At 34.8% G+C, this 72,089-nt stretch overlaps 2 protein-coding genes across 3 annotated transcripts; both read left to right on the plus strand.

The window, feature by feature from the left end:
* The first annotated feature begins 25,450 nt into the window (after nt 1–25,450).
* Nucleotides 25,451–45,559, plus strand: LOC544256 (TAGL12 transcription factor). Of its 2 annotated transcripts, none has more exon segments than NM_001246835.2 (7): nt 25,451–25,753; nt 25,894–25,978; nt 26,880–26,941; nt 44,622–44,721; nt 44,820–44,861; nt 45,167–45,208; nt 45,301–45,559. In NM_001246835.2, coding segments are annotated over 7 exon segments (606 nt in total). In that variant the 5' UTR covers nt 25,451–25,571; the 3' UTR covers nt 45,394–45,559.
* A 4,007-nt stretch (nt 45,560–49,566) lies between these two features.
* On the plus strand, nt 49,567–50,909 carry LOC138339358 (uncharacterized). Its single transcript, XM_069290949.1, has 4 exons — nt 49,567–49,938; nt 50,026–50,327; nt 50,423–50,577; nt 50,875–50,909. The coding sequence occupies exons 1-4, from the start codon at nt 49,567–49,569 to the stop codon at nt 50,907–50,909; spliced, it is 864 nt and encodes a 287-aa protein (XP_069147050.1).
* Nucleotides 50,910–72,089: the final 21,180 nt, after the last annotated feature.

Consider the following 72,089-nt stretch of genomic DNA (forward strand, 5'->3'; position numbering starts at 1 on the left):
AAATGTTTAAATTGTTACTTGAAATATTTATCATTTCATAAATAGTCCTATACTATATTTTATGTAAATGAACGTTGGAGGCATTAATTTTATATTTGATGTTTCAGCTTTCATATTCAAAGTGAGTAAAGGTGTTGGAAGTATTTTCAGTTATTAAGGTTTTGAAAACTTTTCACTTTAATATAGTTTTGTCGACTTGATCTAATAGGTCATTTTTTCCACAGTAGTTTTATAATTTATGGTAGAATCAATAAGAATTTACAAGTAATAAAGATTAATTTCACTTTACATGTCATTAATTAGTTATTATATTACTATCATAGACTGTGGTGCAGTCTTAGTTAGAGGTATTGGCTTTGAATCCTAAAAATTTTGAATTAACCTGCATTGCGTAATCTCAATATAGTCGAAGCTCCAAACATTATAATCACACGAAACACGAATAATTTCTCTCTAGTTAAATGTCATAATACAAATCCTTTTGGAAGAATAAAATATTTCTTGAATGCCAACAATGGCTTCACATCAAAAGATGTTCTAATATTCCAGCACAACTTGCATGGAAGGAGATTCTGATAGTATTCAAAATGTGATCACTTTTTATAGTCTTTAATATGATGACACAAAGGTTCTCTATTGTCTTTTTAAGTATATAAAAATGATCCACCATATAAATTCTCTATGCCTTCCAACTTAGTCTTTTGTTTTACCTTATTCTTTTAGCAATATATTTTGGAATCAAAAGTTTTACATTGAATATCAAATATATATATAAAAAAAAAATCCTCCAATTGGGAATGGGATTCATTTTCAGACGAGAATATACACGTGCCAGGTTCTTAAACATTCTCCATGCAGCCAATGAAGATGTGAAGAGGAAGATCATACATTTAGGTTTTTATATATTTGCTTTTTTTTCTTATTGGGTGCCCCATGTTTGATATGACAAGATTCCAGCCTTCAAAATCAAGTGTTATGCACTTTTTCTGACTTGACCATTTAAGGGATTTGTTTATCATCAAAATGGGCACTGTTTGAAGCTTCATCCCAAAAAGGAACCAAAAGCCTAATATTAGTAAACATTATGATCGATCAAAAGGGCTTCTCTTGGAAGTGAGAGATATTTTTTAGCTTGAACATGTAACAAAAAAGTTATATCTTAAGAATTCAATCAGTTGACTTGAGATGGGTGTTTGAACTGACTTTTTAAAAGTAATTTATATATCAAAAACTAAAAGTTCTCACTTCAAAAATTCAAGTTTCGACCCTTTCAAATGCTTTTTCAGCCTTATAAATATATTTAAAATGTTTTTTCAGTTACTCAAACACTTTCAAAAAAAAAGTACTACTTTAAAATAAAATAAAAAAACATTAAAAAAAGTCAATTCAAATATTTACTATCTAAATATTATAATTTTGGAATTATAATTTCTCGCGCGACTAATTGTCCTACTTACAAGGTGGATAAAATAACAATACCAAATTGAATTGGATAGGATGAATGTCTAATTTAGCATCAAATTTCAAATAAAGTTTATATTGTATTTGAAGAGATAAATTCATATTGCCGATCATATACAGTATTAATTTAATCACAAATTTCATCCAAAATATCTTATTTATTCCACGCACCAAATCATCCTAAATTAAATAATATATAGTAGTATATATATGTCACAGTATATTATATTTAAAACGGGGCAAAGATAAGTGTGAATTGTGAACACCATTGTCCTAGGAAAAGTGATTCTCTCTCTCTCACTCTCTCTCTCTCTCTCACACACACACAGATATATATATATATATATATATATATATATATATATATATATATATATATATATTATATATATATATATATATTATATATTTTTTTTTTTCATTGGTTGATGAATAATTGGGATTCACGTGAAATGAAAAGGAAGTTCATGCTGACTAGGTTGAGCACTGACCCACACAAAATTTTCTTCTATATTTTGGTGGTTACAAGATACTATAAATCTAATATTTAAGTAAAGCTGGATAGTGGATTTTACTTTTTAAATTTTTTGTTTTATCGAGCATTTGATTTTGTTACTGCTAGGAGCTGTCAATTTTAGGAATTTTAACAATGTCCGCAGTTTGAACTTAATTAGAAATTTTTTATTATAATTTGCTTAATTACAATTCATAATTATATGCTAGAAGACGAACGACAAACGAGATTGAGAGAAGAAGGAAAAAGGCAAGTGAGTTTGGCAAAAAAGGATGAACACATGTTGTATTCATTGTGCCAGGTAATCATCCTCCTGGTTATTTTCTTGGTATTGCTTTCTTTTCATCGTTTAGAGCATTCCTATAGTGACCCCAAGTTAGTTATTAGTTTTTGGGATTGACAATTTGGTCATTTGTTTGATCTATGCGACTTTCTGTGCTTTGGAGCTTTTGAAACTTAAATGGTTGACTTCAGTCAAAATTTCATGAAAATAGCCTCAAAATCCAGTTATTATGGTTCCGTTAGCTTTGGAATAAAAGTTTAATCTAGACGAACCTTTGGTTCAAATTCTGAAGCTACTGGTGTCATCCCGAGCCCCTTGTGAAAATTGGTTTAAAATGGAGTTTTGGGTGTGGGGTCCATTTTTTGTCGAGACTACTTTGATTGGAAGTTTTGACATACTTGTTGAGTTCGGAATACCAAATTTTTGTGGGATAACTTATCTCATTTGCGTGCACGGGGTTTTGAATTCTGAGTACCATGTTGGAAAATTTCATGTTGCGCACAACTTGTTGATGTGCATCAGCTAGTGCAGCCAACATTTTCCCTTTGCAATCATGAGCTTTAAGCCAATCGTTGGCTAGGTGACCGATTGCGTTCGCGGGCCAGGAGTCACATTCAGGGTGCTTCAGCCCCCAACCTTCCACTATCGTGGAGAGACTCCTATGTTGATGAAGTTCATTTAACTAGTCTTCTTATAAAGGACAAGTTGTGAATTTAACATTAGTTGGTTATTTCAAATTGAATTTTGTTAGGTTTTATTTGCTCTTATTTCTTACCGTAAATAGTTTTTTCTTTTAGAAAAAGTTTTGTATTGTCTAAGTCCTTTTTCTTGTAGGAAAAGGTTGGACTCCATAAATAGAGTCATGTTCCTTCTAACTTAATTAACATCCATAATATAGTCTTAAGGGCTTTGAGAGTTTTGGTTATGGGGAGAATTTGTGGGTCACAAGCTTGATACTTATCACTTGTATAAACCTCCGATGTTTCTGAGTGAATTGGTTGAGGTTGTTTCTTTCTGTATTTTGTACTATCATAGTCATAATGGATTGCTCATCTCCTTTGTGGACGTAGGTCATTGACCAAACCACGTTAAATCTGAGTATCTTTCGGTGTATTTCTCGTTTGTCTTCTTACTCGTGATCTTTTGATGTTTGCTTTGAGCTTCCGCACTACACCTGCTTATTTTAGTCCTATCAAGTGGTATCAGATCCAGATTCAATGATGGAGTCGAGTTTACTGATTCGATAATCGATGATTAAATCAGGTTAGAGAGAAGTGTTCATCTTGACGAGTGTAGTTCTAGCCGCAACCTTTTTGACAGTAATGAAGATTCTGTTGGAGAAATTGTTTCAAAGATATTTTCTGTGTTGAGACATAAATTTTGCAAAGGAGATTATCGAGAGGAGAAACAAGTTGTTGAAGATTAAGTGAAGGTGGAAAAATATATTTTATTAGAAATTCAGGCGAAGGGGGAGATTTGTTGGGTTTTATTTTCCCCGATTTCTTACTATATATAGGTTTTTGTTTTAGGAAAATTTTGTATTGTCTAATTCCTTTTTATTATAGGAAAAGGTTAAACTCTATAAATAGAGACATGTTCCTTCTAACTTAATTAGCATTCACAATATAGTCTTAAGGGCTTTGAGAGTTTTGGTTATGGGGAGAATTTGTGGGTCACAAGCTTGATACGTTATCACTTGTATGAACCTCCCATATATTCTGAGTGAATTGGTTGAGGTTGTGTCTCTCTGTATTTTTTACTCTCATTTTTTTAGTGAATTGCTCATCTTCTTTGTGGATGTAGGTCATTGACCGAACAACGTTAAATCTATGTGTCTTTCGATGTATTTCTCGTTTGTCTTCTTACTCGTGGTCTTTTAAGGGTTGCTTTGTTAGCTTCCGTATTATACTTGCTTATTTCGGTCCTAACAAGTTTTTGTGAGTTGTAGAGCTCTAAATTTGCGAATTTTTGTTGCAATTTGTACAGAAGATTTGTATCTCTGCGTAGGAGTGATCATGGAGTCTCAGTGAGCATGCATTTGATATAAGATTCTTCCCAAAGGGACTGCCTTAGTCCTTTAATTAACAACATTTTCTTGATTTAATTGTTAGTTTTTATTGAAATCTGACCTTTCAAACTTTGAATTGTATCCCGTGTTGGGACACCAGCTCGATAGGTTAAATTGGACCTTTAGGTAGGGTTGTTTCAAGATTTTCAGTGCAGGTTGCACATTACCCTTACTTGATTCTGGATTTGTCTCCAATTTTGTGTTTTTAGTGTCAAAATGTCCATATTAAAGTTGTGATTGTGTTTTTGATAGTGTGTCAGCGTTAAGAAGCCATTCAAAAGGATAATGCTCCAAATTATGGGTTTGAAGCGCGCATAGTCTATGTTTAGGTAGGCTATGGCTTCTCGGTCTTTAGATTGCGCTCGAGAATGTGAATTTTTGTTGATTAGTTGGAATTTAAGGTGGTTAGTAGTTGATTCATGTCGACTATTTAGAAGATATTTAGGTCGCATATTCACGTTGTTAGGGGTGTTAGCACGTCTAATCCTTTTTTTGTGATCAACTTTACCTTGTGACCTTCATTTATAGTTGTTTATGACTACTTAGAAGCAAATTATTCAACTTAGCCTAGGGTTAGGCTAGTGTGTTCCTTAGACACACATTTTGGAGACGATAGACCTTAGTCTGATGTTTCTTCGTACAACTTAACTCTTTATAGACTTGTATAGTAAACTAGGGTGTGATAGTGATTCTTATGTAGGCAAGAACTCAGCTCGTACAACCTTCTATCCAATATTTTCTTTTATGGTTCTATTTGGACATATTTGTGTATTATTTCAGAATTTATTTGATTGCTTAGGTTCGAGTCATTGATTTGGAGCTGGAGTGGGTCCTTGACGACTATGAAGATGATTTATGTCTGTGGTATTGGCCATTTTGAAAAAGAATGGGTATTAAGGAGGGGGGGGGGGTTGGAAGCTTTTACGTTGGTTTGAGTCCTAGGCATAAGTTCTCTTAGTTAGGTTCGAGGCCATGATGTTCTATCTAATTTAGTCGGGTTTGAGGAACATCTTTATTTTTGTCTTGGTTTGAGTCCTGGCATACCACTATTTTTTGTTTTTGAGTCCTCAATTGGTGATTCCATTGGGTTATTAGTTTTTTTTGCGGTTAGAATTTGTGGAATGTCATGGAGGTTCTAGAAGTTTTTTCAAGTCCTTTAGTAGTTTCTTAGATCTTCTGTGTACCCATTAGGATTAAAAAGATTTGTTTGGGTTATTTACTTCAAATTGCACACAAGTGACCTCTTGGACTAGGGCCTAGTGGCTTCTAGTTAAGTGTTTACATTGTTTTCCTTTCTTTCTTTAACTTGTGTGCTCCTTAGTTAGGATTTCTGATATTATTTTTATTTTGGGACATCCAGTTGTTTCATGTTTGAATTTTCATATTTTCTTAACTTTTCAAATTCAGTCAGTCTATGATTTTTACTAGATACTTGTGTTTTTGTACATATACTAACTTTGCATCTGTTTTCGTGATGTCAATTCGAGCACCACTTACAATAACACCTCAGATACCTAGCAGACCTGACCAACAAAATACTGGTTGAACCACGGAGAGGTTCACATACCGTGAAAGGGACCACAGTCTGTTGACCTGCTCGTGGTTCACACCCAATAAGCGTGGTGGACCACGGTACCTTCCACGAATTGTGGTCCCACTAACGAGCCGTGGATTGGCTCATCAAGTCAAACCAGCAGACCCCCTATCCCAAGTGAAGAACCACGATGACCTTCACGACCCGTGGTCCTTCACACAGTCTGTGAATTGGACTGCCAGGTCAAAAAAACCAGTAAGCAGTGGTCAAGCGCAACCAACTTGAAGGGTTGTGGTCCCTTCGACTATCCATCAGTGGCCTCCTGGGTGTCCCTCGTCAGTTTTTTAAGTTAGGGCCATTTTCATCTATTAGTCATTTAAACTACGTTTTTAACACCTAAACACGTCATTTTACTCCGTCAAAGCCTAATAATCTAGTTAGAACTACCCAAACCTCCATTCTCTAAAAGTCATCCAAGTTAGAACGAAGAAATGAGAAAAAGTTGACCTGCCCTCTCAAGAACAAATAGGAGGTTTTCTTCAATTATTCCCCAAAATCCGAAGGATTTCTCCGTAGTTCTCGTCATCAGGTATGTGAGATTTTACTAGTGGGTTTCTTTCATCCACTATGTTCCTAGAATTTAGTCAGTTCCTTGATTCTCCATATTTTATTTCAACCTAGCGTTTCTAACACCTTAGAGTTTTGTTATAATTTAGTTGTTGTAGTATATTTAATCGAAATAACATTTTTCTCATAAAGTTTTCTTAATTCTTTGTATGAAAATCATAACCCTAGTTTGAGTATATTCTCTTAGATCATGGATTACACTTGCTAGATCAGTTAAACAGATAATCATGTTCTAGATTTCGAATGTCACATTATTAGTATATACATGTTGCATTCTTAGCTAACATGTTAGTACTTTGAGTTGTTCAGTATTTCAGTCATATACATATTTAGTTAGAAGAAGACTTAGCACCGAGTTAGACTAGGTTTCAACGTACCTTCATAGTCCTAGAGCTATGTGCCCTTGTACGAGTATAAGTCCCTCTATTGGGGATTAGACTTAGTAATCACGCCATTCATACCTTTATACCCCTTTAAAGGTATATTGGATCCTCTCGATGGGTGTATACATCAGACTCGACGATTATCTCACTTGGATTATGTCAATAACAATAGTTCCCACAGTCAGACTCTTATTGCATTTGATGAGGTTTTTAGTATACATATGTTTCAGTATGATTTAAACTTGGTCATTACATTCAAGTTAACCTTTCAGTTATGTTTCAGTATTTACATTCTTGTTCAGTTTATGTCAGTGCTCAGTTATGTTTCACTACATCTTACATATATATTTGTTCAGGTTAGTATCTATTTCTTGCATGATCAGTACATTTGAAGTATTAACACATATTCTACCTACATCCTTTCATGATGTAGATTTAGGTAGTCAACATTCATATCACGCTTAAATCGATTCTCATTCCGCATTCAACAACTTTAATGGTGAGTCATACTTCAAAGACGGTAGACATGCTTTTCATTTCAGTCTTCTTATTAAATTTTAAGTTTGGTTAGAGTTAGCTGGGGTTATGTCCTAGCAACTCAACTCAGTTATAGTCTTTTAAGACATAGTATTAGATTCAGCTCGTTTTGTTAAGTGGTTAAAGTTATCACTAAACTCTTAATATTTTAACATTTTCAGATTGCTTGGGTTTTGTCCTCACACCAAATGTTTATTGATTTAAGATTCCACGTAGTTTATGCTTTACTTACTTATTTATATTATGCTTATGATATGTCAGACTCAAGGTTTGTTTGAGGTCACTTGTGATGTTAGATATCGTGTTACGTCAAAGGGTAGTCTCGGGATGTGAAAAACTTGGTATTGGAGCATTAGGTTCATGAGACCTAGGATTTATGAAAGACACACTAAGTAGAGTTTCTTTCATGAGTGTGCAGTGTTCCACATCTATGAGGGGGATGATAAGAAGTGTTTTAAGATAGACTTCACTTTCTTTGATATTTCTATCATGCATGATTATAATGCAACTTCTCCTTTCGAATATGTCATTATGCATTCAAATCATGCCTCCTCGTTGAGATAACACATGGAATATTAATTCACATAATGCTAACACAGTTCCTCCAGTTCTGGACCATGAGGTTGCAAATATAGAATTTGAAAATGTGATCCAGCTCTTGGTTCAGAGTGTATTCAATCAAAAAAACTAGCAGGCTTAGTTCCTGCAAACACTAGTTGTGGATTAGCTAAAGCTAGGGATCAAGAATTTTTTTGAATGAATCCGTTTGAGTTCCTAGATAAAAGATTCGCGAGGACCCACAAAAATCATTTATGAGGTTAAGAAGAATCTTGAGGGCAATGCAAGTGACTGACAGTAAGAGTAGGTGTTAGCATCCTATGAACGTAAGGATGTGGCTCATATCTGGTTCACTCAGTGGAAAGAAAACATGGGTGCAGATGCAGCTCCTCTGACTTGGGAATTATTCGGTGCAACTTTTTTTGTACAGGTTCGTCCTAAAGGAGTTGATAGAAGCTAAGGCAGAAGAGTTTATGAACTTAAAGATGGGTTTAATATCGGTCCAATAGTACAGACTAAAGTTCACTCAAATCTCCAGGTTTACTCCACACATGATTTCCAATTCAAGGGCACCAATGTGTAAGTTCCTATTCGGGGTATCTGATTTAGTGAAGACCGAGTGTAAGAATACTATGCTGATAGGATATATGGATATCTCCATACTCATGACTCATGCCTAGTAGGTTGAGGGAGATAAATATAGGGAAATGTCTAAGGACAACAATAAGTCCAGAACATGAAATTATGAATGCTCTTAGCAGAAATCAACTGGTGGGAATAAATCACAGTTGCATCAAAGGTATACAGTCCCAACGCCTTTATAAGCTAATGATCCATCCCTCCGATTTTGATAGGGTCAGAAAAGTAGGGCATAAGTCTCTAAGTCTCACGGGAGTGCTTTAGGTAACAGTATTTTCCTAACTTATCCAAAGTGTGGTAAGAATCATTCAAGCGAGTTTCTTGCAAGCATGGAAAGGCGTTTTGGGTGAGGTCAGTTTAACAACCATCAAAATGTATTGGGATTATATAGATCCTCACATGTTTTTTACACTTTAATAACATGTTAATTAAGTGTGTCACAACTTGTGATAGTCATTTTATAGAGTTTGGGAGTCAAATGTCAAAGGATGATCAAGACGTTCGAAATCTATTCGTTTGTGTGATAGTATGCCTTTGTATGTTTACCTTGTGTTGGAGTGTTTTCTATGTGCCCCCGTAGGTCTTAGCTTAGTGGATCCACTAGAATAGCTATTATGCATGGAGGTCCTACCTTGGCAAGTAGTACCCTCTCTTTTCGGTGTGGGAGTAGAACACCGAATTCCATGTAGCTTCATGGTCTATGTCAGTTATGTTTATGTCTTCCAAAATTAAGAAATGAACTAAGATAATAATATGAACTCTAATCATAAATTCTTGAGAAGTTTACTTAGTATAGGTAGTACTATGAACCCTACCCATGCATTGCACAAGTGAACTTTAAGAAAGGATAAGATTGAAACCTTTATGAAATGAGGACTTATGTTATGTATGATTTGTATGAATACATGTTAAAGAGACTTTGATATGCCAAGACATGAAATATGACTATGCATGTTAATTTCACTTATGACTTCTAATGAGTTTACATAGTATATGTGGGGGTATGGGACTCCATGTTTACATTGCACAAGTAAGCTTATGAAGGATTGTGAGGGCGGTTTACCTATGACATGAACTAAATGATTTATGACTAAAGTTGTTGTAAATGAATGAGTCTTTATATGATGCTATGAAGTATGTGGTCTTATGTCTAGCGATAAATGAAGGTGTTATGACTTGTTGAATATGATATGCCTAGTCTGGGGTGGCTTCTAAGGAACACTGGTGTAAATAGTATCATGGGATGCTACCTACACATTGTACTATTTGTGACTTGGGGTTGTCTTAGGTGATGGTTCTCATGTGAAGGTTATGTCTTATGATACGCTTGTGACTTTATCAATATATATATGGTTGTATTGATGAAGGATATCTAGGTATACATCTTGGGTGATCTTAAGGTGATACATTATACTTAGTATAACTTGAGGGTTGCTTGAGCAAATGTGTTAAGATAAAAGAAGGATAGTGTTATGAAACTGTTGAATGTGACTTAAATGTGATATGTGGCTTTATGTGATGTTATGACTGTTGTGCATGTCTATCTGATGTATGTGAACTATATTGTGCCTATTGTATCAATATTCATGAAGTTTTACTAAAAGGCATAATGCGTGGTTTCTAACTAAATGTCCTCTTTAAATGCATCGTTGTCATACTTAGTGCATTCTTGTACTAATACCATTCTTCTTCATCTTTTACACAAAGTGTAGGTAGATATGACTAGAGAATCTTCTATAGAAAAAAATAGCTTGGATTCATATCCCCAAGTTCAAATGGGTTCCTTAAAGATTCAAGGACCATATGTCATTTTCTTAAGTTCATCTAGTAGCTTAGATATTATTTTATGTTGTTAAGGGTAGTGTCCATATTCTACTATATTGATATTGAGTCTAAGATGACAAAATGAGACTTAGTGTCTAATTATGTAATAATGATTTTTATAAATTACGTGATATTTTATCATTTTATGTGTTGTGAAAGTTTTAAATTTTCCGCTATTTTTATGATTATTCGACGAATGAATGCTAAGAGTCTTATCCAAAATCTCCGAGAGGTCGACGACACAGGTAACTTCTAAGGGGTGCTCCCCGGTCGTTATTGTCGGTCTGGCCATAGGTTGAAGGATTTCTTTTCTGCCATGCAAGGTAAAGTAACAATAGGGCTTAGTCTATAGCGTCAGCAGCACCGATAGGTCGCCCAACTCAGCAGGGTGCTTTGACTGGTACTAGTGGCATTCAACGCCAAAATAGGTTTATGCTCTTTAGGCTCGCCAGGACCAAGAATATGCCCCTGGTGTAGTCACTAGTATGTTATAAGTTTTTCATTTTGATGATTATGATTTTTTAGATCCAGGGCTACTCTTTCCTTTGTAACTCCACATATAGCTGTAAATTTTGGTATTAGTCTAGAAATTCTCTCAGAACCCGTCTCAGTCTCTACTCCGTAGGTGACTGATTTATAGCTACACGTGTATATAGAAATCGCCCTGCCACAATCTTTCATAAAGTTACTTCATCAGATCTTGTAGAGTTAGAAATTATAGATTTTGACATCATTATAGGCATAGATTGGTTACATTCCTACTATGCCTCAGTCGATTGTAGAACTAAAATTGTTCAGTTTCAGTTTCCAAATGAGCCAGTTTCAGGATGGAAGGGTAGTAGTTGAATGCTTATAGTTCGATTCATCTCTTACATTAAGGTCATAAAATAGTTTCCAATGGGTATATCTATCATCTTGTTCGGGTTAAGGATTCAAAGTGTGAAACCCAAACTCTTGTGTCAGTCCTGGTAGTAATGAATTTCCAGAAGTGTTCCCAGAAGATCTTCCGGAAGTTTCTCCCAAAAAGGAAATCAACTTTAAAATAGATCTCCTCAAACATACCCAACCTATTATGTTCCTTCTTACATAATGGCTCCATCTAAGCTTAAGAATAGAAAGAGAAGTTGAAAGACCCTCTAGATAAGCGCTTCGCGAGACCACTATCTCTCTATGGGGTGATCCAGTGTTGTTTGTGAGTAAAAAATATGGTTCTCTCATAAAGGGCATTGACTATCGATAGTTGAACAAGGTCACCGTCAATAATAACTATTCCATCCCCAATATTGATGTTTTGTTTGACCAACTTTAGGGTGCTAGTTGTTTTTCCAAGATAGATCTATGATCCGACTATGATCATCTCTGAGTCAGGATAGCGATATTCCGAAGATAACCTTGAGGACTAGATATGGTCATTTTAAATTTGTAGTTATATCTTCTGGTCTAAAAATTGCTCCCACAACTTTGGTGGATTTAATGAACAAGATATTCAAACAATATTTGGACTTGTTTGTCATTGTCTTTATTTATAATATCCCGATTTATTCTCAAAGTGAGAAAGAGCATCCGACCCATATGAGAGTTTCTATGCAAACTCTCAAAGATCGACAATTATTCACTAAGTTCAACAAATGTTAATTCTTGTTACAGTCGGTTGCATTCCTTGGTCATATGGTATCCAACAAAGGGATATGAGTGTATTCTCATAAAATTAAGGTAGTAAAACATTGGCCCAGACCCACCTCCCCAACAGATATCAGAAGTTTCTTTTGTTTGTCCAACTATTACAAGAGATTCGTTGCAGGATTTTCATCTATGACTTCCCTATTAACCAAGTTAACTTAGAAAAAGGTCAAATTTTAGTGGTCATATGAGTGTGAGAAAAGTTTTTAGAAATGAAGACTAGTTGACTATAGCTCCTGTCTTGACTGTACTAGGTGGTTCACACGGTTATGTGGTCTATTATGATGCATCCAGGGTCGCCTAGGTTGTGTTTGATGCAGTGAGGTAAGGTTATAACTTATGCTTATAGACAACTTAAGATCCATGAGAAGAACTACACGGCTCATGACCTCGAGCTTGCATTCTTAGTATTTTCCCTAATGATTTGGAGACAGTACTTGTATGGTGTTCATGTTGATTGAATTTGTTCACAGATTATAAGAGTCTTCGGTATGTGTTCACCAAGAAAGAGTAGAATCTTCATCAGAGGAGATGGTTTGAATTCCTCAAAGACTATGACATGATTGTGCTTTACCATCCGGGTTAGGCCAATGTAGTGGTTAATGCCTCAGCAGTCTTTCTATGGGTAGTGTGGCATATGTTGAGGAAGAAAGAAAATTCGCTTAGGAGTTTGCCTTATGGACACATCAGATGGTAGTATTATAGTTCAAAATAGGCCAGGATCTTCATTATTAGCGGAGATTAAGGAAAAACAAAATAGTGATCCCATATTGCTTTAGTTGCAATCATCACCAGGGTCGCTTATATGTTCCTAATATGGGTAAGTTGAGGTAACAAATCCTTACAGAAGGTCATAACTCTAGGCATTCCATTATTCCAGGTACAGTGAGGTTAGGGAAGTCTTTTGCTGGAATGACATAAAAAGGGACATAACAGATTTTGTGGCTAAGTGTCTTAACTATTAATAGTTTAAGGTAAAACATTAGAAACCAAGAGGTATGACTCAAGATATTAACATACCTACGTGGAAGTGGGAAGTGATAAGCCTGGACTTCATTACGAGTTTACTTCATACTCACAGACAACATGACTCCATTTGGGTGATAGTAGACTGGTACTAAGTTTGCTCACTTCTTGGCTATCAAGACTACAGATTCAGGGGAGGACTACCACAAACTCTATATCAATGAGATAGTCAAGTTACATAGGTCTCCCAAGTCTATCATTCATTTTAGAAATGTTTGGATACTAAGGTAAATCTCAATACAACATTTCATCTACATACAGATGGTCAGACTGATGTGTACCATTCATACCTTACAGGACATGTTGAGAGCTGGCGTGATCAATTTCAAAGGAAGTTGGTACAATCACCTATATCTCATAAAGTTCACCTAAAATAATAAATCTCATTCCAGTATTCAAATGGCCTCGTATGAGGCACTATATAGGCATAGATGTAGTTTCTTAAAGGTAAGGTGGCTTGGATTTGCTTGCAGAAATAGCAGGGGTTCGTCCAGTCTTTCACATTTCCTTGTGGAAGAAGTGTATGGTAGATCTGGCATTGATAGTACCATTATAGAGTGTGGCTATGAAGGATAGCATTAATTATGAAGAAGTGCCAGTTAAGATTCTTGATCGTCAGGTTTTCATAGGTTGAGAAATAAAAAGTTGCTTTTGTGGAGGAATCAGTCCATAGAGGGAGATACTTGGGAAGCTAAGAGATACTTGGGAAGCTAAATCATCCATGATGTCTAAGTATCTTCACCTCTTTTATTTCGATTTCATTTCACCTTGAGGTAATAGTTCCTCTCTATTTATTCAGTTTACTCTTCCATATACTCAGTTTCCGTATCTTATTTCAACATATTTTTTCATGTCCATGGAACTTATTTTAGTAGATATCAGCTTCAAATACATTGTGGTAAGGTTTGCAGCTCCTTTCCTCTATTCTCAACTTGTTTAGACTTCATTTGAGGATGAATGCTCCCAAGGGGGATATATTGTAATATTTCAGAAACTTAACAGACTTGACAAATAAAAAATTAGGTGAATTATGAAGGAGTTCACGAACCCTGAAAGGGACCACAGTTGGATGAACTGCTTGCGGTTTACACCCAGTCAGCGCGGTAGACCATGGTTCCCACCACGTTCCATGGTCCTACTGGTGAGCCATGGATTGGCCCGTCAAGTCAAACAAGAAGACCCCCTAGCCCAAGTGAAAAACCACGATGTCCTTCAAGGATCATGGTCCTTCGCACAGTGCATGAATTGGACCATGGCTGGAAGGTACAAAAAACCAGTAAGCACTGGCCAATAAATACGGCCCACTTGACTAGACTTGGTCCTTTCGACGGGCCGTGGTCCCTCCGATGGTCCTTCAGTGGCCTTGTGGTTGGCCTTCCTCAATTTTTAAGTTAGAATGATTTAGGTCATCTCCCCTATGCGTTATACATTTTAATTACATCGTTTAACACCTAAACTACCTCGATTTACTCAATCAAAGCCTCATAATATAGTCAGAATGTGCCCAAAACCTTCATTATTGAAAAATCATCAAAGTTTGAACGAAATAAGTATAAAAAGTCGATCAACCCTCCCAAGAACAAGCTAGAGGTTTTTTTCAAGTTCAGCCCCGATATTCGAAGGATTTCTTCGTAGTCTCGTCACCATGTATTTGAAATTTCACCAGTGGTTTCTTCAATCTACTAAGTACTTAGAATTTAGTTAGTTCCTTGATTCTCTATATTTTGTTTCTACCTAGGGTTTCTAAAACCTTGGAGTTTCATTGTGATTTAGCTGTTGTAGTCTCCTAAATCAAAATAACATGTTTCTCAAAACAAATTTCCTAATTCTTTGTATGAAAATCAAAATCCTAGTTTGTGTAGATTGTCTTAGTTCATGAATTACACTTGCTAGGTCAGTTAAACAGATAATCAAGCTCTAGATTTCGAATGTCACTTTATCATTATATAAATGTATCACTCCATTAGCGTGCTAGTACTTTGAGTTGTTCAGTATTTCAGTCACAGTTCAGTCATATACATATTTAGTTGGGAGTACACTGAACACCGCGTTTGACTATGACTCAGCGTATATTATAGTCCCAGAATTACATGCCCTTGTAGAAGTATAAGTCCCCTCTATTGGGCATCATATTTAGTGATCACGACAATTATGTTTTGTTACCCTAGCAAGGTATGTTTTGGATACTCTAGATGAGGCGTATACATCGGACTCTACATTTAGCTCATGTGATTTATGCCGGTTAATAGTAGCTCTCACATTCAGACTCATAGTGTATTTGACCAGGTTTTTAGTATACATAAATTTCAACGTTCAGTTGAGACTGTCACTTTCATGATTTACACTTGGTCATTGCATTTAGATTATCCTTTTACATATGTTTTAATAATTACATTCTATTTAAATTTATGTCATTTCTCAGTTATGCTTTGCTTAGCTTAGTATCTATATATTCTAAGAACTAACATATACTTTGTGCTATATCCTTTCAGGATGTAGGTTCAGGTTCAGGTACTCAACATCCAGATCATGCTTAGATTGATGCTCAGTCCACATTCAACAACTTTAGTGGTGAGTCCTCATATTACGAGAACAATAACATGATTTTCATTGAAGTCTTTTTATTTAGTTTTTGGTTTTGTTAGAGTTAGCTAAGGGATATTTCCAAGAAACTCAACTCAGTTAGAAGATTTTAAGCATAGTACTAGTTTCAACTCGAGTTGTTAAGTGGTTGTTAGTTATCGTTAAACTCTTAGTATAATTTACATACTCAGACTATTTTGGTTTTATTACCACACCATATATTTATTAATTTTAGATTTTTTTCATAATTCATGCTCTGCTTAGTTATTTTTATTATGCTTATGATATGTCAGACTGTTAGCTTGGGATCACTCGTAATCCTAGGTCTCGTGTTATGTCAAGGGGATAGTCTAAGAGCGTGACACTTACTAGCATTGATGTCGAGCCAATTGGAAGAAGATTGGGGAAAGAGGGTGAAGTTATGGTGTTTTTGGATCAGTCTCCTTCTAATCAATTTGATTGGTCTTTTTCATTTGGAGACAAGTTTATAGATCTAAATTGAATTTGGGACACCTACTCTTTATGTAGTAGCCTTGTATATTTGACTACCATGTTTTTGGTCTGCATCTTTTATATATGTATGTATGTGTGTATATATGTGTGTGTGTGTGTGTATATATATATATATATATATATATATATATAGACACACACACACACTCTTATAAAATGAGAGGGAGTTGAAGCAAGTCAACTAGAAAGAGGAGGTTGAAATACCTTCTTACTTACTTCTTTACATGCCAAACTAAGTGAGCAGTGAAATTACTCACCTTATATATTATGGACCTTGAAAAAAAAGTGTTTTTTCTATCACTGTTTGTTATATTAATATCGATTAATTTGGGGGAATCCGAACGTTCAATAGTTTAAATTTCGAAGGATTCTTCTAATTTGCAATGATGATGCTACACCCAATCATCAACACTATATGTACCATGAAAGCATAATTTTTTTTTCAATAATCCGGCAAATAAAATTGTTTGGTTTTTTTAATCCTGAATGAACGAAACTGTGTTTGGTGGTTTGAAGTTTAATTTACATTTCTTTCAGTTGTTCAAAATGTTTGAAAATATTTTTTTGAAGTAATAAACTGCTTCTTGGAACAAATCATATTTTTTCTCTGGACATGTGTAATTGTCGCAAAATTTTCTATATAACTTTGAATAATCTAGATTTATTCAAATATGATGATTTAAAAATTCTTGAATGATCATTGATAGAAAATTTTGGACATTAATTGTATATGAAGAATATCGTCAATAAGACAAAAATTTACACAAAATTAAATAGATAAATTTTAATTGTTTTTTATAAGTGTTATAACCTCGTAGTACTTGATCTAACAACAATGAAAGGAAAATCCCTCAAAATGGCATACTTCCGATAGTGTGTGCTTGCCATGTAAATTTGACCTCAAACATATTGCATTCGACGTTACAAACATTTGTCTTGCATTTGTATGCATAGTCGATTGTTTGGTAAATATTTTGGGTACGAATTTAATATTCATTTATTTCCATAGCTCTATTTTCACACGTTACATATAATGGATATTTTAAAATGAATCTAAAAATTCACTCTTTGACCTAAATAGATTTGTATTATATATATATATATATATATATATATATATATATATATATATATATATATATATATATATATATATATATATATATCATTATGAGTGTTCATCGGGGCAGGGGGGAGTATCGATCACTCACAAAATATTTGATTACCAACTCAAATATTTTTGTGTCGATTCATAATTGGAAATAAATAGTCTTAATTAATCAATAATATTTTGTGGTTGCATCATATATCACTCATTCAGTTTTGAAATCTATACACATTCTTGCATCATAGGTTAAGAAATAGTTGACACATAAATAATACCATAAATGAAATTATAGTGGTATTGTTTATGATACATAATGATTTAATTGAGTTATTGGTTTAAATGATGTGCAAAATTGACGACAAGAATATTTGAAGGTCGAAAGGTGGACAAAAGATAATTTTATATCAATTCAAATAGTTGTGGAGCATTTTAAACCCCCCTGTATTGATTTTTTCGTCTATCGAAGGCAGTCAACGTGTCATTCATTCTTCCCCTATTAGACTTGTCAATCCTCTAACCTCCATTCAAATTTGGCTTTAGACCATATATATATTTGAGCATCCCCTATAGTTGCGTTTATTTTTTCTTTCTATTCTTTTAACAATGACCTAAGATGTCTCTATTTTCTTCAAATTCGTTGAGGTTAAATTAGATCCTAAACATCACATTACTTTGTGAAGTCATTCAATCTACTAACTATAAGATTAAAATTTTAATACATAATATCAGGATCTTGAACACGTTAATCTTATATAGAGATTGTTAGGGGTACATACCTGATGCGGAAGACATCATCATAGAGAGAAGTGGAAGTGTTAGTCATAAATTGGTTTTTACCTACTTGCCTTAACATTATGTTACCAGAACCATCACCAATGGAATTATTATAGTATATATGTGATAACCCTAATGGGTAGAGGGAAGACCAATTTAAAGAGGTTATGACTTAATCTGATATGTCCATGAAGTAACCAATGTATATATCAGATATACTCCTTATTAAATATTATTTATGGTATTACCTGGGTTACATGTAAACTTGAGCCATAAATAGAAATAATTAATAATAATTCTTACATTCTCCACTTGGACATTGACCATATAACATTAATATTTCATAAACATTAGTTGCGCGTATAATAAATTTCTTCTATAATGTCCATCATACATACCACAATATAACAAACTTCTCATGCGAGTTATGTAAGTTGTACATAAATTTTAAGCTACATACTTCCTTCCATATATTGCTACATTAGTAACTTATCATACAAGGTTCGTAAGCTATAAAATCATATAACATTTTGATTTATACTAATGTCTCATAGAGACTTATCATCGTGTAATATCTCAAAATAATAATGTGTACACCACTATGAGAAACAATAAATTCATTAATGTATATCAAAAACCCATAATTGAGATCAGAAGGAAAAAAATCATAAATATATCAATCATAAGTATAAACAATACTCATTCTTTGAACATGTTCTTTAAATGTATTTAGTGATAAGCCCTTTGTTAACAGATCTACAATTATAAGATCTGTTCTAATATTTTTCAGTAACACTCTTTGTTTCTGAACTTCTTCATTGATAGTAAATTACTTTAATTCCATATGTTTGACAAATGTGGAGTACATATCATTCTTGAAGAAGAATATTATTGCAGTATTATCACAATAAATTTTAAGTGATTCGGTAATGGTGTTGACAACTCCAAGTCCTGAAATAAAGTTTCACAGCCATAATGAATGAATTGTGACTTCATAACATGCCATAAACTTTCTTTGCAGTTTTTTTAGTAATCAATTTCAAGATTACTTTGATATCTTCCTAGCATTCCGACCGCGAAACTAATATCCTGTCTTGTGAAAGTTTGAATATACATCAAACCTCAAACTATAAAAGAGTAAGGAATTGATTTCATTTCATTTCGTTCTACCTCATTTTTTAGCATTGCATAAGATTAAATTTGTCCATTTTTTATTAAGAACTATTCCTGCTGAAACATGTTCATATAAATCTTTGTAGAACTCTTTCGATATAGCCTTCTTGAGACAGTCTCAAAAATACAAAAAAATTTATATCTTATCACACAGGATGACTCACTCGTATTTTTAATCCTAAAGTTTATAGAGAGAAAGTTTTTCGTCTCACACAATATGCCTAAATCATTAGCTAAAATGTCATCAACATACATGACTACAAATATAAATTTACTCCCACTGATCATTTGGTATATGCATCGATCGACGATAATTTTCTCAAATTCAAAAGATGTTATGGTATCATTAAACTTTATATACCATTGTCGTGTGGTTTTTGAAGTCTATATATTGACTTTTTCAGCTTATACACCATTTGATTTTTTTCTTTAATTTTGAAACCCTCTAGTTGGTCCATATAATCATTCTTCTCGAGATCTCCGTTAATAAATGAAGTTTTCACATCCATTTTATGTAACTCTAAATCATAATGAGCTATCAAAGTCAAACAGATTCTTCATGAGTCTTTCTTTGAGACAATGAAAAAGTTAATCAATGCCTTATTTTTCGAGTGTATCCCGTAGCAACAATCTTAACTTTATATCGTTCAATATTACCATTAGATTGGTCTTGAGCAAGATCCCAAACTTGGTTGTATTTAATGGATTTTAACTCTTCATTCATGACATCAATCCATTTATCAGACTTAGTGTTTATGAAATCAGATATTTATTGATTTCAACATAAAAATATGACTCTTGCAAATAAATCACATAATCATCTGAATTGCTCGATTTTTTTTATTTATTTGAGATTCTTTTAATGGCACTATGTAGTTTATTTGCGTCAGATTCTTGTGAGTTAGATCTTTCTTGAAGTGTTTCACCCCCAATGTTGTTTAACATTGTTAAAGTATTCTTTAACAAGAGGAACAACATTTATTATTGGTGTGGAAATAGGTACATTCATGGGCAATAGAATATTTACCCCTACCTCATTAATTTTCACACTTTGTCGTTCAACACTCCCACTACTTTTACAATTCTCAATGAATTTTACATTACCTGATTTCAACAAATTCTTGAACAATGATTTGGATAGTAAAACCTATTCCCTTTTATATTTATCTAAATAATCAATAAAGTAACCCATTTATTGTTTGAGAATCTGGTTTTTTTCATGTGGATTATAAACTCTAGTTTCCGCTTAACAACTCCAAACATGAGGTGTCAGCTTCCTTCAGTCCACAGTTCAAAAGAGGTTTTTGAAATTGGCTTACTAGGAATCCTGTTCAATATATATACATCGGTTTTAAGAGAATACATCCACAATAGTTTGGATAATGAGAAATTACTCATCATATTCCTAACCATATCTACAAGTGTTCGATTACGCCTTTCAACAACACCATTTTGTTGACGTGTTCCTACTATAGTTTATACTTCTTCACTCAAAGAGGCAATGCACCCTTTGTTTGAATGGTACTTGATTCATAAAGAATGATTCTTTTGAAGTTATACGGACTTTCTAAAAAAAAATGTGCACATATGCCACATTATTTGAGAATTTTTGCAAATAGACTTAGACATTGTCCTGATTCGTTTTACTTTTCATAATATTCACCACCTCTATCTTACCTAATAATTTTCAGTTTTTATCTAATTGTCTTTCAACATCATCAACATACACTTTAAGAGTGTTCGCTGCATGAGAATCTTCTTTCAACAAATAGATAAATTCACAATGTGTTAAATCATCGATAAATGTAATAAAATATTTTTCTCTACCAAAAGATGGATGCAAATATCAGTATGTATAATTTCAAAAAACTGAATGATCCTTGTGACACCTTTCTTGGTATGCTTGATTTGCTTTCCTTTATTACAATCAAAACATATATCAAGATCAATAAAATTGAGATTCAGAAGAATCTCATTCTTTACTAATTTTTTATGTCTTTTTTTTTTGGATATATGACTCAAACGTTTATACCACAAATAAACAGAACTTTCATTTAGTGGAAGTGTCCTTCCTTTCTACATAAATGACACATATCAACCTTGAGTTCCTTATGAGCATCATGTGGAACTTTAGAAGATGCTTTCTTTTTCTTAAACTTATTGGCCTTCATTTTAAGTATTTTATCAACTCCTTGACCCATGAGGTTAATGAAATGGCCTCCTTATTTTTAAATCTTGACTTGTTTTCAGAAAGCATTTTAGACAATCCACTAATATCCCACTTATCCTTAATAATGTTATAGTTAATTTGAAATGATCCATACTCAAGAGACATGAGTTCAGAATAAACTGAATTAAGAAGGTGTCATCCACTTTCATCCCAAGGTCGAAAGTCCTGCTCCAATGTTGGTCATCTCGATGATATGATTTTGAATACTGCGCGACCCATCAAACTTCATAGTCGTGAGTTCAACCATTAGTGTAGCAGTTTGAGACTTATCAGTAGAACAAAAAAATTCTTCCGCAAACTTCAGGTATTTCCTGACACTTTTTGTTTGTGGAATAGTACTCTTAATATTGTTAACAACAATCATTCACATGAACACAAGACTCAATCTATTAGAGCGCTCCCATGATTTATGAAAAAAAATTTCCTCACTGCTCTTATAAGTAATGACAGTAGGTTTGTCATTCAGTAGAGACAAACCAATATCCATCACACCTAAATGGAACTAGACTTGTACGTGACATTTAGAGAAGTTCAATCCATTGAACATAGTAACAGACAAAGCATGTGAATATGAGGAATACATGCAAAAAAATATACATGCGCACATAGCAAAAAGTAATGTGAATTTAGTAAAATGAAAAGTACATCGCAATTTTTCTTGGATAGATACTACGACACACTATCATAATTTATATGTCATTTCTAATTCTTAAATAGGAAATAAAATAATTCAAAAACCAAACATGTACGACATATTTGGATATACAATATATGTTTGATTGAAAATATTAATTTACCTCATAATTTTTCACTATTTTTAGAATGATAGATTCACCATTGGGTAAAAATTTTAAGTTCTAGCAATAGTGAAAGTAAATTTATATGTTTAGATTTTTCAATATAGGCATTTAATTAATCGTCATAGACAAATGACAATTTTATGAGTGTATATTTTTATTAACCATACTAGTTTGGTCACTTTGGTGACTAACAAGCTATATGAATACAAATGCATACATAATATCATACAATTTTGTGCATGTGAATAATTTTAAACATTTTAGTTTGACCACTTTGGTGACTAACAAATTATAGAAACATAATACATGCATTAAGTGATCATAAACATGATATGTGTAGACGTTTATATCTCTAGTTTGACCACTTTGGTGACTAACAAACAATATAAATACAAAACACACATAATATCTTTTTGTGCATGTGAATAATTTTAAACATTTTAGTTTGGCCACTTTGATGACTAACAAGTAACAAACTATAAAACATAATACATGCATCAAGTGATCAGAAAAATAATATGTGTACACGTTAATTCACTAGTTTGACCAATTTGGCCACTAATAGACTATATAAATACAACGCACACATAATATTATAATTTTTTGTCCATGTAAATAATTTTATATATTTTAGTTTTGCCCCTTTGGTCACTAATAAACTCAAGAGACATAATGCATGCATCAAGTTGAAAATCAGACGCAATCTCTCTTGGAATAGTGAATATACCAATAAATAATGAATCCTACTAATTCACATTCCACATATTTCAACCGATCATAAATATTTTATGTGTAAACATTAATTTCTCTAGTTTGACCATTTTGATGACTAACAAACGATATTGCATTAGGTGGTACACACATATTATTTATTGTTTTGTATAACGATCACTTTAATTTATTATACAATCTAAAACAAAACATAATTATTACAATATGGAAAGATTAAAAAATTCCAGAATTTATGCAATCTAAAACAAAACATAATTATTTATTTATTTAGGGGTGGTGAGCGGTAATTACTCTTTATTACTCTACCAAGGCTGATGCGATTATATAATTTATGAAGATTATTTTTTCAAACAATCCAGACTCGGATGTAACATGCAAGATTAAATACTCTGGGCATAATACATAAACATGACCTGTAACTTGGCGGCAATCGATAATTATGACCTCCAACTTTGAATGTGCACAAATAGACACTTAAACTTGTATAAAATTGAGCAGATGAACACAATTGTCCAACATGGCATTCTACATGACAATTTTGTATCCTACATGGCATCCTACGTGTATCATGTCATGTAGGACACTTGTGTCTACTTGTTCAATTTTATAATAGATTAAGTGTCTACTTGTGCACATTCAAAGTTGGAGGACATAGTTGTTCATTAACGCCAAGTTAAGAGTCATGTTTGTGTAATATGTCAATACTTTAATACGTAATATCAAGACCTTGAACACGATAATCTTACATAAAGATCGTTAGGGATACATACCTGATGCGTACGACATCATCACAGAGAGAAGCGGAAGTGTTGGTCGTAAATTGATTTCTACCTCCTTATCCTAACTTTATGTTACCACAACCATCAGCGATGAAATTATTGTAGTAAATATGTGGTAACCCCAATAGGTGGAGGGAGGACCAATTCATAAAGGTCATGACTTAATATGATACGTCCATCAAGTAACCAATATACGAACAAGATCTATTTCTTATTAAATATTATATATAATATTACTTGAGTTATAAGTAAACTTGGATCATAAGTAAGAAATAATTAAAAATAATTCTTACACTAACCAAGAGCCTTCTCAACGCGACATATGTCTAATATCCATATTTTTTTTTCTCTGTAGAAATAACACAAAGAAATCTACATACTTTGGCTCGATAATTATTTTTCCCATCATACATATAGGTTCCATATACTGTATAAATACATCAACAAATTTTATATTAAAGATTCGGCTAGTACATAACAGTACATTTGGACTTAATTAGTTTTTCTTGGAGGACCAACTTGGTATTATTTTTTTTCCTTGTTAATAGTGGAATCCGTGTTTTTAGAGGAAAGGGGGAAGAATCCATGTTCAAGAGATGAGAGGTACAAAAGAAAAGTAGCCAATAATCCTATGACACGACTATTTTCAACGGAAAAATCATCTTTATTCAATTTCATTTTTTATTTTTCATTTTTCATTTGATGTGTGGTATCTAGTGGTGGATATAGAATTTTTATTGAGGATTTGAACAATAGAAGTATGAGTTTGTGAATAAGCCAATAAAATATGAATAAGTAGCATATAGGTACAAAAAGTTTAGTTTTATTACAAGAAACCTCTCAGCACGTTCAGATTGTTTGTTTTGTTTAAATTTAAATGTGCATACGGACCCTCAATTTTATTTTATTTTTATAAATCTAAATGTGGATTCGAACCCTGGACGTGAAGTCAATTTAAAAAGAGATTTACCACTATGCTACAACTTAGTTCTTGTTTATGAGGAGGTTCAAAAGTAGTATAACTACATAAATACATGTAATATTTTGATGAGCGCGAATCCCATGGAACCCACACAAGTCTACCCCAATATCTATATTATAGTCACGCTAAATCAAAATTTGCTAAAATATTAAAGGGCAAAACCCTCTGAGAAAACTGAATGAGTAGTTAGCGTTCCATTATGATGGCTACAAAAGATGAGTGCAGTTTTCAAGCAGCAACAAAATTAATAACATGAAGATTGATTAAGCCACTTGGGGCGGAATATATAACTTAGGTATGCGGTAATGGAAAAAAAAGATGTACAAGTCCATTATACAAAAACATATAGTCGCTCTGTTTTAAAAAAACCACCTATTTCTTTAATAATATTATATATTTAACTGATATTACAAAATTAAAAGATTATGTATTTGACATAATTATAATTTAGAATTTCTTTGTTTAATCAAACGTATTTTGAAAGTGGGAAAGTAGAAATGAAAAGGTAAGATTCGTAGTGAGGTGGAAAGGTGGGTTCCATTATTTTAATAGCAAGTGTATGGGTGGTAGAAGAATGAAAATGGGGAAGTATAAAATGTTGATAGAAGAAGGAAGAGTGAATAATTATAAATTGTGGTAATTAAGCTAAGGTAGTTAGAAGAAGAGTAGAGTGCAACAACCTCGAAGCTAGTTCAAACTAGTGGGAGGTTGTCTGCCAAAAAAGCAGCAAAAGAAATTGAATCTATAGAAGAAAAGAAAGAAGATGGCTCGTGGTAAGGTTCAAATGAAGAGGATAGAGAATCCAGTTCATCGACAAGTCACTTTCTGCAAACGTCGAGCAGGCCTTCTTAAGAAGGCCAAAGAGCTCTCCGTTTTGTGCGATGCTGAAATTGGTCTTTTCATTTTCTCCGCTCACGGAAAGCTCTATGAACTTGCTACTAAAGGGTATTATTCTCTCATTCTAACTTACTTTCCTTTTACTATTTCTATGTTATGTAACACGCACATATTTCTACTATATATTATAATTTCAAAATAAAACAAAAGGAAGTATTTTATTCATTTTTGTGTTTTTGTGGTGGAAGAAGCATGCAAGGGCTGATTGAGAGGTACATCAAGTCAACCAAGGGAGTTGAGGTGGCTGAGGAAGCCAAAGATACACAACCTCTGGTAAATCCCTTTTCTTACTTTAATACTATGGTTTAATTACATGTTATACCTGGTGAATTCTCCCTTTTAATCTTACATTTATCAATCTTATCAATTACACTACAATAAAAATAGCTTTTAATAATAATAATAAATATACATATTAGCAAAAGGTATTGAAACATTTATTGACATTAAATTTAATATCATTTTAGGCTTAATTGCTATGATCTATATATATATATATATATATATATATATATATATATGTTTTTTTTATGTAACTTTACTATTATTTATCATGGAGAATTTCCAGCTATATAAATAATATTTCAAACTCTGATTGTAATGTCAATTTTAGCATCAGATGCTGTTTGTAGTGAATATTATTGCATGCATGACACTTGGAAAGTGAGAAGACCAACAGGATATATAATTATATTCATATTCAGTCGATAACAAAAACTAATTAAGGATTAAATTAACTAACTTTTTAGAGACAAAAGTACTGCACGGGATGCTTCATGCTTTGGAATATATAATTGCATTATTAACTGCAAAATATTTTTATTTATTTATTTTTTATAAAATATTAGTAATAAGTGATATGAGCCCTTCCTTTGTATTTCTCGCTTTTTGACTTTTGGAAACTATCCACTCAGAAAACAAGTCTTGTTGCTGAGGGAAAGGAGAACTAAAAATAAATAGATGTAGTTATGATAAAAAAAAATCCATTTTATAGGAGTTTAAAAAATAAAGTCCATGCACTTAACTTAGATTACCAATACGTTGTATAAATGAAAATTTTAATGTCATCAAAAAATTGTTTTTATGCTAGGAATTGTTGTATTTAGAAATAATAAAAATAGACAATAGCTTTTTCTTATATGTTACAGTAATAAATGAAAATTCTATTTTTTAGGACCCAAAAGAGGAGATCAACATGCTGAAGAATGAGATTGACGTACTCCAGAAAGGCTTAAGGTATATATTTATCATTTCTGCTCAATATAACTAATTTTTATTTATAGATAACATTGAACCTACCAAACAAATTTGTTGAGAATGATAAAACGACACAACCCTTATCTTCATTTACAAAATATTATATACAATCTCCTATGGTGCGCCTCATAACTAGCGCCAACTACGATATAAACAGAAAAAATATTAATTGCCTATCATTAAACACTAGTACAATAAGAGGCAAAGTTAGGTGGAGTTGACAAACCCACTATCTTTCTTATTTGACCTTATATTTGTAATTAAAAAATTAAATACATATATATACTCATAAAAAAAATGATTGACAACTGATTAGTGATACGAATGAGTGGTGAAAATGCTTTTCACATTAGTGTTGTAGGTTCGAACCAACTATCTATATGCTTTGCAATATTTTTCTCTTACGTTCTAAAATGTAGAACCTACAAAAACCTAATTCTGATTCCAATCATATATACTAGGTAAATCAAAATGTCATACAGATTAAGAAATCAAAAGTCCAAAATGTCATACAGATTAAAATATCAAACGAAAACGAAAAGTAGAGTAAGGAAACATCTAATAACTCCAAATTAAATCATACTGCAAACTCTCATTATATATTTATATCTATATAAACAAATATACACTCGATTAATTCCCAAAACCTCAATGTCACATGCACAAGAGCTAATTAATACAAGCAAAACTTGATAAAATTCTACACGTCATAGTCAAAAGTATAAATGAAAAATAAATGAAGATAGAGAGGGAAATGGGTAAGTCTCCAGAGGCTGGAGCTCATCATGAATCTAACTCGCTGTGCTAACTCTCGTAGGGATTTGCATCAGAAAAGATACAAAAAATGAAGGGTCAGTACAAATCAAAAGTACTTAGTAGATATTATAGGTCGACCAAGCTTAAGCAATTACGATATCAAATAGGAAATACTAAATTTTACCCGCAGAAAATTCTCCAACAGTTTGAGACAGATTACACGACCCATAGTGCATGAAAATCAATGCAATGCAATGAACAATGATCCTACCGGTATACACCCACTCAAAAGTGAAACATTGTAATCTACAACTAGTCACGATCCGAGTCTACATCCTAAACTTGACTGGCACTCGAGAATCATTATTGGACCCCAAGCAAATCCTTATCCTGGTTGACTAGAAGCAGAAGACTAACTCAATCATACATAAACTGAAATTAAATTTCATTGAACTTAAATGGTGTCAGTACATGGAATGTACAAGCATGTAAGGGAAACTCTGCAACATAAGTACAATATCAAACCGAAATAAGGAAGACATACTCACCTCGTCTCAACTCACTATGACTCAAGAATACTAGACCCAATTCGAGGATATTCAACTCAAATTAGGATGCTCAGCTGAAACTCAGGATACTCAAATCAACTCAGGATACCCAACTCAAACTCAAAATGAAAGCAACAATAAAATATGTTATATGCGGGAAGTTTTTAAAACAATAGATAATAACTCAAATGTATATGAAGATATAATAGCAAACTCATTACTCTTATTTGAGAGACTCTCTAATTCACAACCATTAATATGAGTCATGTGATGATACGACGTCTCGCTCACGCTGCAAGAATTGTCCTATACCTTTTCGGGGTATAGAACATCCTAAAAAAGTGAATCCACTAAGCTATGCTTAAAAAACAATAAGAAATCATCTAAAAAATTTCACCCTTTGCCCATGTTGGCAGACATGGTTAATGAGGATTTTAAGTTGTTTGAACTCATTCTCATATCAATGCTCAATACTACTCCCAATAATATATACTAATGCTCATATATTTTAAAACATAACTCTTCCTCTAGTTTGCGGTAATTGATCAAACTACCGTCTTAAAAAAGGTAACTTCTCTTGAAATATCTTTTGATCTTATAACTCATTTAGAAATCTCATTTTCTTTTTTATCAATGCAAAAATTGATAATTTTGGAATACATAGTCCCGTTATACTCATACTTAAAAACACTTTCTCAAAAACATATCAAAATCATAGTAGAATATGACCATTGATGACTTTAGAAAGTCATATTGTATAAACATTAATGATATATCTAGATATCACACTGCTAATGCATTGATGACATACACGATTGTCATACTAATCATTTGTTAAAAATATTTTTCTCAAAACTTATATTTACTTTCTCAAAACTAAGTTTAAGAACTCAAATGTTGACTTTAAAAAGCTATATAAAAATTCATAACTCAGCTCATACGGTTCATATGAAATTATGGAAATGAACGACTCAACTCAAGGATCTTAATAGAAATATAGAAACTCAATACTCAAAACTGAAGACTCAAGAACTCGGAACTCATGACTCAACTATAGACTCCTCACCAAGGATTCTCAATTCATGGAATTTATACGGAATTATGGTCATAAACGACTCGACTCAAAAATCTTAATAACAATTTAAACTCATGAATACATTTCTTCTCACTTTCATATTCAAGTACTCAAATCTTAAAATATGTTTTAAAAGATTGTAAAAGTCTTCTCTAAATGACTCTAGGAACTTCCTCAACTTTACTCTTAAATCTATTTGAATTTAAATTATGAATTCAAGAGTTATGATTTATTATATATAGGATCTCTTGATGATTCAATGTAGTTTGGATAATTAAAATCAGGAAGAGAGTGAAAATACATTTTAAAAGAACACAAACGTCACGAAAAACGAAAAAAGAACAGGGGCAGGCGACCTTGGTGCATTCCAGGGTGCCAACCCCTAAACTTTAAGACACCATTACTGGCGTATTGCATGCGTGGCCCGCCAGCCTCCCTGGCAGATCTATGGCGCATCGCACCACCCCTCCCCCAGAATATTTTAACAAATTTTCATCTCGATTTTTTATTCTAATTCACCTAGAATTAGTTGTTTTTCTTCCGAAGTTTCTTAGATCCGTATATCCAACATAAGTAAAAGAAAATATATTCAAATTTCCTAAAGAACAAACCTCAAACTTGAAACCCTTGCCTCAAGAACTCATCAATCTTTATTAATAACGAATGAAGAAAAAAACTTCAAGAAACTCATCAAGACTCAATACACGAAATCTCATGGATGAATTCAATAAATAAATCATGATTGGCGTGAGGGAGAACTAACCATTACTGTGGAAACTTACATACCTTGAAAGGATTAAATTTTTGGCAAAAATCCTCAAAGCTCACAAAAATCTTGAACGCTCTTCTTTTCTTCTCTTGAAATCCTCTCAAAATCCTAAGCGGTTTTTAGGAATGACTAAAACTGATTCTAAGCATTTTAGACCCGTAAAATATCAAGAAACATGAGCTAGGCTAGTGGAGGTAAGAAAAAGACCAAAATGCCCCTCCTTAAAACGGATGAATTGCCTTAACTAGACCGGCTGCACTCAAATGGGCATATCTTCTTCATTTGAACTCGAAATTTAGCAAACTCAGTTGGATAGATGACTCAAAGAACTTTGATTTGATAGCTCATGGACCACCTAAAACATTTTGTGTTGAAAGTTATGGTCGTTTGAAGATTACCAAAGAATAATATCATAGAGAAATTTATTTGGAATGAAAAATTTCAACTCAACTTTATGCGATGAAGTTTTAGTGACCTTAACATCTAAGAAAATGTTTAATCACTCGGGAAAAAACTTATTCACCATAAAGAGTGACTTAAGTCTTAACTTTGAAATTTTGGGGATGTTATAAGGACTCATAGGGAGTCCCAAGGTCCATATACCTATTCAAAAAGATGTATCGAGCCTAAGATTCTCTTTCGTAAAAATATTGTTTCCATTCATTCAAGTGAAGGATCAATGAACGGAATGATTATAAATGAGGACGATTAGAAGACTAATGCACATGCAACATATATGAATACAATGAAATTCTCAATTAAAGACACAAGCTACGAGCTTCAATATCAATAAAGTTTCTCATTCTTTCATGTAGGCCGGCCACATTTTCTCTTTCATTTTATTTGCATTCCAGTTCGTGTAATATCCTCATTACTAATCACTCCTCATACATACATAAAATAACGCATAAATCTGTCCAAAATGAAATATACAAATCACTATTTCCATGTCTCAAGCCAATCATCGCCATCACAATTTTTCAAAAAAGAAAAAAATTATTAAGTACTTCCTCATCACCCAAGCTATGTCTGAAAAAAGAGTAATCCATAAGTTATCTGTTTACGAATGCGGAACACCTGACTCAACGTAACACATTGAAAACGCAAAGGCTAATTGATACCTGGTCCTACAACTCTTCTTTAACAAATATTACCAATTGTGGGGGACATCCCATCCTGGTCCTTCTATGCAAATGTGGTGGGCTACACCACAGAGCTCATAGCATAACAAAAGCTACTCTAAACTCAAAACACATTCTCTGATAATTTATCTCTCAAAACTTAAGAAAACGTCAAAATTCAACCAAGAACTAAACTAAATCCCTATATAGGCTAAAAATCTCCCTGCAAGCGTACTGGAATCATTAAAATTCAGACATAACCTTGCCAACCTCAAATGTTGACTTTGGTCAAACTTCGAAAGTATCAGACTTAAAACACACATAGAACATAAAGAGATAAGACATACTTGAAAGCTCAAGAAGTTGGACTTAGTATCTTATCCACAAGATGATCTTTTGCACCTTTACAGAAGTTATTATGCTTATCCAATATAGTTATAGGCTTGCTTCTCCTTAAAAGTCAAATTCCAATCCAATTGTACCATGTCTCACTAAATCACATGGAAACTATTTGAATGATATTTCTTTTATATAGACACATGGTAAACACCTCCTAAGAAACTTCACTAGTGGACTAATAAGCCTCAGGCTAAGCTTGACCTTCTTTCAAAAAATCATGATGCCATTCATAGGTGATACCTTGAGCAAAATCTTCCCATCAATCATTAACCCTAAACCTTAAACTATTTTGTTTTTATCTCTTTAATTTGTCCTAATTAATTTAGTTGTCAAAAGCCACTCTTGGATCAACTTCACTTTTTCCATAAAATCTCTCAACATATTACTACCCGAAGGTCTAACATTCCCACGGAGATCTATATATCTTCTCATAAAAATTCTCAACTGATGTCATTTGGATGTTGAAATGGAAGTTATCATTATACACAAACTCAGCTAAAGGAGAAAAAGAAACTAATCTCAACGGCCTTAAAAATTAATGACATAATCCAAAATATATGATTGACCATTCTATAGCTGAAACATTGTACAAAGCTCAACTCAGGTACCCAAATTCTTTTGCATCAAACTCCAAAAATGATATATAAATTGAGTATCCCTATAAAATGATGGAAATAAGCACGCTATGAAAATGAATGATCTCGTATATGTAAATTTGCACCAACTTTTACAAATTGTTGCTAGTTTGGAGTGGTATCAAGTGAACAAGTTTGGCTAATCTATCAATAATGATCCAAATGTCATCAAATTTCATCAAAGTTTGTGGTAATCCTACCAAAATATCAATAGCTACCTCCTTTTGGGTATTGACATCCTATAAACCAACTCACTTTGTCTTTGGTGCCCATTTTTTATTTAGCTGTCAATTTAAACACTAAACACATACTCCATGAATATTTAGGCCAACACAGTTCTCTTTATCCATCGTTCCAGCACCGGGCTCATCTCATAGAGGGAAATATAGTCATATCTTAGTCCTACACTACTAATTATGTTGGCTCAAATCATGATACATCTTTACTACCCATGTATGGATAAAACACCTACAACTATGAGTTTTCTCCATAAACAATTAAGTTAAGTATCATACTTGAGGAACACCCCTTAATACTCAAAACTCCCTCCGTATCTAATACTACCTCTCTAGCTTTACACCTAAACACTTCGTCTCAACCTTATTTTCATCCTCAAATTGTTGAGCCTCACTGAACTCCAAGAGAATAGACTGAGCATCTACACTAGCAAGAATGCTCTCGTGCTTGAAATATCAAGTCACACTAAATGGTTTGCTAATAACTAAATGTACAAAGCCAAAGGATGCTACTCAGCTAACAAAAATGCACGAGTACCGATACTTATTTTCTTTTTACCCTAGGGATCTTTACCACATTGTCCTTATCGAGTGATACATTTTTTTATCATATCATAGTCCTTGAGAAACTCTAACCACCTAGGTTTCCTAAAATTGAGATCCTTCTAGTATAAAAAGTATTGTAGCCTACTATGATCGGTCAAGATCTCTCAAAGAACGCCATAGAGGTATTGCCTCCAAATTTACAGAGAGAAAACTACTACGACCAACTTCAATAATGTGAAGGGTAGTTCTTCTCATAATGTAGGAGTATAAGCAATAACCTTGCCTTTATGCATTACACACAACCAAGAATTTTCACAATACATCATACATTTTTCGCCCTTTATCAGTGAAGTCAAAAATCAGTGCCAAAGTCAATAAAGATTTGAGATTTCCGAAGTTAGCTTTATACTCATTGAGCTACTAAATGTCATATATATATATATATATATATATATGTATGTATGTATATATATATATATGTATGTATGTATATATATGTATGTATGTATATATATATGTATGTATACATATGTATATATGTATGCATAAATATATATATATATATGTATATATGTATGTATACATATATATATATATATATGTATATATATATACATATATATATGTATATATGTATGTATATGTATGTATATGTATATACATATATATATATATATACACATATATATAGCCAACTTAGTTATTGGAGATGCAATAGAAAAAAACATTTTCACAAACCGCCTCTAGTAACCATCCAATCCAACAAAGATCTAAATATTGGCGAGTAAAGTAGTCCTGGATCAATCCTGAACAACCTCGATCTTCTTTGCATCCACAAGGATCTCATCCTTGAACATCACACGCCCAGAGAATGCCATGGACTTAAAGCACAATCGCCAATTGTTTCCCATTCTCTCCTCTATCCATGGTATAGATCAAGATGTCATCGATGAACAAAATGATGAAATCTTAACAATATATAAGGCTTGAATCTTTGACTAATGGAAGCCCAATATCAAATCAACCTTTGAAAACACTGAAGCACCCTTAAACTCATCAAGAAAGTCATCAATGAGAGGTACCATATATTTCTTTTTGATAAACAACTTATGTAAGTACCAATTGTGAATACACATTTGCGTAGAACTATCTTTCTTGTTTACAAACAAACTAGGAATAACCCAAGGGGAAATAGTAGGAATGATGAATCTATTACTCAATAAATCCTGCAACTATTCTATTAACTTTAACACTGTGATCATATAGGGTGGAATGGAAATGCGTTGAGTGATCGACTGTAAATCCATGCCAAAATAGATGTTATGGCCTGGTGGAATGCCTAGTAAGTCGGTCAAAATACCTCCACAAACTAACTCATCACACGAACAAACTCAAATGAGGGAGTACCAACACTTGTCTCCCAAATATATTACAAGTAAGCCAAACATCCCTTCTCTATCATTCTCTTCGCCTTCAAAACAAAATCACCCTTTTCGGGGCATGACTAGGACAGGGACGGGGACTGGTGGACGGGACGAAGGGGGACAGGACGGGGGACGGTGATAGGGGATTTTGAAGGTCGCGAGATTAGGGGGACAAAATTATGTCCCATCCCGTCCCACTATATATACGGGATAGGACGGGGTTTGGCAGGATGGAGCGGGACGGGGGATTTTTTTATTTTTTATATACTTATTTATTTGTAATTTTGTTTTGAAATTATATGTTTTTAGCTAATAAATTTCAAATTTAACTTTAACTTTCAAATTTCAAATTAAATTTTCGAATTTCAAGCTTCATGTTTCAAATTTCAAGTTTCATGCTTCATGTTTTAAATTTCAAATTTTAGAAGTTTAAATTTATATTTTAAATATTTTAAAGTAATTTAAACTTGAAATTTCAAATGTGAAGTTTCGATTTTTAAATTAAGTATTTTAAAGTTAGTTTAGTATATATTTAAATATGTATGTATAATTGTATATATTAAAATTAAAATGCAAGACAATAATTGTATTAAAAAGACTTGAATGAAGACTTCAAATTTATTCAATAAACTCTAATTGCAACTTAGAAATTAGATGTTACAATTTACAAATATTAGTGGAATAACTAATCTACGCAGCCAACTTCTAGGAAGATTTCTGTTTCATCATATGTAAAACTAATATTTGTTACAAATATTATATGAGTAACTAATTTATGCAGCCACCTTCTAGGAAGGGTTCTGTTTCAATTAGTTCTCGTATGTAATTTAATAATATCTGTTTTCTCCTTCAAAATTCAATTATAATTGTCGCATCATATCGATGGTGACATCCTCTGGTGTTGGCAAACTTGCTAGAAACTCTTATGACTCTAACTCATCACCACTACATTTTAATTACTGTTTTAACCCAAGATGCTTGTTTGGAATTAACTTTGGCAAATTATTATTCCTCCTATTTGCATTGACCCATTCTCTAAATAGAATTGATGTTTCCAAACTTTCTTCCGCCAATGAATGTCTATGATCGCCAATTTGAAACTTTTCCACACTGAAAAGCACTCTCTAATGCAACTGATGAAGCTTGAATAGCTAGAACATCATGAATCATTTCACTTAAAATTGGAAATGCAACGCTTCGCCTCCTCGACCATCTTAATAAATCTTCATTGCCATCTTTGATTTTCAATGCTTTCAAAGATTGATTAAGATATTCTTCAAAATCATCACGGTTGGTAGAATTAAGACCAAGAAAACCTCGCATATTAGTTGAAATTCGAACTTCACTCTCAGGATTAGAAGTTTGATCAACTTCTCCTTGAGTATTTTCCGTAGTTCTGTATTTTTCATACAAAATATTTGCTTCTACTTTTATGCTAGACCTACATGTTTCACAAGTTGGATTTTCTTCCTCTAAAATTTCTTAAGTATCATAAAAAGTTTCAACAAGACCCTACACACCTCGAAATTTATAATCAGGATGAAATAAAGTATCAGTTAAATAAATATGAGGAATAGGAAAAAAATTAATTTTTTTTTCAATCATACCTTTAATTGCAACTCTAAATTTATCTATTTTTTAATATTTAGAAAATTTAATTGAAAGAGCACAAATATTTTTTTATACTGATGAAATAGTAGGATAATAAATTCCAGAAAACATGGTTATAGCATCATAAAAAAGTCTTAAAAATTCTAAGAGTTATTTAGTTTCTTTTCAATCTTCATCACAAATTCTGTCTAATGGGTAAGCATTATGAGCATTAAACACCATTTCTATGGGTCTTTTATATTTGTAAGCAACTAAAAGAATTTCGTAAAAAGAATTCCACCTTGTTTTGATATGCCTTGGAATTTTTCTAGGTGACAATTCACATAGTAAACAACGCTCATTAAATTCCCTAATTCTAGAAGCTTTATTAACATAAAAAATCCAAGCAACAACAGATTAAATTTTCATGCAATCACAATCAAATAATGAAATATCATCTTGTACAACTAAATTCAATATATGTGCAACACATCTAACATGAAAAGTTTTAATGTTAATTGGACATATCTAACTTATAACATACAAGCACCGTTTGTATTATTAGATGTATTATCTAATGCGACAGACATTACTTTATCAATAAATATGTAATAATCTAAAACACTCAAAATATTTGAAGGTAAAGTTATAGACACTCTACTATCTCATATGCTAAATATACAATGAAGAAATTGACAATGTTTACATTGATATTTGAAAACATCAGATTTAATAGTAATTTTTTGCAAAACCTCTAAAACCAGGATTATAAGTTTGTTGAATATATTCAATAAAATCGGGATTTGAAGAAAAACTACAAGTCAAACCACAAACAGAAACCATTTTAGCTAAATTTTTGCAATATATTTCCTTATATATTTATGTTGTGTTAGTGGATCACCGCGGTTAGAAGGATCTAATGTTCCTTGAACCATGTTAGAAACCCCTATCGAATCATTACCACTAATATCAAATTATTAACTGGAATTTATTTTTTTCTATTAGCTAATGCTTTATCTTCTTTACATTGAATCGGCACACAAGATAACATATGTCTATTTAATCCCCCCGTCCCACCTTGACCCCACCTTGTCTATGTTTAAAAGGTTGCTTACACTTATTACAAATAGCAATATTGATTTCCTTATCGAAAGTCATAAATTGCCACACAATAGATGTTTTAGGGCGTTGATACTTCACCTTCTCCCTTGTGGGAGGTATAAGGGGTGGACGTCCACAATTTTGCTCCGTTAAATTTGTAGTTTCATTTGGAACTTGTGTCATTGGACTAGTAGGTGTATCTTCTAATTTTTCTTCTGCAGGATCAACTTCTACTTCTTCACCTGAATTTTCATCAAGATTAGGATTAATATTACCATAATGTCTTTCTAAACTTTCATGATCGAGTTGAGCATTTGAGTTAATATCATTAGAAGTATCATCAACATAAGTAGAATCATTTCCACTAAATCTAGCTCTAGATATTGATTTAGATGAAGTACCACCACATTTACTCTTATTTTTTTCTTTACTATTTCTTTTACCAAAGTTAAATATTTTTAAAATGCCACCTTGTTCGTTCTCTTGTTCTTTCTCTTTTTCTTTACAAATACTTTTTTTTTGCTAGAACTCATATTTAATTATATAAAGAGTAATATAAAAATAATAATAACCCAAAAATTAAAGATGAAAAATAAAATGTAAATATTACAAAACGAATGTACCAAACGTCTGCGTTATTAGCAGACGTTAAATCAATTCTTGAAGCTTGTAGTTAGTTATAACTTGTAATTTGGAACTCCAAATCATATACTTGATAGAAAATATGAGATTTATATTGATATAATATGTATATTTAGAATTGAAAATTGAAATATATGTATTATAATAATATGAGACTAAAATGGAATAGAAATTAAAATTTAAGAATTAAGATTGAGACTTGAGAGGATATAGAAAATAGATTAGAGAAATGAGAATAGATGATTTTGTAAGAAATAGTAAGGGAATGAGGGGTATTTATAATATTAAAAATGGGTTAAATGTATTTATAATAACTTGAAGGTTCAAATTAAAGTATTAAAAGTAGGGGGTGGTAGGGGGGTGTTGGGGAAGTGAAAAAGTTAAAAAAATTCGTTTGGGGGGAGGGAGGGGTCCACTAGCCATTTCCCCAATAGTTTCCAATGACTAGATTTTGAAATTTTTTTTAAAAAAAGAGATCCCGCGATCGATCGGTCAGTCGGGCAGGATCGACGAGGACCAAACGCCGAACCGTCCCCTGATCAGTCCACTAAACCCCTATATCTACGGGACCGGGTTCGGCAGGACGGTTCTCGAGCTGGGGCAGGCCGACCCGGTCCCCTTGCCACCCCTGGGCATGACTAACCATACCCTTCCACAACAACTAAGGAAGACCATGCACTATTGAAGTAACATTCTTGGCATGACAATCTAAGATAATATGATAAGGAGATAGTCAATCCATAGCTAAAATTATGTCAAAATCTACTATATTAGGAATAGGGATATCCACCCAAGCATCATATCCTGAAAATATTCACAATACTAAATAAATAAATTTGAATCAACTACTAATGAATCACCTATATGGTTGAAACACGAATATGGACTGCATGGAATCAAAGAAGACCCATTCAAACAAATCTATCCAACATATTTTGTTCCTCAACTATCTTCACAAGTATTTCCATAACAAGTGATACTCGAAAAGCATCCATTTTAGGAGCCACATCAGCAACTGATTGTGCCTTCAGAGTATGAAAGCCTTGAACATGTATCATTTCTGGGGGTTGAATCCCAACTCTAGTATGTAAACCATCGGTGGTGATGGGATACCTCATGTCTAAGCCACACCATCCAATAAGCTAACGAAATTGGAACTGGAACTTGATAACGAACCTAGACTAACCCAGACAACATAAATTTGTGACATACCGAGATTAATTCATTTCATCGATGGAAATGAGTTAAGTCAAAATGCAAAACATAGTATTTAGTAGAACTCTAGTCGTTATGAAGCCTTGTGGAACCTGGTCTATGCCCATTCTTCCCTATGAAAATCCATATCATGAATATTAGTCTAAGGTTACATATCTTTTGCACGACTCTGGGATAGAGAAATAACACCTACCCTACCTCTACCATGACCTTGAATTAGGACCCTAGCAGTGGGTGTGAATACTGTGTGAATAAAATGGCAGCAATTAATTTGGCAGTCATACATGTTGAAAATATTAGCCACAAATGTGAAAATTGGTAGCCACCAATGTGAAAGTTGGTAGCCATGTTTGTGGAATTCAGGTAGTCAAAGTTTGCTATAGTAACACTTGAAGACACACCAAAATAGAGAAGTGTATTGAGTAGTAGTCTTTTGACACTACCAAGTTTTTCATCAATATTATTGTATTACTTATTCGGGTATCATATTTACCCCATTTTAATATTTGGTGTCGTTGTTACTCTCTTGCTATTGCTATTTAGTTTGGACATTGTCCTAGATGTGATTATAATTTTGTCCAACAACGAGGTATCAGAGCCATAGCAAATAATAGTCTGTTGTCCTTTCAAAACCATAGTCTCACAAAAGAAAATTAAGAAAAATAGTGTCTACGAATAAAAGTTATTCTTGGCTCTCAAGTTGTTTGGTAGATAAAGGGCATACAAAACCCTTAAATGAGGAAATTTTGCCCTCAAATGAAAATGAGGTCTTGTTAATGACAAGAAAGAAAGATTAACATGCCCTCGCTCTTATCCATCATTGTTTGGATGATGGCATGTTTAAGAAGGTGGCTGATGCAACCACCAAGGAGTTGATAAAGCAAAGAAGTTAAAACTTCAAACTCTAAGGGCTAACTTTGAAGTTTTAAGAATGAAAGAATTCAAATCCATTTCAGATTATTGTTCAAGATTGATGGTTGTTGTAAATAAACTAAAAAGATACGACGAGAAGTAGATGATGTGCGTCTGGTAGAATAGATCATTCGTTCTTTAACACCTAAATTTGATTATGTGGTGTGTGCTATTGAAGTCTAAAGATATAGACTCTATGACGGTAGATTAATTGGAAGTTTCTTTACTAGCCCATGAAGAGAAAATGAAAGGAGAAAAGAAGAGTCAATACAACAATTTCTTAAAACTTATGCATCCTTCAAAGTATTTGCAGGTGAGAAAAGTTATAAAGGAAATGAACAATGGTGAGGTTGTAGAGGCCTAGGAAGAGGAAGAAGTTATACCAATCATTTCAACAATGAAGATAAATGTCACCAGTCACTTAGAGGTTGTGGTCGTGGTCAGGGAGGGGGTAGAGGTCGTGGAGCCTATCACGGCACAAATGAAATGAGGTATGAAAAATCTAAAATTGAGTATTATAACTGTCCTAAAATTTGAAATTACTCTTGGGAATGTCTTAATAATGTTGAAGAAAAAGTTAATATTGTTGACAACAACAAAGATGAAGATGGATCAACACTATTATTAACACCCAAAGAAAAAGATAAAGATAATTGCAACTCATGGTATCTTGACAATGGAGAAAGCAACATATGTGTAGTTACAAAGATAAGTTTGTGGAGATAAAGAAGATAGTGAAAGATAATGTGTCTTTAAGAGATACATAAAGATTCAAATTGAAGGGATAGGTACGATTTTTATATCCTGTGGTCATAAATTGATTGCCAATGTTTATTATGTACCAAAATTAAAAAGTAATATTTTGAGTTTGGGTCAACTTCTTAAAAAAGAATATGATATTCATATGAAAAATATGCATCTTTGGCTGAGAGATTCAAATGACAACTTAATTGCTAGAGTTCATATGGCAAAGAATAGGTTGTTTCCTTTGAATCTTCAAAGTATCGATGCAAAGTTTTTGAAGACTAATGTGCAAGATGACTCATGGTGTTGGCATATGAGATTTGGGCACTTGAACTTTGATCCGCTCAAATCAATGGGAGACAAGAACATGGTTGATGCGATACCGTTAATCAACCGTCCAAATTAATTGTGTGAAGCTTGTCTTCTTGGAAAACATGAAAGGAGGAGTTTTCCAAAGGAGACTACATCAAGAACAAGTATGCCACTCCAACTTGTACACACCGATGTGTGTAGTCCAATCGATCCACCTTCTTTTGGTAAAAGAAAATACTTTTTGCTCTTTATTGATGATTTCAGTAGAAAGAGTTGGGTATACTTCTTGAAGCAATAATCTGAAGTTTTTGTTGCCTTTAAAAATTTCGAAACACTTGTAGAAAAAGAAAGTGGTTATGAAATAAAAGCATTAAGGTCCGATAGAGAAGACAAATTCACTTCAAAAGAATTTAATGACTTTTGTCAATCTCATGGAATTCGTCTTCCTCTAACGGTATCTTACTCGCCCCAACAAAATGGAGTTGTAGAAAGAAAGAATAGAACAATTCTTAATATGGCTAGATGTATGTTGAAAGCTAAACATCTACCAAAAGAATTTTGTGCTGAAGCTTTTTATTGTGCAATTTATTTGAGCAACAGGCCTCCAACAAGAAGTGTACGAGATCAAACACCTCAAGAAGCATGGAGAGGAAGAAAGTCAAGTGTTAAGAACTTTGAGAATATTTGAGAGAACAGCCTACGCTCATGTTCCACATCAAGGGAGAGCTAAGCTTGACGATCGGAGTGTCAAGTATATGTTTGTTTGTTATAACGCAAGTTAAAAAGTCTACAAATTGTACAATCCAAGCAATAACGAGGTGGTGGTGAGTTGTGATGTTGAATTTAATGAAGAATCATCATGGAACTGGAAGGCTCCGAAAGAAAAATTATATGATTTTCTTCCATACTTCAGAGATAAAGAAGAATAGGAGACCATGACACCTGCACGGGATGCAACCCTGCCTCCTTCACCAGCAAATGTTGCATCTCCATCTTCTCAAGAGAGTTCAAGTGAAAGGCCACATAAGATGAGGAGCATTCAAGAACTCTTTGATGACACAAAATAAATTACTAATTTTGATTTTCTGTGTTGTCTCTTTGTTGATAGTGAACCAATAAATTTTGATGAAGTTGTTACTAACAAAAGGTTGAGACAAGCCAGGGAGGAGTAGATTCAGTCAATAGAGAAGAAGAACAACACTTGGGAGTTAATAACTCTTCCCAAGGAACATCGAGCAATTGGAGTCAAATGGGTATACAAGACGAAGAAAAATGCCCATAGAGAGGTTGAACGATACAACACAAGACTTGTGGCTAAAGGCTATAAACAAAGGCATGATATTGACAATGAAATAGTCTATGCGCCTATTGCCCGCATGGAGACAATCCGTCTATGATCTCTTTAGCGGCGCAAATGAAGTGGAAGATCCATCAACTAGATGTCAAATCAGAATTCTTGAATGGATATCTTGAAGAAGAACTCTATGTTGAGCAACCATTGGGTTTTGTGGTTAAAAATCATGAAGATAAGGTATTGAGGTTGAAGAAAGTCTTATATGGGTTGAAGAAAGCTCCAAGAGCTTGGAATAGTCGCTTTGACAATATACTTTCAAGACAATGGGTTACTCGTTGTCTCCATGAATATGCTCCTTACATTAAAGTTCATACTAATGGAGATATTCTGCTTGTTTGTGTTTGTGTTGATGATCTCATTATAACGGGTAACAACTCAATTCTATTTGAAGCTTTCAAAAAAGCTATGTCCCTTGAGTTTGACATGACGGACATAGGGCTCATATCATATTACTTAGGCCTAGAAGTGAAGCAAATGGAGGAAGACATCTTCATATCTCAAGAAAACTATACAAATGTGATTTTGAAGAAGTTCAACATGTTTGATTGCAACCCTGTGAACATACCAATGGAAAGTGGAACAAAATTTTCTAAGTCTGACGATGGAGAAAAAGTGGATTCCACTTTGTTCAAAAGTCTCGTAGGAAGTCTGAGGTACTTGACATGTACGAGACCACATATACTCTTTGCAGTTGGAGTAGTAAGTCCTTTCATGGAAGCTCCTACCTCCACTCACTGGAAGGTCGCTAAAACAATTTTTTGCTACCTAAAAGGTAGAATTGACCTGGGGCTATTTTATTCTTCTTCTGATGATTTTTATCTTGTAGGATATTGTGATAGTGATTATGTGCGAGAAGTTGATGATAGAAAAAGCACATCAGATTTTGTGTTTTTTTAGGTGATTGTGTTATTTCTTGGAGTTCAAAGAAACAATCAATTGCTACTCTCTCAACTTGTAAATCTGAATATGTGGCAGCGACATCATGTACGTGTCATGCTATTTGATTGAGACGATTATTGAAGGAACTAAATTTTCCACAAATTGAAGCCACAATGATTTGTGTTGATAAAAAATCTGCGCTAGCACTTGCAAAGAATCATGTGTATCATGATCGAAGCAAGCACATAGACACAAGGTATCACTTTATCAGAGAATGCATTGCCAAGAAAGAGTAGAGTTCAAGTATGTGAAATATATGATCAAGTAGCAGATATCTTTACAAAGCCTCTTAAGTTTGATGATTTTCAAAGTTTGAGATCAAGCTTTGGAGTAAAGAAGAAAAATCAAAATTAGGGAGAGATTTGTGGGAATAAAATATTGGCATCAATTAATTTGGCAACCATACTTGTTGAAATTACTAGCCACAAATGTGAAAATTGATAGTCATCAATGTGAAAGTTTGTAGCCACATTTGTGGAAGTAGGTAGTCAATGTTTGGTATAAGTTTGGTAGAGTTTGGCAGCCAATTTTTGTGGAAATTGGCTACCACATTATGTCAATAATGATGCAATCAAGTGTTCAAAAAACTTTATAAATTGAGTGGTAATTGAACACTTGAAGACACACCAAAATAGAGAAGTAATAGAGAGTAGAGAGAGTAATCCACAAACTACTTCTTTGTGAGAAAATAGTGTGCAAGTAATATTATTGTAAGTTGTAAGAAATAAAAGCGTGTTGAGTAGTAGCATTTTGACACTACCAAATTTTTTATCAATATTATTGTATTACTTATTCGGGTATCATATTTACCCATTTTAATATTTGGTGTGGCAGTTACTCTCTTGTTATTGCTATTTAGTTTGGACATTATCCTGGGTGTGATTATCATTTTTTTGCAATAGTTACGCCATATTGTATTGCATCTGATCTTGTTCCCACCATGTGAGTGAATGAAATATGAAGTTTCAAAACTCAAGAGATAGGTAATTAATTTCATATGATAATGAATAAAAAAATATAGTTTTACTTTGAATGTCTCGTAGCCTCCCGAAGATAGATACATACATCACCGTGCCAATATGGTGAGTAAATATCATGTCACTTGATATACCATGTGTATTAGCCATAGTACTCGTTCCCTTGAAAACTTGATTACTCTGTAGTTGTAATTGCTATTGTGAGAATTACTCTAGGGATAGCCATCATGCAATTTATAGCATTGTCCTTGGCGTGTCCATGCCTCTTATGAAAGTACCATGCATTCAGCTAATTATTAGTTCCTCTTCTTCTTATTCGTCAATAACAATATAAAGTTTAATTATCAAAACAATGTCTCTTTAGCTACATGTATGGGGGAGGCGCAGGAACAATGACACTAGATGAACTTCATTCACTTGAAAAGTACCTTGAAATTTGGATGTATCATATTCGTTCAGCAAAGGTAATAATTTCATAAAAGCACCAAATTATTTGTCATTGGAATTATTTAGTCTAGTACTTTTATTCATGTGAAATGAGCGTTGTTTGAATGTCTTGCAGATGGATATCATGTTTCAAGAGATCCAACTGTTGAAGAATAAGGTTAGGCAATATCCAAGTTTTATATTACTAACAAGTTTACTTTTGAAGAAGATGTACTTTCTATTTATTATTTTTCTTAATTCTCAACACTTATCTTGAGACGAAAGTAGTACAATTCTACTTGGTAATTATGATTAGTGAAGTTTATTCCAATATAATGAGCTTTATGGATTTTTATTTGGGACACAATATCTTCAAACGTGATGTAAAGTTTCTAAGCATATTATGATTTAATATTTTGTGGTAGTACTTGTTTCTTACAACCTTTAGTTTAATTACTAAAAATATTATCATATTTATATTAGGAAGGGATACTGGAAGCTGCAAACAAATATTTACAGGATAAGGTAAATACCTTTGGAATTCCATATATTCAAAAAAAATTTACTTATAATAGTTATCATCGTAAACATTTATTTTATCATTGTGTATTTTGCAGATAGATGAGCAATACACTGTGACTAACATGACCCAGAATTTGACTGACTTTCAATGCCCACTAACTGTACAAAATGAGATATTTCAGTTTTAACATATGCTCACTATGTAAGTTATTCTTGTTGTGAAGCATCTATGTAATTTGGTAAGGAGATGTAATAATGATGATTGAGTAATTTCACTTTGGAGAGATGAACATATAAGTATGTTATTATGTTCAATTTAGGTAATATGTTTAGTGTGTGAGCCTTTTTAGTGTATCTTCTCTAGTATGGTGCTACTTATTATATATGTCATCTTATAATTTCTGAGTCAACTTCTTGTTTTGTTATTCAAATGAATCATTATTTTGTTATTGATTGGTTAAATGAACTTATTATATATATATATATATATATATATAAAGTGAGAAGAAGTTTACACAGAAGCTAGATTACAATTTTATCCCTACATTAAATTTAAATGTCATAAATTAAACTTTTCACCTCCAGATTGATTGCAAGCAAAAGAGTACTCCTAAAGAAACTATACATTGGCGTAGGAAGTAATACTTGAATTCAGTTCGGTGGGAGAATCACTACTACAGCCCAAACAAAGAAACTAAATCATAATACAAAGGGATATAAGTATATGAAAGCGGAAATAAAAGCTAAAAACTGAAGTTCCCATAAACTTCAACAAATATCTAACAACTATCGACTAACAATACAGAAGAATAACCTAGAATATGAAAGTCAATATACCAAAACATCTAAACAATGATCCATGTCTAAATACGAATGGGTACAACCTTAAACTATTGAACTAATCAACTAACTAGAACAAGGGTCCAACTTAAAAAATGGTGGGCATAAACGAAAAAGAATCTCATGAAAGCACGGTGTAATTGGCTCACCCTTGAATTCGAACGATGATCATAGATTTTCTAAGTGAGGTCTTCCAGTAGCCGCTTGAAGATGCACTGTACTCAACCGAAATAACAACAAATGCAGAGCCAATACACAATCACAATGTACTGGTAATATCATGCGGCTATCCCACTAATGCAACATAAACAAGTCAAGACAGCATTATAATCACATACATATATATCAACATATACAAAATCGTCGACATTTATGAACAACACAAAACTTCACATTTTATATCAGATCATTGGTTCTCTCATGAAACTTAAATCCAAACAGTTAGAATGTCGAAAAGTTGCAACTGATTCAATATTCATCCGGAAACGTGCAAATCGATCCCATATTTATTTCAGAACGTGGCAATCCAATCCAAGATAGTTATGCTGAAATGTGGCAATCGAACCCATTCACATACCACAATAACAAACACAAGTATATATATCCTTAAGATCATACATTTAAGTCATGATTTCATGGCAATGATATATCATCTATCTCATTTACAATAAATATGAACAACATTGCAACATTCATACATATACAAGTATCATAATGAAGCAAGAACACGCGTACATCACACAGACATAGAATCATAATCATCACCTACCTTGAAATAAGTTTGAAAGCCTAAGAAACTTGGTTCTTTCCTTACCGGATTCGTTTCTCTTGTTCTTGGTGTACAAACATTCACAATAATACGAAAATCAACAATAATCGCTAATTACCTAAAACTATAACAATTCTATGAAACCTAAATCAAACCCATGATTCCAGTTATCCAAATTAGGGTTATTTCTACCATATAATCTATAGCAAAATTATTTTCCATCAATATTCATCCATTCTATTAGTTCTATGGATCGAAAAATGAATGGGGGGGGGGGGGGGTGAACAACTTACATTTAGAGTCAGGAATGGTGAAAAATGAGTAGGAGTCTCCTGAGGTTCTTTTGTGAGCTCAAAAATCTGAAAAGTGCATAATGAGGTTGTTTACGGTTTATTAACGACCTCAAGTCGCGTCGATCCCGTCGCAGTGGCCCTCACCCCGCTGTAGCGGCTCTGCCAAGGTGACCCATATCCTGCCAAAAGCTGCAGAAATGGAACCAGTGAGCTATTTAAAAGAATTTCAAAATTCCATTTCACAACACACCTTTAACCCATGACGATAAAAAAATACCTTTTATGCTAAAGTCAATTTCGGGAGTTCTACTCGCCCTAATTCATTTTCATAAAGTCGTGTGGGTTTGTTAATGAATTATCTAACTACTCATGTAATCAAAACAAAAACAATTCACCCGATTGTTACCAAACTTCCCTACACTTCAAAGACTCTGATTTCGTTCAAATCTAAACTAGGTTGGAAAAATTTAAATACTACCAAAAAGTTTTCTGGCCCCAAATTTCCCCCCCATTGGCATTTTTATAACAATGGGAACACATCGTTAAATTAATTTATAATTAGTAAAAATATATAAATGAGCCATAAAATATGAAATAGTTACAAGTTCATACTCAAAGTCAAAGTAGTTCATGATATACTTATTCTTTCATATATAATTACAGCCCATACCCCAATCCATTAAGCCTAATAATTTTCGCTTAACTTATACTAAATCTGTATCATATACTATATTGATATCATTAAGTCTGATAATAAATCAATATCATATATTGTATTAGTATCTAGATGTTGTTCCGGACGAGCACTTTTTTTCTTTGTCCAATACTGTCTTACAAAACAAGATTGACTTTTTTCCAATCCAATATACATCTCGTGCAAGATGTTAGTGGCATGGAACTAGCTCTCTTAAATTGATACTAAATTGATATAAATATTGTATTGATATCATTAGGGTTTCTTGTTCAGAAATTACTCATTAGTTAATGATACTATAAGAGTATATGTATATTGGTGGGGTATCATTAAGGTTTCTTGTTCAGAAATTACTCATTAGTCAATGATACTGTTAAAATGTATGTATACTCTAATAGTATTATTGACTAATAAGTAATAACTAAACAAGAAACTTTTATATGTATATGTATATATATATAAATATATATGTATATGTATATATATACACACACACATGCACACAAAGAGATTTAGTATTAATTAAGTAAAATTAGCAGTCTTAGTGATACAAATTCCATTTAGTATTAGTTAAGTGAAGTTATCAACCTTAATGATATCACAACAGTTTAATTTAGTATTAATTGTGCAAAATATTTGGGGGTGTAAAGTGTAATTATTCAGTAGGGTATGAATGTAACGGAGTACATGTTAATTTTCCCATTTAATTAGCACGTAATTAATAAAATTTATAAAGAAATTAGATAGTACAATCAATTTATGGAAAATTGGATATTAAATATTTTTTTATATTAATGTTGCTTAATGAATAAACCACGAAAATGTTTTAAGTTATAATATCTTAAAATTCATTATATTTACTTCAATTTTTCAGCCTTCTATTATTTATGGTGAGAAGACCAAAAGTTACTATCTTAATTATTTAAACCATTAATAATTTTAATAATGCTGAAAAAATTATCCTACGAGTTACTATACCGATTAGTATAAATATATATCTGGCATGAGTCTTTTTTCCTTCACGGACCACATTTTTCTCATATGCACTCTCAAATTTTTTTTAGTTATTATTGAAGACTAGTGATCTGGTCCATGCTTCGCGTAATGTCAAGATAAATCAAGACATCAAGACATGACAATTATTGTTAAACTTTAAATTAAATATATTTTTCTCTACTTATCAATTAATTTGATTTTTTCGTTCGACTCCAACTAATTTGATTTTGTTACAGTCACATTTTTAAAATTTAAATCATATAAGAAAAAAAATTTAAGCTCAACAAATATAATTATAAATGGAACTTTTGAATATAATGTTGAGCAATTAATAAGATGTACAGCTGTCGACTAGTGATTAGTTGATAATTAGGTGAGCTAACAATTTAAGTCAGTAGGAATTAGTTAAACAATTTTTATATATATAAGCAGATTCATTGTGATTAGCTTAGCCTTTAAGATACAATGTACATGTATATATATATATATATATATATATATATATATATATATATATATATATATATATATATATATATATATATATATATATATATATATATATATGCAGATTCATTGTGATTAGCTTAGCCTTTAAGATACAATGTACATGGTGTGATCTTTACAATTGAAATCAATTCAGTTTTCTCCTCTTCTCTTCACTGTTAGTAAACATTTCTTATTTATCAGAGCAAGGAGGAAGAATCTAGGAACTATTTTTTTGCAGTTTTTTTTGTTGTTTTACGAAAGTCTCAGTTGGATCTGATCCATGGCGATCGAGGATGATTCATTGGGAGGATCGAATAGCAGAGCACAAGGCGAGACAACTACTGCGAATTTGGTGATGATTGATCACAATCATCCATTATATTTGAGCTCTTCAGATGTACCTGGAGCTTTATCTGTGGGAATCCAACCGACTAGAATGAAAAATTATACTCTATGGAGCAGAGCTATGGAGATTGCATTGCTTGGACGAAATAAAATAGGTTTTATCGATGGATGTGTTTTGCGCACTGATTTCGAAGGTAGTTTGAAGAAAATTTGGGATCGTTGCAACACTACTGTTATTTTTTGGCTTACATGCAATCTTAGTAAGGAGTTGCTTAGTGGTATCTTGTATTTGCCTAGTGCACATCAGGTATGACTTGATCTCAAGGAGCATTTTGATAAGATAAATGGATCGAGACTCTATTAATTGCATAGTAATATATTTACTCTAACACAGAGAGTATTGAGTGTTTCTGCTTATTACACAAAATTGAAGAATTTGTGGGATGAGTATGATTCTATTTTACCTCCAGCAAGTTGTGATTGTAACAAGTCTAAGGAGTATGTTGAGCAGCTGCAGTATCAACGTTTGCTGCAATTTCTTATGGGGTTAAACGATAGCTATTCATCAGCTCAAGGTCAAACCCTCATAATGCACAATTTACCCAATGTGAATCAAGCCTATGCTCTAGTAATCCAAGATGAAAGTCAAAGAGGAATTGCAGGCAACATCAATAAAGGAATTGTATCTTTGGCTATGTATACTGCCAAGAAAATAAATCCACACAATTCTATAACAGACAATCTCAGAATTCGAGGAGAAATTATCAAACACCTTGCTGTGATTTTTGCAGCATGAAAGGTCATGATAGGTCCAATTGCAATAAGCTGAAGAAATGTGATAATTGTCATGCAACTGGACATGTGAAGGATAATTGTTACTTGTTGATTGGAATTTTGCAAGGAAGTAAGAAATTCTCGGATCCTCAAAGTTGTGTTAATCTGGCAGGTAATCCTAATTATTATTTGTGATGGATTATAGATACTGGGGAATCACATCATATGATGAATAATCATACTTATTTGCACAATAAGCATACAATACGTAGTATAGGACAGGTACAAGTACCCACCAGAGAATTAGCAACAGTATCCCACATTGGAAGTTTACAATTGAATGCTACTGAAATGATCAGTAATGTCTTGTGTATACCAACCTTCAGGTTTAATCTTTTGTCTATGAAAAAACTGACAAAGGAATTAAACTGTTGGTGTCTCTTTCTTTTCTACACATTGCATTTTTCAGGACCTCTTATCTGGGAAGGTCAAGGTGATTGGTAAAGTGGAAGAAAGTGTATCACCCTGTAGCCAAAACAGACCAAAATTAGTTTCTCAGAAAAAATTTGCAGGTGCTACCAACGATGGCATCTACGGACCGTAGCCTGAACCACGGTCCGTTCTGCACAACCGTCGATGGGATCAGAAACTCCCAAAAACTTCAGCCTAGAAAAATTGGTTAAGTCTTGGACGACGTACGGACTTACGGTCCGTAGGTCAAACAAGGTCCATAGTCCGTGACCGTCGATCAAGGCTCCCTTCAACCACTCTCTAACAAGAGCTATGGATGACCAGCATGGTTCGTAGGTGGACCTACGGTCCGTAGGTGGAAAATTTGCAGCCAGTTAAGGGAAAATGCAATTGGGTCAACTTAAAATGATCATAAATCAAAAATGAATTAGGTCTCTCATGACCTACTGATACGCTCAAACTTACTTCTCAAATAAGAAGTAAAGCGGCCGTGTCAAGTAAATAACCCAACTAGTGAGGTGGGATCATTCCCACGAGAAAAATAGTTTAGACTTAACTTCAATTTATTACTACTATTGTTCAGTCAATAACTTCCTTGGAAAGAAAAAATGATAAAAAGAGGGGTTTCTATTCCTAAATAAATGAAATAACTAGCGAAATAAAAGGAGACAACTAACAGCTTCGAATGTTGGAGTTAAATCAATTAATCAAAGTAACTAGGGTTTACGTGTTCCCCACAGGTTCATAACTTGATAAGTCTAACTATAACAATTCTTTCCTAGTATCTTGCATGCAAAGTGATAAGTTATCTATTTCTAAATCCTTGGTCCTGCATCTAGAAAATTTCACTCCGCACCTTGGTCTGGCTACACGTGTTGCTATCCTAACCCTTATCTTTACCTCATATTAAGCATCGTATTCAATATTTGACTAAGTTATTACCTCGTACCATTCAATACTAGCCTATTAGATAGTATACACTAAATCTATGTTGATAATTCTTTTCCTATTATCTACCTCCTTGGTCCGGCAAGTAGCATTAAGGCAAGTTCTAACGTTGGCCATCCGTTAAAAAGACTTCTGAATGAAAGAATTATCAATACATGCAAGACACTATTCTAGAATTGTTATTTTAGTTATGTTTTACCTCATTATTAGCCTATGGTTCCCACAACCCTATTTATGGAGTTTAGTTACCCATAGTCATAATTACAATATTCAAATATGTGATATAAGAATTCATGCACTTACTTCGACGAGAAAGAGTAAAATCCGAAAGTTCACTTGATTAATCAGCAAAAGTCACCAACAATCAATGATAAAAGTCTCAAGATAATCAATAATCTCTCAAAGAGTCTACAAAATAATGAAGAGTCTCCCAATATTCAAAGGTCTAACAATGATCCAGAGTCTAACCTCAAAAATGAGGTTTTTCAAACTATTTATAAAAAATAAAAACCTAATTAAGCAAGGACACTATTTGCTGGAAATCTATCAAAAACGCGGCTGGATCGACGGACATCGCGACGGATCGTCGTTGTCACGACGGACCGTCATGGACTCCGTCGTCCCATGCTTGATGAAATTTCTTCTGCTACTCTCTTCATTACCCTCGACGGCAGGTATGACGGATCGTTACAAGCACAACGGTCCGTCGAGGGTCTCCGTTCCAAAACACTTGAACTCTTGGAATATGGGTACTGGGCTACTTCTCTGATCTTCCTGACGAACCTGCAGGATGGACCGTCATGGCTACGACGGTCCGTCACGTTTTCCGTAACCCCACACTTGGTCAGACTTCCCCATCTTCCTTCAGCAGTTGCACTACGCTGCCACCTACGGACCGTCACAAGCTCAAAAACCTCCGCATTCATCTTTGGACAGATTTTCTGCAAATAAGGAGAAACATATATAAAAATTAGCACAAAAAGGCTTTTGGACACACTAAACTTAAGGAAAAATTATTAATAATACCGTGAAACCACGGTATATCAACACCCTCAACTTAAATTCGTTGTTTGTCCTCAAGCGATGCACTATGACTCAATACACAATCTTTGTACAATAGTATCCATGTTTTATCCTTTGAAATCATTTTGCTATCAATCCCGATTAATCTCATCATATTTATGCATGTTATCACTATTAGGCTTGAATTATGTGGAATCAGACCATTACACGGACTCACCATGCACTAACACCTATCCTCTTCAATTTCTCACCGAGGTGCTAATATTTCCGGTAATGCAACTAGTGTCCTCACTTCAAAACAAAATCCTCATTTTTCACACGATGATTTCAGTTTGAGTATAAGGATTACTTTTCAACACTCACTGTCAGAACAAATTTACACTCATTCATACCTATTGCCATAAGCTTGCCCTTATTTTCACTACTTTAAGTTCGCTATACAACCCTTAGGATCACGATAGGACTTTCTTATCTTGTAACATAGGCTCAGGGTCAGGTAGCGTATATTTAGGTATAATTTAGTGATTTTTTGCCCTCCTTGACATATCGGCTAAACATACCATTTTCTATCATTTTATTTTGCCCAGTTTCCCATATCTTTTTACTTTGCTATTTTCCCTTTTTTCATCATTTGTGTAAGTGACTCTCTTCTTATCTTGCCTGTATATTTTTTTTTTCATTTTTACTTTTCTTTCAACTAATTTTTGAGTCACTTTACTTTTGTTCTTTCTCTCTCTTTATTCTTTCAACCCCACTTTCCAGAGCATTCCTCATAATAGCCACCCTCAACTCATGGCTTTGCCATGAGTCAAAGTACACAATACCCAAAGTTGGGTCAGGGCCATAAAAAGGTTGTTTACTGCATTTGCCACCCTCAACTTATGCTTTTGGCATAAGCTGAGGTGCACATGTCCAAGGAGGGACCAGGGCCAACACATTATTCCCAGGAAAGATCAGTTGGGGTGAGAAAGAAAGGTCTAATTTAAGCTCAAATCATTTGGATAAAAAAGGGATAAATTTCATTTGGTTTTCTTTTATTTAGGCTAAAAATGGGCTATATCGAATAATGGCCTATGATCCTTTCCTAATTGTCTATTACATCTTACTTTTAGCAGGATTAAACAGGCAAGTTCTAGCTCAGTACAAATAGTGGAGTATTCATATCTTCCTCACACTCACTTGAAATCTCATCACTCTACCAGATTATCAGACACCTAGTTCGAATTTTAGACTTAGGGTCATGCAGTGATGTACCTCTATGTCATGCTTAGAGCCACACATTTATCAATTACTATGCCTAGTCATGCATCATTTTCCATTTTATCAGAATATCCTTTTAGCCGTCATGCTCCATAATTAAACTATGTAGACAAGATATAGAATGCCGGTTCAACGGAAAAAGTAATCTGTCTTTCAGGAAAAAATAACACAGACAAGAAAACCCCAAAAGAGGATAGTGAATTGGGCTACTCAGACTTCACCCTAGAACTCACTTTCCATTTACCCCACCCCCAACAAAAAGACATGAAATTATCCCCAATGCATAAAAAAATTTAAATACTAGAGTGGTAGGTGAAGCAAACCTGGGGCGCAAAACGCCGACGATCAGCAAGCTGGTGGGTCCGGTTCCACGGAACCCACTACCTCTGTAATCTGGACACCCTCAGTGGTGTCCTAAGCATCAACAGCACTATCATTAGTGCCTCCCGCTATCTCCATAGTTCTGGAGCTAGATGCCCCAGCATCTAACTCTATAGCTCTCATCTGACGCGCCTCTTCTTCAGCAAGCGAGGCTCTCCCCGCAACCTCCATCTCACAGCGCTCCTTCTTCCATGCTCGCGTCTCATCCTCCTCTCAAACCCTACGCCTCTTGGCATGCTCTCGAAGGGGAGGTTGGGGAATGTTTGAAGTGGTGAAGAGGGTCGCCATCACTGTGTCTTCAGCAATCTCTATAGAAGGAGCCTCAGACTCAGGCACCCTAGACTCTAAGATCATATCAATATCTGCACGAAGACTGTCGACCGCAGCCTGAAGGGTCGACACATCCACCGGAGTGGCTGGACGGGCTAGCACTCGCAAATCAAAGGCGTCCAAGCGCTAATGAACCTTAGTGATCTTCCGCTCTGTGTGCTGGACCATTCTCCGCTCCAAGCGCTCTTCTGCCTCGGTAATAGACCTCTGCATCCAAGGCTGAATATGATGCTGAAGTTTAGCCATTTGCGCCTATTATTTTTGGACCCTAGCAAGTGGGACCAGCGCGGGTAAAGGGGCTTAGCGAGAGGAGCTCGGGGCGGTGCTACTATCCGGGATAGACTCGACCGGGGTAGTGTATGTGGAAGCCGCCTGTGTAGCCGTGCGGGCCTGTGCTACCGTATCAGCCAGATTTTCACCAAGTGGAGGAAGATCTGGACGAGGCCCTCTGCGTGGAGCCAACTCATTGGCCTCATCTCTGATGTGGCCGATATCAACAGTTCCCAGAGGGGTCTTGAGCTAATCAACGTGCCATATAGGCACACCTGCAGATCTGCATAGAGAAAATATCATGCACGGGAAAGGGTAAGTAGTTGTGACCTTAAAAGCCCTCTCGTGCATGACCGCCCGTAGAAGCCACGCAAAATCCACCTCGAACCCGGCTATCATTGGTGCCATCAGTACTGCTCGATCCCATGTGACGATATTATCAGTGACTGTAGGGGAAAGGCAGTGGCGGACAATCAACCACAAAAACTTCACCATGAAAGTTAGGTTGGCCTTCTTGATTGCCCCCTTCAGCTCAGTCACCCAGTCGGCACCCTCTCCATCAACGGACAAGTGCAGAGCCATCCACCTCTTGGTGGTCTCTCTCAGCGATGGCTCACGAAAAAATTGGCCATCTTTGATAATCTGCCATCGGTAGTCAAACTCGGTAGTGAGAGGGGTCTGATTAGCATCAACATTCTCGCCTTATAGAAACCGGCAGATAGCAGGTAGGGAGATATCAATCAGAACATCACGTACTCGGACCTGCTCCAGTGGGGCCTATTTGGCGGGGGCAGCCCGCCTATCAATATGCGGTCGGAGAGTCGCTACATAGGATGCGTAGAACTCTAGGACCAGCTCTTCACTATAACATCCCAACGGACGTGCTGTCCACTCCACTCGATGTTTGGTGAAGAGATTATGGATATCAGGCATCGTTGGGAGACTTCCCGTGAGGACCTGCCGCTCCAATGTAAGTGTCCGAGTCATAACTCCTTTGTCATTCAGGAATTTTGCATCGAAATAGACTTGAAACTGCCCGTCGACACACCAACGGTTGGGCTGGTCAGTAACCGGGGTGAGAGCACGAGCTGGTTAACCGGGTGTGGATTCCGAACTGTCAACCTCATCAGACGAGGCCGACGCTGCAGCGGTGGCGGGTGCGGGAACCTTAGCAGATCCAGAGGCTTCCTCCGACCAGGAAACTCCTAAGGAGCCAAACGCTCCTTCTTTATTAGTGGCTGACCTAGAAGGTGTGCCGGTCAGTGTGCGCTCCTCATCAGACTGGGAGGCAGTGACTACGTTGGACGCCACCTTTTTGGGTGTGTCTCTTGCAGCACGTGCAGCACGAGATGGGGTGGAAGTGCCTGGGGGCACTTACTCGGGCTCACACTCATAATCAGAGCCAATAACCAGGCGGGCAGACGGGGTGACAGACTTCAATCGCCCGCGTGCATAGACTCGATCTTGTTTTGGTGCCATAGTAGATAGTACCTGAGAATTTGAGAAAAACAAGAGGAAAAAGGTACTTGGTGATCAAGAAGACACCCACAGCAGCAGCTCCGACTAGTAGATGAGGACTTTTAGGACTTTGGAGAATTTGGGAAAATGATCAGTTGAAGAGGGAGATGATTTTGGAAGTTGAAAAGGGAGGGAAAAAGGAGGAAGAGTGAAGGAATAGGGTGAAATGAAGGGTTGGGGGTTATAAATTCTGATTTTTTTTAAAGAAACCCAGCAGGGTCGGGTCGGGTATGCCTCATTAATAACGCGACGACTCCACGACAATGGTCCGTCTCATATGTGACGATCCGTCATTGGTTCCGTCGCATGTTCCCTAGTTTGAAAATAACAGAAAGACGTACCTGGCACGACGGATTCATGCGACGGTCCGTCACAGTTGAAATGGTCCGTCGCTGTATCCGTCAGTGACTGTTGCAGAGTAATTTTCTGCAGAATTTCCTGGTGATATGCCTGCAAATTTAAAACCCATTAGAAGAAAATGCTACCATTACTAGAAAGAAAGAAAAAAAAGTATAAGTATTGGGTTGCCTCCCAACAAGCGCCTGATTTAACGTCGCGGCACGACTGAGCACACTTGATTACTCAGCCTTCATCAAGATGGTATGCCTCTATCACTTTATTCACCGATGCAGTATGCCCAAAATAGAGTTTTATTCGTTCTTTATTCACCTTAAACCGCACTCCCTCCTTGGTTTTTAACTCAACAGCTCCATGAGGGAATACTTGGGTGATCAAGTAAGGGCCAGTCCGTTTGGACTTGAGCTTGCCCGGAAGACAAGGCAACCCAAATCTGTCTAAAAGCACCAAATTCCCAACCATAAACTCTTGTTTTGCACTGTTTTGTCCATTCTCCTTCTTCATCTTTTCTTTGTGGGATATGGAGGATACTGATTGGAGCTCACCGCTCTGCCTCATGGTCCTACAAACGTTGAAGGTCGCTTCTTCATTGTTCAATCGAAATTTCATCTGCCCCTTTTCCATATCAACTAAGGCTCTACCTGTAGCAAGGAATGACCTCCCAAGAATAATAGGCACTTCAAAATCGACTTCACAATCAAGAATAACAAAATCTGCCGAAAATATGAATGACTCCACTTTTACTAGCACATCATGGAGAATCCCTATAGGCCTTTTCACTATTCGATCAACAATCATTAGCTGCATCGAGTGGGTTTTGGGTCACCCAAACCTAACTTCTTGTAAATCAAGAGGGGCATAGGATTTATGCTTGCCCCCAGATCACATAATGTTTTCGCAATATGTAATTACCCGACTGTACAAGGAATAGTGAACGCACTCGGATCTTCTTTCTTTTGTACGAGAGATCTTGTAGCAATAGCACTACAATGTTGTAGTCTATCATCATCCTCAAAAATGACCGTTCTTTTCTTTGTAACCAGATCTTTCATAAACTTTGCATAACCGGGCATTTGTTCTAGAGCTTTTACCAAAGGGACATTGATAGAAAGCTACTACAACATTGTTATAAAACGCCGATATTTACCATCCTCAGTCTTTTTCACTAATCTCTGAGGGAAGGGTGGTGGTGGTCTAGGGATGGGTATTACCTTCAGCGACTCATCATCTATACGGTGATTTGGGACGCTTCTCATGAACGACGTGAATCTATCCCAAGAACTACTAACTGACACTCGTGGTAGTGCCACAAAGTTGTTCACTCTGTCTTTGTGGTTTAGTTTCTTGGAGACCGGATAGTAGCGTGCTAAGAAAACGTCCCTTAGTTGGTTCCAAGTGAAAATTGAGTTATAAGGGAGCTCAGTGAACCATATAACAGCCTCTCCTGTCAGTGAGAGAGGAAACACTCTAAGCCCTATTATATCCAAGTCCAAGTCAGGCCTCTGAACACAGCTTTTACACACTTCCCTTACCTTAGCTATATGCGCATGTGTATCCTCAGAAGGTAGCCCTTAAAACAAACCTCTGACAGTGAGCATTTGCATCAGGCTACTAGTTACCACAAAAGTATGGCCTGGTGGTAAAGGAGGCAAGACAAGTGGCCCATCGGAGTCTGCTATGTTGTCATAGCCTCTGTAGTATGCTTGAAGCCGTGGAGCGTGATTTTGTCCACTCTGTTAGTGTTCACCCGGAGCATCGGGTAATAACTGACCATGAACATCAACCGAAGCTGGGATGTTCTGGTTTGGATCATCATCATTAATTCCCAAGTTTCTATTCATGTTGCGTAGTGTACGCTCAACTAACCTATAGTAATAAGTTTAAGTTAATCTAAAAGCTATTTTCCCCGGCAGCGGCGCCGAAATTTGATACACTCAAACTAGTGAGGTTGGGATCGTTCCCACGAGGAAAATAGTTTAGACTTAACTTCAATTTATTACTACTATTGCTCAGTCAATTACTTCCTTGGAAAGCAAAAATGATAAAAAGGGGGATTTCAATTCCTAAATAAATGAAAATAACTAGCGAAATAAAAGGAGACAACTAACAGCTTCGAATGTTGGAGTTAAATCAATTAATCAAAGTAACTAGGGTTTAATTGATCCCCAAAGGTTCATCACTTGATAAGTCTAACTATAACAATTCTTTCCTAGTATCTTGCATGCAAAGTGATAAGTTATGTCTTTCTAAATCCTTGTTCCGGCATCTAGAAAGTTTCACTCCGCACCTTGGTCCGGCTACGTGTGTTTCTATCCTAACCCTTATCTTTACCTGATATTAAGCATCGTATTCGATATTTGACTAAGTTATTACCTCGTACCAATCAATACTAGCCTATTAGATTGTATACACTAAATCTATGTTGATAACTCTTTTCCTATTATCTACCTCCTTGGTCCGGCAAGTAGCATTAAGGCAAGTTCTAACGTTGGCCGTCCGTTAAAAAGACTTCTGAACGAAAGAATTATCAATACATGCAAGACACTATTCTAATATTGTTATTTTAGTTAGGTTTTACCTCATTATTAGCCTATGGTTCCCAAAACCCTAGTTATGGAGTTTAGTTACCCATAGTCATAATTACAATATTCAAATATGTGATATAAGAATTCATGCACTTACTTCGATGAGAAAGAGTAAAATCCCAAAGTTCACTTGATTAATCAGCAAAAGTCACCAATACTCAATGATAAAAGTCTCAAGATAATCAATAATCTCTCAAAGAGTCTACCAAATAATCAAGAGTCTCCCAATATTCAAAGGTCTAACAATGATCCAGAGTCTAACCACAAAAACGAGGTTTTTCAAACTATTTATAGAAAATAAAAACATAATTAAACAAAGACTCTATTTGCTAGAAATCTGTCAAAAATGTGACTGGATCGACAGACATCGCGACGGATCATCCTGGTCACGACGTACCATCATGGACTCCGTCGTCCCATACTTGATGAAATTTCTTCTGTTGCTCTCTTCATTACCCTCGACGGCAGGTATGACAGATCGTTACGAGCACAACGGTCCGTTGAGGGTCTCCGTTCCAAAACACTTGAGCTCTTGGAATATGGGTACTGGGCTACTTCTCTGATCTTCCTGACGAACCTACAGGATGGACCGTCATGGCTACGGCGGTCCGTCACGTTTTCCTTAACCCCACACTTGGTCAGACTTCCCCATCTTCCTTCAGCAGTTGCACTACGTTGCCACCTACGGACCGTCACAAGCTCCGTAGGTGGTCTCTTCTGCATTTCTTCGCTCAAAAACCTCCGCATTAATCTTTGGACAGATTTCCTGCAAATAAGGAGAAACTTATATAAAAATTAGCACAAAAAGGCTTTTAGACACACTAAACTTAAAGAAAAAATATTAATAATACCGTGAAACCACGGTATATCACCCATACACAGATAGATAATTGAATTATCTTTCCATAGCCACCAACCTTGCTAAAATCAGACCTCAGAGTAAAAAGTTATTCCTATTTTAGTAAAGGTCTATCGAACAGTCTCTCAAGACGGACCCAACGACGGGGCATCGAAAGCACGACGAACCGTCAATCCTGGCTGTCGTAAGGCCCGACAGCAACCTTCCCAGGGGTCTTTTTTACCTTTCTCACTCCTTTTAAACCCTAAGTTACGTCGTTTTGACCCTAAATCATCAGATTTTAGTTAGTTTAAACCTAAAAGCATAATTAAAACATATCCAAGTCAAATCATTAAATCAAAACATAGAAAAATACAAGCAAGAGGGGAGAAAAAAGCTCAAGAACCCTAGCTCAAGAACGCCATAAGCTCCAGCAGTTCCAGCCCCGAAACTTAAGTATTTTTCGTAGATTTCATCACCAGGTATGTGAGATTTCACTAGTGGGTTCTTTTCACCCATTGGGTCCTTAGTTTCTGTCAGTTCTTGATTCTCTTATCATGATTAAACCTAGGGTTTATAGAACTTTGATATAACTTCATGAATTTATTAAATATATATTCCAAATAATATTATCACGTTATTACTCAAATTATCGCATGAATTTAAGAACCCTAGATTTGTATTTCTTTAGTTCTTGAATTACACATGTTAGGTCATATATTTCAAATACTTCAGATATATATGTCTCAGTTATAAATGCATAATTACCAGATTAATTGTTGTAATCTCAGTTTGCATGTTCAGTTTCGAGCTATCCAGTATTTACAGAAATTCAGATATATTCAGTTAATTTACAGAATTCATTAGGAGTAGCATAATACTGAGTTGGACTAGGGTTTAGTGTACCCAATAGTCCCAGAACTACTAACCAAGTAGGTTGTAAGTCCTCTCTGTGGGCAATCAGTTTAGTGATCACGCCAGTATGCCTTTATACCATTGGCAGGGTATGTTGGGTCCTCTCGATGGGGCGTATACATCGGACTCCACATTTAGCTCATGTGGTTTTATTATCGGTTATTAGTAGCTCCCACAGTTCAGTCAGACTCTCTGTATTGACTATTTATCAGTATATTCAGTATTCAGTTTCAGCATGTTATAAATTTGTCATTGCATCCAGTTAGCTCAGAAATTAGCACATCACGTTCAGATTATTATACTTGTTTTTATGCTTGTTTAGTTATGTTTTATTTCAATTGTACTCTATCCTACATGCTAAGTACCTTTCAAGTACTGACGCATACGTGTGCTACATCTTCTCATGATGTAGGTTCAGGTTCTCAGAATTCAGATCATGCATAGATCGATTTCCCGATCTCCATTTCAGCAGATTAAGTGGTGAGTCCTCATTCTCTGAGGACAACAGTCATGAGTTTCATTTCAGTCTTTAGATATTTAGTTTTAGTTTTTTCTAGATTTAGCTGGGGCTTGTCCCAGTATTTCTAGTCTAGTTAAGAGGCTATTTCCAGACATAGTTAGATTCAGCTTAGTATTGAGTTAATATTTCTTTTGTATTAAACTCATTATTTTCAAATATCTCTTTTATAGAATATGGGTATTCCCCATCTTTTCATTTTATGTCTGATTTAGCTGCCGCAACAGTTTATTTTTTTAGTACGCTCATGACCAAACCAGCAGGGTTAGCTTGGGATCATTTGTGGTCCTAGGTTCCGTGTCTGCGTGTCGGGGGTAGCTCGGAGAATGACAAAATTTGGTATCAGAGCACTAGGTTTAAGTATCCTAGGATGTCTGAAAAATCCGCACTTAGTAGAGTCCTTTTCATGGGTGTGAAGTGCACCACATCTAATGAGAGGGAGGCTATGAAGTGTTTAAGAAAAAACTTCACCTTCTTGTTACACTTATCGTGCGTAGGGTATGATCTAATTCCATTCTAACTCGACGTTGAGCGCTTAAGATCATGCCTTCTCGTAGAGCGTAAGCATGGAATGCTAATGCACGTAATGCTAACATAGTTCCTCTAATAATAGATAAGGAAGTTCAAATGCAGAGTTTCAGAAGCCAATTCAGCTTTTGGCTCAGAGTATGACCAACCTGAACAATCAGTAGGTTCTAGTTCCTACTAAAAGAAATGACCGATTAGTGGCAGCTAGAGTTTGTGATTTTTGTAGGATGAATCCACCTAAGTTTTTAGGATCGCAAGTTGGTAAGGACCCACAGAAGTTCATTGACGAGGTCAAGAAAACATTTGGTGTGATGTCAGTAACAGGTAGTGATAGGTGAGATTGGCATCCTACAAACTCAAGGATGTGACTCACATATGGTTCACTCACTGGAAAGAAAACAAACATGACTTTGTCTTTTGTAACTCTGTATAGCATTCCAAATCAATATTAGTCCAGAAACTCTCTCAAAACTCTTCTAAGTCTCTACTTCAGTCGGTGACCCCGTTATAGCTAGACGGGTATACAGAAATTGCCCTGTCACAGTCTCTCAGAAAGTCACCTCAGCATTTCTAGTAGAGTTAGAAATGGTAGACTTCAATGTCAATATAGGCATGGATTGGTTACATTCATGTTATGCCTCAGTCAATTTCAGAACTAGAATTGTTCGATTTCAGTGTCCAGACGAACCAATCTTAAAATGGAAGGGTAGTATCTTAGTGCCTATGGGTCGATTTATTTCTTACCTTAAGTCCAAAAAGATGATCTCAAAGGGTTATCTCAATCATCTAGTTCGGGTTAAGGATTCTAGCCTTGAAACCCCAACACTTGATTAATTTTTAGTAGTCTTTGGATTTCCAGAAATGTTTCCAAAAGATCTTCCCAAAGTCCCTCCCGAAAGAAAAATTGACTTTGGAATTGATCTTCTTCCAGATACCTAGCCTATTTCTATTCCTTATTATAGAATGGATCCATCAGAGCTTAAGAGATTGAAAGAGCAATTGAAAGACCTTCTAGATAAGGGTTTCATGTGACCTAGTATTTCACCATGGGGTACACTAGTGTTGTTCGTAAGGAACAAAGATGGTTCTCTCAGAATGTGCATTGACTATAGACAGTTGAACAAGGTAACAATCAAGAATAAGTATCCCATCCCCAGGATTGATGACTTGTTTGACCAACTTTAGGGTGCTAGCCATTTCTCAAAGATAGATCTCAAATCGGGTTATCACAGCTCAGAGTCTGAGATAGTGACATTCCGAAAACAACCTTCAGAACTCGGTATGGTCATTATGAATTTGTAGTTATATTGTTTGGACTAACCAATTCTCCTGTAACTTTCATGGATTTGATTAACAGAGTGTTCAAACAGTACTTAGACTTGTTCGTTATCATCTTCATTGATGATATCCTCATTTACTCTAGGAGTGAGGAAGAATATGCAAGTCATTTGAGAGTTGTTCTGCAGACTCTCAAAGATCGCCAGTTATTCTCTAAGTTTAGTAAATGTGGGTTTTGGTTGCAATCCGTTGCTTTTCTTGGTCACATTGTATCGAGCAAAGGGATCCACATAGATTCACAAAAGATAGAAGTAGTGAAACAATGGCCCAAACCTAACTCTGCTATAGATATCAGAAGTTTCTTAGGTCTAGAACGTTATTACAGAAGGTTCGTGGAAGAATTTTCATCAATAGCCTCACCATTGACTAGGTTAACTCAGAAGATGGTCAAATTCCAATGGTCAGATGATTGTGAGAAAAGCTTCGCAGAATTGAAAACTAGATTGACTATAGCTCCTGTCTTGACTCTACCAGAGGGTTAAGATGGTTATGTGATCTATTGAGATGCATTCAGAGTTGGCCTTGGTTGTGCGTTGATGCAAAGAGATAAGGTTATATCTTATGCCTCCAGAAAGCTTAAGGTGCATGAGAAGAACTATCCAACTCATGACCTCGAGCTTGTAGCAGTGGTGTTTGCACTCGAGATATGAGACACTACCTGTATGTGTTCATGTAGATTGTTTACCGATCATAAGATCCTTCAGTATGTGTTCACCCAGAAAGAGTTGAATCTTCTCCAAAGGAGATGGCTTGAGTTCCTTAAGGATTATGATATGAGTGTGCATTATCATCCTGTAAAGTCGAATGTAGTGGCCGATGCTCTTAGTAGATTATCTATGGGTAGTGTATTCCATGTTAAGGAAAAAAGAAAGGATCTAGTGAAGGATGTTCACAGGCTTGCTCGCTTGGGAGTTCGCCTTATGAGCATATTAGACAACGATGTAACAATTCAGAATGGGGCAGAATCATCTTTGGTAGTGGAGGTTAAGGAAAAGCAAGAGAGTGATCTCATCTTGCTTGAACTAAAGGGTGCAGTCAACAATCAGAGAGTGGAGGTTTTCTCGAAAGGGGGAGATGGCGTACTTCGCTACCAGGTAGATTATGTGTTCCTGATGTGGGAGAGCTGAGGCAGCATATTTTTGCAAGCTCATAACTCTAAGTATTCTATTCATCCAGGTGCCACTAAGATGTACCGCGATCTGCGGGAAGTCTTTGGTGGAATGGCATGAAGAGGGATATAGAAGACTTTGTGAGTAAGTTCCCCAATTGCCAGCAAGTCAAGGTAGAACATCAGAAACCAGATGGTATGACTCAAGAGACCGATATTCCTACTTAGAAGTTGTATGTGATCAATACGGATTTCATCACAGAGCTACCTCGTACTCGCAGACAGCATGACTCAATTTGGATGATAGTTGATAGGATGACTAAGTCTTCTCATTTTTTGGATGTGAAGACTACATATTCGGCAGAGGACTATGCCAAGCTTTACCTTACTAAATTGTGAGGTTGCATGGGGTTCCTTTGTCTATCATCTCAGATAGAAATCCTCAGTTTACCTCTCATTTCTGTAAGTCATTTTAAAAAGGTCTTGGTACTCAAGTTAACCTTAGTACAACATTTCATCCACAGAAGGATGGGAAGGAAGAGCATACCATTCAGACCTTAGAGGATATGTTGAAAGCTTTTTTGGTCGACTTCAAAGGTAGTTGCGATGATCAACTTCCTCTTATTGAGTTTGCCTACAATAATAGCTACCTTTTCAGCATTCAGATGGCCCCTTATGAGGCTTTATATGGGTGTAGATGTAGATCTCCTGTTGTGTTGGTTTGAAGTTGGTGAAGCACCTTTGATAGAGACAGATTCCGTCGTTTATGCTATGGAGAAAGTACAACTCATTAGAGATAGACTTAAGACATCCCAAAGTCGTCAGAAATCTTATGCAGATGTAAGGAGAAGGGAACTAGAGTTCCAGGTTGATGATTGGGTTTTTTTCTGAAAGTCTCACCTATGAAAGGGGTGATGAGATTTGTAAACAAAGGGATGCTCAATCATAGATATGTAGGACCTTACAAGATATTGAAAAGGATTGGCAAGGTGGCATATGAGTTAGAGTTGCCAGCAAAATTAGCAGCAGTGCATCCAGTCTTCCACATCTCACTCTTGAAGAAGTGTGTGGGTGACCCAGCCTCTATAGTGCCATTAGAGAGTGTGGTGGTGAAAGATAGTCTTTCTTATGAGGATTTACTAGTTCAGATTCTTGACCGTCAGGTTATAAGGTTGAGAAACGAAGAAGTCGCTTCAATCAAGGTTTTGTGGAGGAGTCAATCCGTAGAGTGAGCTACATGGGAAGCAGAAGCAGCCATGAAAGCCAAGTATCCTTACGTTTTTCCATCCGATTCAACCTCATTTTTAGGTAATAGTTCCTTTTCATTTTTAAAGTCATTCATGCGTAAATTCAGTTTTTGAATCATGTTCCCTCAATTTATACTTTCATTTTAGCGTAATTGCATGTACTCAGAACTCAATTTAGTCAAAACTTAGTTCTCAGTGTTTAGTAGTGGGTTTTGCATCTCTTACCCTCTATTTTGTCTAGTTTAGTCTTCATTAGAGGATGAATGTTCCCAAGGGGGAGATAATGTAACACCCCGTAGTCCTGGCCGTCATGAGGCCCGACAACAACCTTTCCAGGGGTCTTTTTGACCTTTCTCACTCCGTTTAAACCCTAAGTTACGTCGTTTTGACCCTAAATCATCAAGTTTTAGTCAGTTTAAGCCTAGAAACATAATTAAAACATATCCAAGTCAAATCATTAAATCAAAACTTAGAAAATTAGAAGCAAGAGAGGAGAAAAAACTCAAGAACCCTACCTCAAGAACGCTACAAGCTCCAGCAGTTCCAGACCCAAAACTTAAGTTTTTTTCCGTAGATTACATCACCAGGTATGTGAGATTTCACTAGTGGGTTCCTTTCACCCATTGGGTCCTTAGTTTGAGTCAGTTCTTGATTCTCTTATCATGATTAAACCTAGGGTTTCTATATCTTTTATATAACTTTATGGATTTATTAAATATATGTTCCAAATAAGATTATCATGTTATTACTCAAATTATCGCATGAATTTCAGAACCCTAGATTTGTATTTCTTTAGTTCTTGAATTACACATGCTAGGTCATATATTTCAGACACTTCAGATATACATGCCTTAGTTATAAATGCATAATTACCATATTAATTGTTGCATTCTCAGTTTGCATGTTCAGTTTAGAGCTATCCAGTATTTACAGAAATTCAGATATAATCAGTTAATTTACAGAATTCATTGGGAGTAGAATAATACCGAGTTGGACTAGGTTTTAGCGCGTACCAAATAGTCTCAGAACTACTAGCCAAGTAGGTTGTAAGACCCCTCTGTAGGCAATCAGTTTAGTGATCACGCCAGCATGATTTATACCTTTGGCAGGGTATATTGGGTCCTCTCGATGGGGCGTATACATCGAACTCCACATTTAGCTCATGTGGTTTTATTATCGGTTATTAGTAGCTCCCACAGTTCATTCAGACTCTCTGCATTGACCATTTATCAGTATATTCAATATTCAGTTTCAGCATGTTATAAATTTGTCATTGCATCCAGTTAACTCAGAAATCAGCACATCACGTTCAGATTATTATACTTGTTTTTATGCTTGTTCAGTTATGTTTTATTTCAGTTGTACTCTATCCTACATGCTCAGTACCTTTCAAGTACTGACGCATACGTGTGCTACATCTTCTCATGATGTAGGTTCAGTTTCTCAGCATCCACATCACACATAGATTGATTTTTCGATCTCCAGTACAGCAGATTCAGTGGTGAGTCCTCATTCTCCGAGGATGACCTCATGAGTTCCATTTCAGTCTTTAGTCAATTAGTTTCAGTTTGTTCTAGATTTAGCTGGGGCTTGTCCTAGTAATTCTAGTCTAGTTAAGAGGCTATTTTCGTAAATAGTTAGATTCAGCTTAGTATTGAGTTAATATTTTTTTATATTAAACTCATTGTTTTCAAATATCTCAGTTATAGAATATGGGTATTGCTCATCTTTTCATTTTAAGTATGATTTAGCTTCCGCAACAATTTATTATCTTTAGTATGATGATGATCATACCAGCAGGGTTAGCTTTGGATCACTTGTTGTCCTAGGTTCCATGTCTGAGTCTCGGGGGTAGCTAGGGGCGTGACGGAAGGTTTATATGTAATTCACTGGATGGAAAATCACAAGGAAACAAGTCTCTTACAATGTCTGCAATAAAAGGAGAAGTTGGAGATCCAGCACTTTGGCACAGGAGATTGGGACATGTTCCAATGAGAGTGCTTAGGAAGATCAAAGAGTTCAATACTAACAGTAGTTTTACTATTGATCATTGTCATATTTGTCCACAAGATAGACAGACAAGGATCTCTTTTCCTAACAGTTATACCAATGTAAATGTTGTTTTTGACTTGATACACATTGATCTGTGGGGTCCATATAAAGTAGCTACTTATGATGGAATGAGATATTTTATCACACTAGTTGATGACAAGTCTAGAGGGAAATGGACTTTCTTGATAAGATTGAAGTCTGATGTAGTTGTTGTTCTGAAATAATTTTTGATAATGATAAAAAAATCAATTTTGCAAGTGTGTTAAGGTGTTTAGATTTGATAATGTAGGTGAGTTTTTTAAATGCTATTTTTTGTGATTTGTTCATGTCACATGGCATTGTTCATCAGAGATCTTGCCCACATACTCCCCAATAAAACAGAGTTGTTGAAAGAAAGCACAGGCACCTACTAGAAACAGCAAGGGCTATTAAGTTTCAAGGTTACTTACCAAATAGATTTTGGGGGGTTTGTATAGATACTGCCACTTATATTATCAACAAGATTCCTTTCTCTGCACTGAAAGATAGATCACCATTTGAGATAAAGTAAAATCGACAACCATTATTATCACATCTTAGAGTGATAGGTTGTCTTGGATTTGCTACAAATTTGAATAGAGGTTATAAATTTGAGCCTAGGGCTAGAAGAGCTGTATTGTTGGGATATGCTACGAGTCAGAAGGGATACAAAATGTTAGACATTGAATCAAACATTTTGCTTGTCTGCAGGGATGCTATTTTTTGAGCAGGAATTTTCCTTTCAGTCATCAGATCTTAGTCAAGCTGACGAACCAGAGATGGTATTGTCATACTCACGTGTTGGTGATTGTAAATTTACACCTTATGTTAATATAAAGAAAGCAGTGAATAATACTGAGCCACCATAACATCAAAGTCTTATTTCTGAAGCCTCCAATCACAGGTTAGAAAATGAAGTCACACTGTCGAGTGGAGATACTTCTAAGCCACAGGTACCAACACCTGGTGTGTTAACATCAGAAAATCACACAGACCAGCCAAGCCTCCTATATAGCATGCAGACTATATTTTGACAAAAAACAGAAAAGCTGGACAGTGTTTATATCCCATTGGAGATGTTATGGATTACTGCAGCATTACACCATCTTACAAGATTTTTATCAGTAAGTATCTTAAGAAAGGGTACCGACATCCTATCAAGAGGTTGTTCATGATCTTATATAGGTTGAAGCCATGAGACATGAGATAAAGGCTTTGGAGCACAATCACACATGGGATATTACTAAGCATCCTAAGGACAAGAAAGCAATAGAATGCAAGTGGGTATACAAGATCATATATAAGGCTGATGGAGATATTGATATATTTAAAGCTAGGCTGGTAGCCAAGGGCTATAACCCAAAAGAAGTTGTGGACTACCAAGTGACCTTCTCACCAGTTGTAAAGATAGTAACTGTGAGGATTGTCATAGCCTTAGCTGGTACAAAGCAATGGAAGATCCACCAGATGGATGTTTTCAATGTGTTTCTTCAAGGTGATTTGAATGAAGAAGTTTATATGAAGTTGCCTTTGGGTTTTAAACATCAAAGTGAGCAGGGGGTTAGTGTGCAGGCACACAAAGTCACTTTATGGAATTAAACAAGCCATCATGCAATGGAACATAAAATTAACTACAACATTGATTAACTCAGGGTTCAGACAAAGTCATCATGATTATTCTTTATTCACAAAGCATCAAGGAGACAGTTTTGTGGTGTTATTAGTTTATGTTGATGATCTGCTAATTACATGTAATGATCACAATATGATTTTAGAGACAAAAGGGATTCTCAAAGACAACTTCAAAATCAAAGATTTAGGTGAGTTGAGATTTTTCAAAGGGATTGAATTTGCAAGGAACAATACTGGAATTCTTATGCATCAGAAGAAGTATTGTCTTGAACTAATTTCAGACATGGGATTGTCAAGTTCGAAACCTGTTGGAGCCCCCATTGAGTTAAATAAAAGGCCTACAACTACAGAATTTGATCTACACTTTTCTCCTGCAGATGAGCATCACGAATTGTTGAAAGATCCTGAGTGTATCAGAAACTGATTGGAAGATTACTCTACCTGACTATAACAAGGCCAGACATTGCATTTTCAGTGCAACTTCTAAGCTAATTTATGCATAGTCCGAAGACATCTCATATGGATGCAGCAATTAGAGTGGTTAGATATGTAAAACAATCACCGGGTTCAGGGATATTCATGGCAAGTGTTGTTGATAATCAATTGAGGGCCTATTGTGATGCAGACCGGGCATCATGTCCAAACAATAGGAAGTCAATAATTGGTTACATGGTTACCTATGGAGATTCACTATTATCTTAGAAGTCTAACAAACAAAGTACCATTTAGAGAAGTTCAGTCGAGGCAAAATACAGGAGCTTGGCTTCAACAGTCGCAGAAACTGTATGGTTAGTTGGGATCTTCAAGGAACTAGGAGTGCAAGTTGAGTTGTTTGTGCCTATACATAATGAAAGTAAATCATCTATACAGATAGCAGGCAATCCAGTTTTTCATGAGCGAACTAAACACATAGATATTGATTGTCATTTTATTAGGGAGAAGATTCAATCAGGATTGGTTCAACCAGTGTACTTGAATACATCAGGGCAACCTGCAGACTTTCTTACAAAAGGCCTTACATGCATACAACACAAATATGTACTTACCAAGCTAGGAATGAAGAATATTTTCATACACCTAGCTTGAGCGAGGATGTTGAGCGGTTAATAAGATGTACAACTATCGACTAGTGATTAGTTGATAATTAGGTGAGTTAATAGTTTAAGTCAGTAGGAATTAGTTAAACAATTGTTAGTCAGTATGTATATGTATATATATATAGCATTTAAGATACAATGTACATGGTGTAATCTTTACAGTTGAAATCAATTCAGTTTTCTCTTCTTCTCTTCACTATTAGTGAACATTTCTTATTCATTTGTTCAATTGATGTTCTTCACATATAAACCCTTTCCATCTCATATGTCAAAAAAATCATGGGCTATAAATGTGGTAAAAAATCGAAATAACTTAAATTTTGATCTTCCGATTATAATTTTTTTAGTAGTTCTAGTAAATAAAATACGTTTAAGATAAAAATTATCTTTCACTATTTCACACATTTTAAGTGATAAAATGAAGAAATATTTGATGATATATATTATTATTACCTTGAGTATTAAAATCTCCTTTTTTTCCTTTTTTTTTTTTGTATTCTTCTTGAGTATCTACCTTCATTTTCATATCTACACCCCCCCCCCTGGTCCATTATTCCGCTTATAATAATTTTTTCCTAAGCAATTATACTGTTCTCCCTATTCATCCAACATTATTTATTTTCTATTTTTTCACTCTTTTTTTTGCATGTGTTTAATTTTGCTTGTTCAGGTCTTCTATAAAATCAACAATTATTCAAATAATCAACTCATCTCTCTTTTTTTATTAATCCTATGAAATAATTATGATTTTTTTATATTTTTTTCATAATTTATGTTATATGAGACATTCATAAATAATTTTAATTTTATTAATTATCTTATATTTTTGAGTTTTATATTTTGTCTATAAAGATCATATGTTAAAAAATGCATCAATCTACTCCAATACTTGTGAAAAAATATTTATGATGATTACTTTTACAAATGTCACGATCCAGATCATCGTGCGAGGCACCCACATTAACTCTCCAGTGGGAGAATCAGAACTACAGCCCAACTAATCAACTTAACCAAATTAATACACATTTAAAGCTACAAAACCATATTTAAATAATAATAAAAATGGTGTCCTCAAAAACTTCAAGGTTTTCCCAAACAACTAACAAAATTAATGCGGAAAAACAATCCTTAGAGTCTGAAAGTCATTGTACCAAAATTCTACTAACAACAAGTGTAAGAACAAGGGGTACAATCCCGAAACTAAACAACACCTTAATAAATAGTCTGAGTCCGAAAAGAGTGAACCTAAAA

This window comes from Solanum lycopersicum, chromosome 11 (assembly GCF_036512215.1).
Source record: "Solanum lycopersicum chromosome 11, SLM_r2.1".
NCBI classification, from domain to species: Eukaryota; Viridiplantae; Streptophyta; class Magnoliopsida; order Solanales; family Solanaceae; genus Solanum; species Solanum lycopersicum.

Coding starts and splice junctions, on each gene's coding strand:
- LOC138339358 (XM_069290949.1), top strand. CDS start 49,567: ATGGCGATCGAGGATGATTCATTGGGAGGATCGAATAGCAGAGCACAA. Junction 49,939..50,025: donor ATTTGCCTAGTGCACATCAG/GTATGACTTGAT, acceptor ACTCTAACACAG/AGAGTATTGAGTGTTTCTGC. Junction 50,328..50,422: donor GGAATTGTATCTTTGGCTAT/GTATACTGCCAA, acceptor TGATTTTTGCAG/CATGAAAGGTCATGATAGGT.